This window comes from Triticum urartu, chromosome 3 (assembly GCF_003073215.2).
Source record: "Triticum urartu cultivar G1812 chromosome 3, Tu2.1, whole genome shotgun sequence".
In the NCBI taxonomy this organism is placed as follows: Eukaryota; Viridiplantae; Streptophyta; class Magnoliopsida; order Poales; family Poaceae; genus Triticum; species Triticum urartu.
The window spans coordinates 632,774,869-632,846,957 of NC_053024.1; the positions used below are offsets into that span (position 1 = coordinate 632,774,869).

A 72,089-nucleotide genomic window follows, 5' to 3' on the forward strand; every position below is an offset into this window, starting at 1 on the left:
AGGGTCCAACCATATCAAGTCCCCAAGTTGCAAACGGCCACGTAATTGGAATCATCCGCAACTCTTGAGCCGAAACATGCGCACGGCGGGCAAATTTTTGACATCCATCACATCTCTTGACTAAATCCTCCGCATCAGCATGTGCCGTCAACCAGTAAAAACCGTGGTGAAAAGCTTTAGCGACCAAAGACTTTGAACCGGCGTGGTGACCGCAATCCCCTTCATGGATTTCTCGCAAAATCTCACAACCTTCTTAAGGAGAAACACAACGCTGAATTGCTCCTGAAACACTGTAACAATGTAACTCCCCGTTGAGTATGGTCATGGACTTGGAACACCGGATTATCTGTCGAGCCAACGTTTCATCGTCTGGTAACTCACCCCGGTTCATGTAATCCAGATATGGGATCGTCCAATCCGGTATGGCATGAGAGCTGCCACCAACTGAGCCTCCGGATCAGGAATAGCCAAATCTTCTTCGGTTGGTACTTTGACTGACGGATTGTGCAACACATCAAGAAAGACATTGGGCGGGACCGGTTTACGTTGGGAACCAAGACGACTTAAAGCGTCCGCCGCTTCATTCTTCTGCCGGTCTATATGGTCCACCTAATAACCTTTAAAGTGACCAGCCACTGCGTCCACCTCTCACCGATATGCAGCCATGAGTGGGTCCTTAGAATCCCAAGTGCCAGACACCTGCTGAGCCACTAGATCTGAATCGCCGAAGCACTTAACCCAGCTCAAATTCATCTCCTTAGCCATCCGAAGACCGTGGAGCAAAGCCTCATATCCAGCTGCATTGTTAGTACAAGGGAACATTAAACGGAGGACATAACAAAACTTGTCATCTCGTGGGGAAGTTAGTATGACTCCAGCCCCCGAGCCCTCCAATTGTCTGGATCCATCAAAATGAATAGTCCAATATGTATTATCTGGTTTCTCTTCAGGTGCCTGTAACTCCGTCCAATCATTGATGAAATCCACGAGTGCTTGGGATTTGATCGCTGTGCGGGGTATATATTTGAGCCCATGAGGTCCAAGCTCAATAGCCCACTTGGCAATCCGGCCAGTTGCTTCTCTGTTTTGAATGATGTCGCCCAGCGGAGCTGAACTGACCACTGTGATAGGATGGCCCTGAAAATAATGTTTAAGCTTCCGGCTCGCCATAAACACCCCATATACCAGCTTCTGCCAATGCGGATATCTCTGCTTTGACTCAATGAGCACCTCGCTGATATAATAAACCGGCCGTTGAACCGGATGTTCCTTGCCAAGCTCCTTGCGCTCTACCACAATGGCTACGCTAACAGCCCAGGCATTAGCAACCACATATGATAATAATGACTCTTTATCGATCGGCACTGCAAGCACGGGCGGTTCAGCTAGCTGCCTCTTCAGATCCTCGAACGCCTTATCAGCTGTCTCGCTCCAGACAAAGTTATCTGTTTTCTTGAGCATCTGATATAAAGGGATGACCTTCTCTCCAAGGCGACTGATAAACCGGCTCAAGGTTGTAATCCGGCCAGCCAGACGTTGAACATCGTTAATACACGCCGGTCTAGCCAAGGATGTAATTGCCACAATCTTTTCCGGATTAGCCTCAATGCCTCTGTTTGATAACAGAAAGCCTAAGAGCTTACCTGTCGGGACACCGAAGACACACTTCTCCGGATTGAGCATCATCTTGTAAACCCGAAGATTGTCAAAGGTTTCTCGTAGATTATCTATCAATGTCTCCTCCTTTCTGGACTTGACCACAATATCATCCACATATGCATGAACATTGCGCCCAATTTGTTTATGAAGGCAATTCTGAACACATCGCTGGTAAGTTGCCTGGGCACTCTTGAGTCCAAACGGCATGGAAACATAGCAGAAGGCTCCAAAGGGAGTTATGAAAGCTGTCTTCTCCTGTTCCTTAGCCGCCATTTTGATCTGATGATAACCAGAGTAGGCATCCGGAAAACACAAATGGTCACAACCCGCCGTAGCATCAATTATCTAATCAATGCGAGGGAGAGCAAAGGGGTTTGCAGGGCAAGCCTTGTTTAAATCTGTGTAGTCCACACACATGCGCCAAGTGCCGTTTTTCTTAAAAACCAACACCGGATTGGCTAACCACTCTGGATGAAAAACTTCGACAATAAACCCAGCAGCCAACAGACGAGCTACCTCTTCACCTATAGCCTTACGTCTCTCCTCATTGAAACGGTGGAGGAACTGCCAGACCGGTTTGAACTTAGGATCAATGTTGATGTGTGCTCAGCGAGTTCCCTCGGTACACCTGGCATGTCAGAAGGTTTCCATGCAAAGATGTCCCGATTCTCATGGATGACCTCGATGAGCGTGCTTTCCTATTTGGGATTCAGGTTAGCGCTGATGCTGAACTGTTTGGATGAATCGCCAGGAACAAAGTCAACCATCTTAGTGTCTGTGGCCGATTTAAACTTCAACGCCGGATCATGCTCTGTAGTTAGCTTTTTCAAAGAGGTCATGTCTGCCGGATCAACTTTCTCCTTATAGAATTTCAACTCTTCCGTGGCACAAACCGACTCGGCATAAGCCGCATCACCTTCCTCACACTCCAAAGCAATCTTTCAACTTCCATGTACCGTGATGGTCCCTTTATGACCTGGCATTTTAAGCTGTAGATAAACATAACATGGCCTTGCCATAAACTTAGCATAAGCCGGCCGCCCAAACAAAGCGTGGTACGGACTTTTGATCTTTACCACCTCAAATGTCAATGTTTCTGACCTTGAATCATAGTCATCTCCAAAAGCTACCTCCAAAGCTATCTTGCCAACAGGATATGCAGACTTACCAGGTACCATCCCATGAAAGACCGTATTTGACGGTTTAAGATCCTTATCTGTCAACCCCATACGGCGGAATGTATCATGATACAAAATATTGATACTACTTCTCCCATCCATGAGCACTTTAGTAAACTTGTATCCCCCAATTTGAGGGGCTACCACCAGGGCCAAGTGACCCGGATTATCAACCCGGGGTGGGTGATCATCTCTACTCCACAAAATAGGTTGCTCAGACCAACGTAAATATTGAGGTACTGCCGGCTCAACAGAGTTTACTGACCTTTTGTGAAGCTTCTGATCACGTTTGCACAAACTAGTAGTGAAGACATGATATTGCCCGCTGTTCAGCTGTTTGGGATTGCTCTGATAACCCGACTGCTGCTGCTGACTCCCCTGATGGTTGTAACCTCCCTGGTTGCCTTGGTGCCCTTGATTGACGTGTCCGGTTTGGTTGCCTGGAAACCCTGAACCGGAACCACCACCTCCGTAACCCGGCCCGTGGAAACCTCCTCCTGAACCGCCGGGCGGGCCGTTGTCATATTGGAACATATTGGAATTCTTGAAATCCCGCATGATATAATAGTCCTTCCAAAGATGTGATGCCGACTTCTCCTTCGATCCATGCTTTGGACAGAGCTGATTTAACAAGCGCTCCAAATTGTTGCCTGAACCTCCACCCCTCTAGGGCTGCTTGCCCTTACGGCGCTGGCCATTCTCCTGCGCGTTGATATTTGCAACAAAGTCCAAGCTACTGTCGGCCTTGCGCTTACCACCGTTTCCATGGCCTGCCGGATTATGTTGCTGACCTTTGGCATTGTTGTTCTTCTTACCTTTATTCGATTTGTCTTCTTCTGAATCCAGATCCTTGGTATTATCTGAATTGATGTATTTAACCAAAGCGGCCATGAGTATTGACATGTCATTGTAGTGACGTTTGAGCCTTCCCAACTTCTGTTTTTAACGGTTTGAAACGACAATTGCCCTCTAATGTTAACACTGCAGTGTCTGCATTGATACGATCTGATGAATGCAAAATCGCCGAGACCCGTTTGACCCAATGGGTCGTGGACTCCCCTTCCTCTTGGACACAAGCGGCCAGATCTACGATTGCCATCGGCTGCTTACACGTATCCTTGAAGTTCTGGATAAACCGGTGCTTCAATTCGGCCCATGATCCAACAAGAGTTGGTTGGCAAGCTCTTCAACCAAGTGTGAGCTGTTCCTTCCAACATCATGGTGAAATATTTAGCACACACTGCCTCATCCACATCTAACATCTCCATTGCCATATCATAGCTCTCCACCCACGCCTCTGGTTGCAAATCGGCGGTGTAATTTGGTACCTTATGAGGTCCCTTGAAATCCTTGGGCAGTCTCACATTACGCAAAGCGGGGGTTAAACACGGCACCCCTAAGGAACTGAACATCACTCCTGGCTCCACGGAGGCCATGGGGTGAACTGGAGTATGCTGTCGTGCTCCGTGTCGAGCTGTCAACTCGGCCTCCCGACGTGTGCGGCCATGGTCCACAACATCTTGCGCATTAGCGCCTCCCCCGGCCGGGTTGTTCCCTCGTGGTGAATTTCGGCGACATGCACTACTGGACACGACCGGTTCGTCCTCCACGTGTCTGCTATAACTCCGGCTTGGACGGGGAGTGGAATGAATCCTCTCACGACTGTGTGAATATGCCTGCTGTTGATTTAGTGCTGTTTGAAGGAGGTCCCTGGCCCGACGTGCTTCCACTGCAACTGGTGACTCGCCGTCGGTTGGGAGGGCCGCCAGGCGTGAAGCGGCGGCCACAATGTTGTCCAACGGGTTGGAATAATGCCCGGGCGGTGTTGATACATACTGTGGCACAACGTTGTTCTGGCGAGGCGGGTCCGTCGTGCGTGGTTGAACCGACGCTCCTGCTCCCGGCGCCCCCGCCCGGTTTAGTGTGGGTTGGCTACCAGCTCCTGCTCCTGGTGTGTTGAAGAGATTCTGCGGCTCATAAACCGACGGGAGACGTGATCGATACCTTCTTCTCATGACTTCCTCTGAAGCATTCTGATCCAGTCTAATCCGATAGGCCTGTGCTCCAATTCAGCCCGCTCTGTAGCCATCCTAGCATTCTCTGTTGCCAGGTCCGCTTTAGCCTGGGCTATCTGATCTTTCACCTTTGCAATCTCCGCATTGTGCTGATCCCTGGCTGCTGCATCCACCTCCGCGGCCATCAACGTCGCCAAAGCGTCGAACAAATCAGACAGGACTTGGGCCGGAGGCGGCGCCGAGCTTCCTGCCCCTGCTGGTGTGGCCGTTGTTGAACCGGAGAGCATTGCTGCGGCGGTAGATGAATGAGGCGCCGATTGTGTGCCGACCATGAAGATGGCGGCCCGATTTGGTAGATCGGGGGAATCCGGAATACTGTTGCCCTCGGATCCTCCCTCAATCCGGCCGTCCTTCAACTGGTAAAGTGATTCGGTCTCTTCAGAAGACTCGTCATCAGAACAGACCACGGTCTCTCCATCGAACACCGGTCCGTCCTCGTACCTCGATCCATGGATGACACCCACGAAAACATGCCTTGCCTCAGGCTGAATCGGCGAAGAACTTGCACGTCGAGCCGTTTCGATGATGTCGGTGTAGATGTCCGGCTCGGGGGCCGGTTCGCCGATCTTGCCGATGAAGACGTGAATCCCACCAAAGGGGACCCGGTACCCGTATTCGATTGAATCACCCTCGGGACCCCATCCCGCGTTGTCGATGTAGAGCTTGCCGCGACGACTCTTCGTCATCCGGCCCACATCGTATCCCTTAAGTCCATCGAAGCTGCCCTTCAAGAACTCAAAACCACCGTGCGATAGCCCCACGGTGGGCGCCAACTGTCATGGGTTTGTCACGACAGATGTCCTTGTGAAAGGACTTAGTCGTGGAGCCATCGCTACGGGTTAGCTTTAAGGGGTTAAACCGGACAAAGGGACACGGGGAATTTTATACTAGTTCGGCCCCTTCGAGGAAGGTAAAAGCCTACGTCTAGTTGTGATTGGTATTGCTAGGATTTCGAAGGCCAGGGAGCGAATCCGCTTTGTCTGGCTCTCGAGTTGTTGTCTGTTGTCCTGAACCGCTGCCGGGTCGTCCCCTTATATACATGGGCGGCATCCGTCGGTTTACAGAGTCCCGAGACCGGCTCATAAACGTGTCCGGTTCGGTCTCCACTCTTTCTATCTTACAATACAAGTTTCATACAAATGCCGGTTCACGGCTACGGGCCTTAAACCGGTTCTGGGCCCTGGACCTTTCCGCTTCTGTCTACATGGGCTTCAAGCATAATCAACTACGGATGAAGTTAACCCGGCCTTTCTTGGCCGGTTTACGCCCAGTAGTAATATCCCCAACACGAAGCATCCCACTTGTTGCAATGCGACCGACCCTTGCATCTCGCATGAATGGTGACCCGAGGCGAGCGATGATGCATGCTACAACATTGGTGCCCCCTCCCCCCCGGCCCGCAACGCATGTGTTGGCATCTCTCGCCCTTGGGGAGGGGAGGCAAAGGAGGAGCTAGATGTCACTTGGGCAAGGGGGGGGGGTGCTTCGGCCGCATGCGACATTGAGGACCAATGAGGTGCATGTGGGCGGATGCGCGCGACCGACTCAAGGAGCACAATAGAGATAGTTTTGGAGCTTCGGGGTGGGCTAGACGAGTGAGGGGGATTTGAGGTTAGGGAGTGGTGGAAAAATGACGACGTGTGACCACGTAGTACTCGCTAGAGAAGAAGACAAGGTGGGGAGGAGGCACGGTGTACACGCGACCCATTGCCGCGTGGGGACATTGGGTGCGACCGGCCGTTTTGAATTGTTTGATCTGATTTTTTAAGATGACGATTTCAGGAATTAGGAGGTTGAAGTTTAATTTCGAGGAGCCGTATAAACTCTAGGTTTAAAACCGATTTCCACGTTGCTTAAAAAAAAACGACTTTCCACGGAAGAAAGCAAAAGAGAAATCGCCGTCGAGTCGGTCTGCCAGCGCACGAGACCGCGACCCAAACCCGAACCACCTGTCCCGAACCGCGTCTCCTCCTTCGCCCGCTCTCTACACATCTCTTTGCCCCGAGACTAGGGTTCCGGCCCCGCCACTCCCGCCGCCGGCGCCGCCCTCCCCCCCCCCCCCCCCTCCGATTCATCTCCTCCCCTCTTCATCTCCTCCGCCAGGTCCCGTGGCCCACCTTCGCCGCGGCTCTCTGCCACGACTCCGGCCGTGGCCCACCACGACTTCTGGCGGCTGCGCCCGTCAGCTCGCGCACGATCTCGCACACGGCTGCGGTTCCGCACGAGCTCGCCTCCGCCTATCTGTTCGCAAGGTATTTTCTAATCAATTACTGCAGTATTTGTTGTGCAATCGAGTCTTATATGCGGTTGATTGGGGAAGTATATGGTGTTGACTGGAGAAATATATGCCGTGCACGGGTGCTCAGATCAGATGTTTCCGGTGAGCAATTTTGTTTGCGCATGGTGTCCCGATTTTGCTGTGGTCTATGGGGTGACAGTGAGTAATCTGTAGTTATTTAAGCCATGGCTGCGAGAAAATTATCTTTGATTTTAGCATTCATGTTTAAGAAAAGTCCGGCAAAGCAAATACCCTTGTTCTGATCTAATATGGCAGTCAAACCATGCACTAGGAGAAGAAATCTAATGCATAGACTTAAGTAAATAGGCCAAGCTATATTGGTATATCCAGTATCTGAAGGTAAATGGTTGATGCTCTAATTTTTTCTCATCAACAGTTAGTTTTTCAGCACTTGCATGTCTGGAAACCGGTTGGATTGGCATATTAGGAAACTGCACACACAAAAACAGTATGATGGACTTATTTATTGAAGCCTATGGGTTAGGATTCTTCTACTTGTATGCTTTAAAGGGTTTGTCTGTGATATTAGGTCAGAACACAGAGAGTTAAAGCTGATCTAATATCTGTGGTCTGTTTTGCTATTTGTGTTTTAATTTGAAGAATGATTTTTTTATCATCCTTCTATTAGTGTACCATGGGAAAAACCATAAGCTGGTGGGTGCAATTATTCTTATAAACTAATTCCCTCCCTGGTAAGTTCATCCCGGTGGAGCAGAGCTTGCCATTGTTGTACTCATGCTGCATTTTGTATTTTTCTCCGATGCATTGGCCCTATTCCGAACGCAGGAACCCATCAGAATTCTGGACAAATCGTTCTGTTCTATGCACAGTTCCTGCATTCCGGACATGCCTCTGGTATAATTAACACAAAATGTAGTCCACAATATGATAAGTAAGTTGAGGAATGGCCATATCTAGCAGCAACAAATGCTCATGGATTGATTAACACTTGAATTTCAGATGATTTATTTTTGTTCCCTGCAGAAGTTCCAGTGTGATGTAGTGATATGATGGCTTAACTTTATGGTGTCATGCTTTTTTTTACAGGATACACCAAAAAATATCTACGCCCCAAAATTTGGAAGATCACCAAGAATTAGCAGGATAACACGAGTGCTGAATTCTGGAAATGGATCGTGGGCGATATGCTCCACAGCATGGATGGGAGAACAACAGTGTAATTGCAGCCTTTTTCTTTATTAACTACCAAGGATGCTGAAGATAGCAGATCTAGTGGCATGTGATTGCCTTCCGTGTAACAAGCGTTATGTTGTAAATAAATTCAAGAAGCGGCCGTTGCTTAAATGGAATGGATTTACCTGCCTGTTCTGTAGACTTTGCTGCTGACTCAACTTACTCTGTTGAATCTACAGGCACCTGATGGGTATGGCGCCATTAATGAGCCAGACTTTAGGTGAGTCAAGTATTTCCTGTTAAAATATGCATATAAACACCAAGTGCTTCTTATATGTACTTAATATTGGTACCTTGTATTCTTAAAGTAGATGTAATGTTTGTCCATTTATATTTGACATGCATTTCCCCCTTGAAGTGCTTTGTCATATTACCATATTCCTACTGCTAAGTGCTAACTCAATTTGCAGGGCTGGTGAATCCTACATTGGTAGGAGATATGTGGATGAAGGCTTTCCTAGTGATCGAAGGGGTGGATTTGGTCCAGATATACATGATAGAAATATGTATCCACCACCACCCTCTGCTGGCACCATGTGGTCTCAGCCTCGAAGAAATTTCGATGAAGAATTTGCAACTACAAAAGAGTACAGAAGGTACACTTCTGATTTTTGCAATGATGGGAATATCATGAATTTGATTCCTATAGTGGGGTTGAAAGACTGATAATTATCGTGTTACTTCAAAAAAAAAAGAAGAGAATGACTGTTAATCTGGTTGTTGTGATTTTTCTGTTCATAGGAACAAAAGGATTGGAAGTAGAGATCGTGGGGAGTTTGGTGCTGAGTTTGCAGACCGTTACCAAGGCGGAGAAGATAACTATGAGAGAGATCATCAATACGGACGCTACAGCTGTGATTCGGACTATGAGAGGAGCAGGAGAGATAGTAGTCGGAGAAGACTTGACTCGTTTGAGCATGAACGTGAAAGAAAAGGGTTAAGTCATGAAAGAGACGAAAGCCCATATGTCCGCCATAGCCGTTCTCGGTCACGTGGGCGTGATAACCGATCAAGATCTCGGTCAAGGTCATGGTCTCCACGTGGCAAAAGTCGTAATTGGGGCCAAAGGGATGGCTTCTATGATGATACTCGCTTTGAGAGAAGAGGAGAACAGGACTGGGATGAAAGAAGGCATGATGATTTGGTGGTGAGGACTGAGGACTGAGGGCATACTTATATTTTCCTTTCGTGTTTTATAACATATAAAAGCTAATTAAATTTGCATTATTACTTGCAGGCGCCATCTGCGACTGTTGTTCTTAAGGGTCTGTCCCAGAAGACCAATGAAGATGACCTATATCAGATTCTTGTACAAGTTCCTCGTCATAAACTGTTAAAAGTGGTTGGAAGTGTATTGTCTCGTTCATTTTAATCATTTGGGTCTGGTCTCTTTTAGGCTGAGTATGGCCCTCTTCGTAGTGTGCGTGTGATCAAGGAACGACCCTCCGGCGTGTCTCGAGGATTTGCTTTTATTGACTTCCCTACTGTGGTACTAACCGTACAAGTGCTCGGAGCTGTTAATTACTGATTTAGACTGCCAATTGCTGTTATGCTCACAAAGATTTGTGTGCTCCAACAGGAAGCTGCCCGCAAAATGAAGGAAGCTACTGGAGACAATGGCCTTCTAATTGATGGTAGGCAGATATTTTCTGAGTACAGGTCTGTGTCCTTACCTTCAAGATGCAGTGCAAATTATTCGTGTGATGCAGTTGTTGATTATGCAACTTCAGAATTGCCGTTAAGCTAATGTCTTTCTGAAAATTTTAATACAATAGCTTTATAATTGTAAGAACTGCAAAGCTTGTACACTGCTCGAATCAATTAGTATGGACACCATACTTGGTTATTGTCGTGCCATAAGAATCCATGATTGTGGAACCACTGGTTCTCTTTTGTCTCACAATCATCATGTTAGTAATTCTCACTGGAGCTTGCATTGATATGCCAAACTGTCAGATGACTCTCTCTTGGTGTACCTTTTTGTGTTTACTACCGTTTGAACAAGTTCTGTCTGCCCATTAGCAATCCAAGCTAATTGCCAACTGCCATCCACTGATCCAAATTGCATATGATGTAGGCGAAATCAAATGAGACAATAATTTATAGTTTATTTGCTGGCATTAAAGATTGGCATAATAGATTTTGTTTTGATACTTTGCCAGCTTTGAATGCTATTCTTGTATTGTATGTCATTTATTTGTACATGAGGTCACTATGCAGAAAGGGACATCCGGAGGAGATTAAATAGAACATTAACTTTAACTTGTACAGAAATGACTTTTTGAGCCGTTATATTCTCTCTTCTAAAGATTTTTGCTCTTATATACCATAGTCCTTTTGTGCTCATAGTCATATTCCTTATCTATTATGTTTGTGCTGTAACAATTTCTGCTGACTGCCATCATCCCTGCAGTAGTAAACCAACTGGTGGGACGAGTGGTGATTCTTTTGGACAAGAACATATTACGAGGTCTACCTACGGGCGCAGGACCATATCCACAGCATGTGATTGGATATGTACTATATGTGGCTGTATGAATTTTGCCCGCAGAACCTCCTGTTTTCAGGTATATTCTGGTCTCATGTAATGCAAATTACTGTGTAGCAATTCTTTATTAGGAAGTTAAGTTATGCTTTACATACAGAAAATGGAGATATTGGTATTTAAGAAAGCAAATTGCATTACTCTGAAATCTAATTTGCTTCATTTCCCCCCAGTCAATGGTGTGATCTACACTTAATTCCTTCCAAATGCAATGTGTTTTCCACTTAGTCTGGTTTAATCGCTGAGGGCACCTTTCTTTGTTTTCCCATTTAATCGCAATATATCTCTTGACTCTTGTTAACATTGAGTTGCAAAACCTAGTCCGGAAAAGTGGGTGTCTTGTAGCAGTTCAATTATCTGTGATTTCTTGAACCTATGTATTCACAATATCTCCATCTTAAGAGTTAGTTAAGAGTCTCCATATGTTTACGCTTCCGGATACAATTATTAATTACATCACCCAGATGTTGGATGGATTGGACTTCATGTCTATGTGAAGTATCTATATGGGCCTGTTTGGTTTGTGACTATCTTTGCCATCTTTGTCACATGTTGCGATATTATTTTTGCCACACTTGCCTAACTTGAGGTGCTTAAATTTTTAGACATATTTTGGGTTGCCTCAGGGAATCTTGCCACACTTTTTGTGTGTATGCCATGTGGCGCTTATTGCTCATTAAATAATTTTTGCCTGAGGTGTGGCCAGAACCGAACGCCCACCTACTTGGTCAAACTTGCCTAACTTGAGGTGTGGCAAATTGTGGCTAGGAACCAAACAGACCCTATATCCTTGCAACTGCAATGCTATCTGTTGTCCACTCCAACTAAATTATCTTTCGAAGAAAAACCAAATTCAGTCGTCCAAATCTCAACAACAGTTATATAACTCACGTATTTGCCACTGCTTGCACTTTTTTGGGGGTGTTGTCATAATGGGTTATAAAAATAAAAATAGAAGGAAGAAAATATAAAGTCAAAACCTTGGATCATCGATAGATCATGGACATGTCTACACTCTGGTAACATAGGACCCTGCTCCTCCATGTCCACATAAATTATTTGCTTGCAGGATGTTTTCTGAACATCAAACTGTGGAAAAACATATCTTCCAAAACATGTCACCTCTTTTTGGCTCTGCCGGACCAGGTTCTGGTTTTTGAAACCTGGCAATAGCACCTTTGAGATAATAAGTTGTGTTCAATTTAGTAAGGTTTGAGAATAACTCATGTCCCATGCTGCCTTAGTTACATGGTAACGGGCTAAAGGCTGACAAATAACAGCTGTTGGATAATTACTTGTCTACTTGTAAGTTCGTGGTTGCTCTTGCTTTCCGTTTCCAGCTAATTGCATGTTTACTTGTATTCTCACAGTGCAACGAGCCACGTACTGACGATGCTCCACCAGCTGATGCAGCATCTTCCATTCAACCGTTTGGCAAACGGGGATCTGAAATAGGCAAGTTTGTGTCTTGTTTTTAGAATTATGTGAAATATGTAGTACATTGCCTAATTATATACTGTCATTGCAGGTCCAACTCATGTCTTAGTTGTTCGTGGTCTGGATGAAAATGCTGACGAGGAAATGCTTCGATATGAATTTGCTAAACATGCTCCAATAAAGGTAGGCAGAAGCTATTAACTCTTGTAACTATAATTGTTTCTTTTCTGTAGAGTTACATGTCAAACTCTCTGCAGGATATCCGGCTTGTTCGGGACAAATTTACTCATGTGTCTAGAGGTTTTGCATTTGTTCATTTTCATTCGGTAAGTACTAGTGGATCACTAGGAGTAGGTTTTATCTGATGTAAATTTTTGACAGTCGCTATACATCCATCTGTGCTAGGTTGAAGATGCCACGAAAGCTCTTGAAGCTACAAATGGGATTAGACATGAGAAAAATGGCCAGGTGTTACGTGTAGCCTATGCTAAAAGCACGCTTGGACCTGCATCGGTGGCTTCACAGTCAAACAGCCTTGCTGCAGCAGCCATCGAGGCTGCATCATTTGCCCAGCAGGTCTGTTATAGTAATACATATTTTTGGTCAAATTGATAAGCCATACTACCTTGCCTTTTTTTTGGTAGTTAATTAAGACTTCGTCATGCTTTCATGTTACTATCTCCATTTCAAATATAGGCATTATCTTGGTCACTGACATGATCTAAAATACAGACACTTAGCTGTTACATTTTGCGTACACATAATTTTAAAACGTATGCTACACATTCTAGAACTGCATCTATTTATTTCGGGGTATACAGTTTTTGCCGATTCTATACATGGTCTGGTTATTTACTCTTATTTACCTTTTCGATCAGTATGATGCTGTGGGTTGGGCCCCAAAAGAGTACAATGCTGAGGACAATGTAGATGGTAATTCAGAATCTCAGAAAGATGTTTCTGCTCCACAGTCCGGATTTGTTTGGGATGAGAAATCGGGCTATTACTTTGATTCTTCTTCTGGATTCTATTATGATGGAAATACTGGTAAGTACGCAAGTATACTGTTGCTATCTGAAAGCTTATCTGTGCAGCTGAAACAGTTCTGCTACACTCCCCTTGCCTTGGGAGATGTTTATGACTGAATTTATTAAATTGTTCTTATTTCAGGCCTTTACTACGACAGTAATGTTGGAGTTTGGTATTCGTATGATCAGAAAACTCAACAGTATCTTCCATGTAATGAAAGCAACAACAATAAGGCAACCGGGGACATGGCCAATGAAAGTCAAAGTAATGGCGGTAAGAAAGTGGTGATTTCTGCACCTGCAGCCACGGTTAAACAAAGTGAGAAAACTTCATTGCCTGAAGCTGTTCAAGCTGCGGCCAATGCAGCGTTGGCTGCTGAAAAGAAAGAAAAAGAGAAAGCAAAGGAGATAAAGTTGGCCTCGAAAACTAATCTTTTAGCCAATAAGAAGAAGATGAATAATGTCCTAGCAATGTGGAAGCAAAGGAATAAAGAAGGCCAGGCTACACATGTTGCCCTTGATGATAAGGAACCATCCAGATCCGTTGTTGACAAATTAAACAATTCATCCAGTGCGATTGGATTCTCATTGAAGGCCAAACCTAAGTCTGATATTGGAAATTCTAAGGACATGAACTTGGTTGCTGGATATAATTCTCTTGGCCGCGAAACTGGAGGCTCTCAAATACTGGATTCTGACATAAAGCCTAGGCCTGTTAGTAATAGCTTAGGAACTACTGTTATGGGTGTGATAAGAGGTTCTGGCAGGGGAGCAGTCAACACATTTCATGCATCATCTGATGCTGGTGGCAGTATTTCTTCTGATATAACCGCAAGCACAAGTGTGCTAATGACAAACACCGAGATACACACTGCTTCCACACCCTTCAAAACAGATTTATCTTCTCTAGGATCATATGCTTCACCTGCAGTTTCTGGGAGTGCTAAGCGACGGTTCTCCGAGGCACCAGGGCAATCTCAGTACAGAGATCGGGCTGCAGAAAGACGAAGTCTATATGGATCAACTTCATCGCTTCCCAATGATGGACTGGATACAAGTAAGAATACATTTTCTTTATTTCTCATCATGACACATTGTACAGTTGTTTCTTCTTTCCTACTCATTTCTAGAGCACAATATGTCACGAACAAAATAGTGCCCTTACTTTGATAAATTTTGTGACTCTCATTTGTGTTCTACTGAGTGCTGACAGTATATCCAGCCTTTATTTATTAGGCCGAACTTGGTGTGGATGGACTCTGTTGCTTGATCCTACGCAATTATGCATTATAGGACCAATGTTTTCCGTCTTGCTTGTTCAAGATCTGTATTAATATTCTGGAAATTCCTTGTTAAGCTGGTGAATATTCGTCTCGAAAGGGTTCAAGTGAGATGGGATCAATGCCATTTCCTCCAGGGGTGGGTGAACGTTCTGTTGGTGAAAGTGACAACACTGAAAATTATGAGGTGATCACTGCTGACAGAGCAATAGACGAAAACAATGTGGGCAATCGAATTCTGCGCAACATGGGCTGGCAAGAAGGACTGGTATGTTTACCTATTTCTCAGCTTTTAGCCTCTTGGATGCTGCATTGGATCACACAAGTTTTTAGTGCCTCCATAATTTTCTTGCTTTTGCTGTTTCTATATTTTTGAAAACCATTCTGCTGTTGTTGTTTTAATAAAATCAATTGTGCATGGCCTCTTATCTTAATATGTTGAATGTTTTTTTTCAATCCCTTTGTAACTTGGCTCACCTTATCTTTAATAATTGCTTGTTTGCCACTCTTGACTGAGCTAATATTATTTTTTTGCATCTTTTGTTTAATTGGAAAATTGCTAAAGTTACTGTGAATAAATTATAAACTTAATATATTTTTAGCTTAAAACATTTATTGGGCATAAACTGTTAGGCACACAAAGTTAATACGACTACAGATGGATCAGTTTGCCAATAATTCCTACAGAATGGAAGCTGGGTGTCTTGAACATTCCTTCTGACGTGAGCATGTATTGGTATTTTTCCCTTGCAACTATTTTGCAAAATACCCAGGGCCTTGGAAAGGATGGCAGTGGCATCAAGGAGCCGGTGCAGGCCAAGCCTGGTGACGTGAGAGCCGGGCTTGGTAGTCAGCAGAAGAGAGCTGCTGACCCATCACTGGAGGCCCGAGCTGGCGATAGCTATAAAACCATAATCCAGAAGAAGGCCATTGCGAGATTCAGGGAGATGTCCTAAGTGCTTTCTTTATTTCATTGTCGTGTATAATTAGTCCGGATACTCGTTTTTATCGGTGTTAATGTCAAAACCCCCAATGCTGTGTGCATTTGTACTGTTAAATTTATCTTATGTGTCTGGCTCCATAAATCTTGGTGTAATTTAAGCACCGAGTACAGATTTAATTTGTGTACTCACATTGTTCTGAAACTAGCTCTGTACCTGTTTTTCTTTTCTTGCCTACTTGAATTCAATGGTATCGAAATTTACCTGTTAGTGGAAATCGTCGCTTGCGCACTAGAAGAAAGTATGTTGCACGTTTGGCATGGTGCACAGCTAGTCTACTGCTGTGTTCTGTTTTCCCCTGAAAAGTTATGTCAAGCAAAAATTAGAATGAAAGTAACACGAGACAAAAATAAAAGCCAAAAGGATTCTCTTGGCAACCACATTTTTATAGTTGCAAGGAAGAGTTAGGTTTACTGTAGCTACCATAACATCCCTTGATAAGTCTAACACAGTTTGTCCCCGTCGGACGGCCAAGATCGTGGAAAATTGCAGAGGATTTGGTCGTATACTGAGAGATTTTTTATGATAAAATGGCACGTATTTCCTGGGATTTTGATCTGGTCACACTTTGTTTTTTTCCTTGTAAGATGACAACATGTTTGACTGACTGTTGGACAAAATGGCACAGAATGAAGATTTTCTATATTTCCATGTGTGGGCCCACCCGTCATATACTTCGGGCGAGTCTGCCCTCCATTGTTTTTTCCTCTGGTTCGATCGACTGCTCGGTACAGAAGTGCCCGATCCAAATCACAGGCACCCACTGAGAGTGCACTAGAGGGAGAGAGAGAGGGAGCAGCGCAGCCGCATGGCGACGCTGCCACAGCGGTTCAAGCTGCTGGCGACGCGGTGCGCGGCGGGGGCGCCCAGCCCCTCGCGCAGCCCCGCGCCGTCCTACGCCACCAGCCCCGGGTACCGCCTCCGGCGCCGCCGCGGGTCGCGCCTGCGCCGCTTCCTCTGCCGCCGCGTCGGCGGCGGGCTGCCGGAGCCCGCGGGGCGCCGGGAGGAGGACAAGAAGCCGCTGGTGGGCCGCGGGAGCCGCACGCTGAGGGATCTGTTCGTCGCGTCGCCGGAGGCGGGGCGCACCCGGCGCGGATGCGGCTGCGACGCCGACAGCGACGACGACGACGACGAGGAGGCGGGGCGCGCCGGCTCCGGCGGCGCGTTGGGGGCGGCCAGCGGAGGGGGCGGGAGGAGGTTCCGGGCCGCCGGCGGGGGCCTCCGGAGCCTCCTGATGCGGCGGAGCTGGCGGCCGGTGCTGGTGGCGATCCCGGAGAGCGAGGGCAAGATCGAGCTCGGCGCCATCGAGGAGTAGATCAGCGACATGACAAGAATTGCATTCCCCCGGCCGCCGGCCGCCACGGATCGGAGCCGGGAATCTCGCGTCGCTTTCCGCCGTCCGTCCTCTTTTTCTTTCTTGATGATTGTTTGTCTCTTTTCCCCACCTTTCGTAGGCGTCTGTCCGTCCCTGTGAATACGGAAATAGTACCAGATTACTGCCACACTGTTATCCCAAACCGTGAGTGCACAGGCAAAGTTGACAAATTTAACCTTAAAGCGAAAGCATTTCACAAACTAAACTGCTTTTAAAAATATTTCACACTGCTGACCCTTTTGTGTAGCGCCCGACAACAAGGCGCTGCATTCTACTGTGCAACTCCTTACAGCTAGGCGCTGCACAGTGTAGTGCAACTCCTTAGAGTTAGGCGCTGCACAGTGTGGCGCCTAAGTGTTAGGCGTTGCACAGTAGAGTGCAGCGCCTTGCTGTCAGACACTGCATATTAAAGATCAACCGGGTGAAATACTTTCAAGAACAGTTTAGTTTGTAAAATAGTTTCGATCTAAGGTTAAATTTATGCCTTTTGCGAGTGCACAAGAACAAAGGCGGTGTGTGCCCGGTGATCTTGTCAGTAATAGGAGCACTGCAGTTCGTTAGACAAAGCCAGGTGCAGCAATGCATGATGACTGATGGGTACTCCAGAGTAGAGTAGTAGCTCCGGTGATCTTGTCAGCAATGGGAGCACTGCACTTAGACAAGGCCAGACGCAGCAATGTGTGCTCCAGTAGAGTGGTACTGATGATGTACCTGCCGCAATGCCAACACAGGTTATCCGAGAAATGTTTACTGGCAAGATAACTTGAACCAGCGTAGTAGTAGAACCTACAGGGGTAGAGCTTTATTTATGTCTGCCACAGTGCAGCACTGTGGCACAGCTTCATTTGTGACCACACACAATCAATGAATCTGGAGTTGGATGTGCCTGGGCCTGCATGCGTTATTAGTTTAACCGACCAATGGGCCAGCGTGTCCAGGTACAATCAACTGATGATCAGCTCAGCTCGGACAGATATTATATTTTTCAACTGAGCGAGCCATGTGAGTTTTTCGCACGCTGAAAAAGTGGCACCAACACACGTTCAGCTGTTTAGAAGAGATAAGAAACGAAATCGCAATGCAATCCAATCCAATTACTACCAAAGATGAGGACCAGTAATACCGTCTATGTAGTACATAATTCGTTTTCGGAGGTGAAAAATGAAAACTATTCCTTCCCGGGCTCGCCGCTGGGCGTGGGGACGAAAGTGAGGAGATGGATCAGCCGGCGCCGTCGTGAGGGCAACCCGACGGCAACCGTTTTGTCCGGATGGTCGGAGGTTCGGGTCAGGTACCAACACTGGGAGCGACAATGCACGAGATATCTATCTTGGGTCCAATGCATCTCATCATAGGCGTCCGAGCCTATAGCCTGTCTAAAATGGTGGTGGTATCTATCACCAAGGAGTGGAATCGCTGGTACGTTGCGATGTTCATGAATAAACAGCTACAGTAGAGATGAAAATAGAAGGAAAGGTTACTTCAAATGAAAGAAGCCACCCCGAAAGCTGACCTTCACTTGTTTTGTGATCGTAGACCTTCTAAAATGATTATTCGATTCTCCTTTTTAAAGAAGGCAAGAGACTTGCTAGTTTCATTGATTAACAAGAAGGTTTAGACATAAGCTGCGAGGCAGCAAAATGAAAAGGTCTACCCTTGCAACATAACAATACTCAGCTCCCATCTATTCCTTCCCAACACCCCGCCTGCCTGGTCCCGTGCTGTTTGTGGTCGCAATGCTGCTAGAGATCTCGCCGAGCCCAAAAACGTTTTCAGGTTTGCGGCCAAGGTTTGAGAAAAACACGACCTTTTTATTCCCACTTTTCACAATGATTGCAAGTTTCTGGTTCATCTGTTTGATTTCCTAGAGGAATTTTGTCTCCTGTCTACAGATGAGGCGGCCCTGCGAGACGATGCCTGTCTCTGTCTTGCCGCCTCTGTCAAACTGCAAGGGGTTTTGGAGACGGCGGGGCAAGTGTCAGGCGGTGCGTGACGTTGATGAGAATACCGATTTCTTCCATGCACAAACTTCCCAGCGCGGGCAATCGGACGCAATCTGTGCCCTGAACATCGACGACAAGATGGTTTTGGGCCACACAGCTAAGGCCGGTGCTCTCCTTTGCTTCTGTTGGAAATATGCCCTAGAGGCAATAATAGTTTATTATTATATTTCCGTATTCATAATTAAGAGTTCATATTTCATGGTATAAATGCTATGATCCTGGAATACTTGATTTAGTGGAAAACTCATATGCACGTGTGAAATAAGAAATGGTAAATAATAGGTTCCTAGTCTCACCTCTAAGACTGGTCAAGTGTTGTTGGTCATCATGTTTACCGGATTTTAGGATATCGTTAAGTGTAACGATAGTCCTAAAACAACATTGAGAGTATGACGTTCTGAATCGACCCAAACTTGTTTGTTATGCATTGAGATAATATCATCTGAAATCAATTGTTATAACACGGAGTGCTTACATGTGTTTTTAGTTTCTTAGACCACGAGAGCATCGTAGTCACTTCTTACCGTACGGTGAACATTGGTGTTGCTCAAACATCATCCGTAACACGATGATCATAACGACAGCTACAGGTTCATCGAAAAGTTTGACAAGGGACTAGATAGCTCGTGAGTGGGATGTGCTCCTCCGACAATGGAGAGATATTTTTAGGGCCCTCTTGTTGTGACGACATCAATCATCGTCTCGCCAGACACAGGTGACTATGTCACGGGGATGCCGGAACACTTCAACGACAAAAGAACAAAACTGATAACAGGGATGACGGTATAGTGAGCATGTCTATTACTTAGGAGGATACCGATGCATCCCGGGTTTTGTAAAGTATCGCGAAGCAAAGGGAACATCACATGATAACCAATGGTTCACTCAAATGTCATTCGTGTAATCATAGGGATCGATATGGACGTCCACGGTTCCGCTATCGATCATTGAACGAAGGGGTTTTGTTCATGTCTATGATTTACCAAACCTACGGGGTCACAAGCTTAAGGTAATCATGGTCTGCTGAGTGTTAGTAGGAAGAGAGTATCGATTATTATTTGTGGAATTGTTTCATTAATATTCGGAATAGTTCTGAGAAGAACCAGAAGCGTTTCTGGGTCACCAAAAGAGTTTCAGATGTTTCCAAAAATGTTCTGGTGCGAGGACACTTTGGTTGGGACAAGGGGTAAGGCCCACGAGGCTTGATGTCAGTGGAAAAGGGGTTTTGCGAAAGACAGGAGCCAGACGCCAGGGTCCATGGCGTCTGGTCCTAGGCCAGACGCCAAAGTCCATGGCGTTTCCGGAAACGCTAGGAACCTTGGCGTTTTGTGTTGGAAACCGAGAGGACTCTTCCTTGCATTCCAAACTGACTTTGGGGAGGCCCTCTCCTCAAGTTACGACCCAAGGGCTCAACATATAAATAGAGGGGCAGGGCTAGGCCCTAGAACACAAGTTTTATAGTCTCATCTAGTTCCTCTAGTTCTAGTTCTAGTTCTAGTTGATCCTAGTTGATCTAATTAGAGCTAGACCTAGTTCCTCTAATCCTCATAATTAGAAGCCCAATGTGGTTCTAATCTCCTCCCTCTAATTCTCCGTCGACGATTAGCTCTGGACGGCGAAGTGCTGCCGGATCATGAAGACCGTACACTTGCAACCAAGTAGAGAGGCCATGCTTTCCGTCTTTCGTTCGAGGGCGGATCGCGGGGTCGTTCATCGACAGTTCGAGGGACTTCAAGTAGGATCTACACCGACTCGTCTACTCCCGCTGCACTCCAGAGTCGGTAACAATCGTGATCCAAACCGTTTATGCATCTTCACATTGTTCCTGGGTGATTGTAGGGCGATTTTTTGTTTTCTACTATGTTTCCCAACAGCTTCTACTTTGAGCTCCTGGGGCAGCACAGGAGTCCACGTGCTGCTTTGACTTCGATGCATTGTATGCACAGGCCTGCCACATTGATGGCCCAATGCTTGTGGCCCAATTCAAACCGACCGAAATGGAGGCCTCATTCAATTTGCTGGACCGCACCAACACTCCCGAGCCGGATGGGCTTGGGCCTACTTTCTACAAAGCGACCTGGGTGCATGTGTGAGCGACGTGCAACGCCTTTTCGATGAGCTGTGTGCAGGCGGCGCCTCGCTCGATGCCATCAACCTGGCATTCATCGTCCTCCTGCCCAAGGGGGACAGTGTGCCTACCCCCGGCGTCTTCCGCCCCATGTCAATGCAGTACACTGACGTCAAGATTCTCTATAGAGGGCTGGCTCAAGGTTCGGTTCACATATCGCGGGTCTCGGCCCTTTCTTCTTTGAGGAACCCCTTTGGAACACTTTCCTAAACATTTTCTTCCTCTCTGAAAAATTTCTGAAATTTTTAGTGACTCAAAATAAAAGTGAACCAAACCCAACAAGATTGATAGCAACTACTCCCACAAGTGTCTAGAGGCTATATCATGCAACAAAACTACTTTGAACCATATAAATTTGACATGCAAGCTCTGATGGTAGCTGGAACTATGTCGGTGTTTCCCCGGAGAGGGAGGGATGATGCAGCACAACGACGGTAGGTATTTCCCTCAATTATGAAACCAAGGTTATCGAACTAGTAGGATAACCAAGCAACACAACGTAAACAACCCCTGCACACAAATAACAACACCTCGCAACCCGACGTGTTAAAGGGGTTGTCAATCCCTTTCGGGTAACAACACTAGAAATTGGTGTGTGACGGTAAAAATGTTGTAATAGATTGGATAAATAGATCGCAAATAAAATAAAGAAAGCAAAGTATTTTTGTATTTTTGGTTTAATAGATCTGAAAATAAAAGTAAGGAAAAAGTAGATCGCAAAGGCAAATATATGAGAAATAAGACCCGGGGGCCGTAGGTTTCACTAGTGACTTCTCTCAAGAAAAATAGCAAATGATGGGTAAAAAAATTATTGTTGGGCAATTGATAGAACTTCAAATAATTATGACGATATCCAGGCAATGATCATTACATAGGCATCACGTCCAAGATTAGTAGACCGACTCCTGCCTGCATCTACTACCATTACTCCACACATCGACTGCTATCCAACAGGCATCTAGTGTATTAAGTTCATGGAAAAATGGAGTAATGCAATAAGAACACATGATGTAGACAAGATCCGTTTATCTATATGGCGGTAGATATAGATCTCGTCTTTTTATCCTTAGTAGCAATGATACGTACGTGTCGGTTCCCTTTCTGTCACTGGGATCAAGCACTGTAAGATCGAACCCACTACCGGGCACCTCTTCCCATTGCAAGATAAATAGATCGAGTTGGCCAGACAAAACCCAAATGTTGGAGAAGAAATACGGGGCTATAAGAGATCATGCATAAAAGATCAAAGAAACTCAAATACTTTCATGGATATACAAACATAGATCTGATCATAAACTCGAAGTTCATCGATCCCAACAAACACACGACAAAAGAGTTACATCATATGGATCTCCAAGAGACCATTGTATTGAGGATCAAGAGAGAGAGATGAAGCCATCTAGCTACTAACTACGGACCCGAATGTCTACAAAGAACTACTCACGCATCATCGGAGAGGCACCAATGGAAGTGGTGAACCCCTCCGTGATGCTGTTTAGATTGGATCTGGTGTTTCTGGACTCTGCGACGGCTGGATGAATATTTCGTCGACTCCCCTAGGGTTTTGGGAATATTTAGGTATTTATAGAGCAAAGAGGCGGTCCGGGGGGCACCCGAGGTGGGCACAACCCACCGGGGCGCGCCAGGGGGCACAACCCACCGGGGCGCGCCAGGGGGCACAACCCACCGGGGCGCGCCAGGGCCTCCTGGCGCGCCCTGGTGGGTTGTGCCCCCCTTGGGGCACCCCCAGGTGCAACCAGGGCCCATCTGCTTCCTTTTGGCCCATAAAAAATCATCGTAAAGTTTCGTGCCATTTGGACTCCGTTTGATATTGATTTCCTGCGATGTAAAAAACATGAAAAAAACAGGAACTGGCACTAGGCACTATGTCAATAGGTTAGTACCAAAAATGATATAAAATGACTATAAAATGATTATAAAACATCCAAGATTGATAATAAAACAACATGGAACAATAAAAAATTGTAGATACGTTGGAGACATATCAAGCTCAAGAACATGGTCACCACAGCAGCAACAATTTGCAATATATAAAGCACTAGAACAAAAACTATTTGGACCATTGGAGGAATCACTTTGAACCATATAAATTTGACATGAAATCTCAAGAACATGGTCACCACAACAGCAAAAATTTGTAATATATAAAGCACTAGAACAAAAACTAATTGGACCATTGGAGGAGTCACATACCGAAGAACAATGCAAAAAATTCTAAAATATTGCATAAAAAATCATACTAAATTTTCAGGGCATTTGGAGAATTTTTATTTTTGGTCATTTTTATTGCACGGATAATCCAGAAAATAGTAAAATAATAGCATTTCTACTTTATTCATTCTAAATAACAGAAGGTAAAAAGCGAGTATAGAAGGTTGTGTTAATTAAATTCATCCATCTCATGCTCGTAAAAAGGAATCCATTAATAAGGTTGATCAAGTCTTATTAACAAACTTCTTCGGAATGACATGAAACCGAAGAATCTTCGTATAATACTAGGTTACCTCAACGGGGATATGTATGTCCCCAACAATAAGAATATCATATTTCTTTTTGGCACTAGGAATAGGGAATTCAAAACCTCCAATAGTAATTGTTGAATTTTTTTCAATAGAATTGATACTATTCACTCGAGGTTGTTTCTTTGGAAAGTGTACCATATGCTCATTACCATTAACATGAAAAGTGACATTGCCTTTATTGCAATCAATAACAGCCCCTGCAGTATTCAAAAAAGGTCTACCAAGGACGATCGACATACTGTCGTCCTCGGGTATATCAAGAACAATAAAGTCCGTTAAGATAGTAACATTTGCAACTACGACAGGCACATCCCAATAAATACCGACGGGTATAGCAGTTGATTTATCAGCCATTTGCAAAGAGATTTCAGTTGTTGTCAACTTATTCAAGTCAAGTCTACGATATAAAGAGAAAGACATAACACTAACACCAGCTCCTAGATCACATAAAGCAGTTCTAACATAGTTTCTTTTAATGGAGCATGTTATAGTTGGTATTCCTGGATCTCCTAATTTCTTCGGTATTCCACCTTTAAATGTATAATTAGCAAGCATGGTGAAAATTTCAGCTTCCGTTATCTTTCTTTTATTAGTAACAATATCCTTCATATACTTAGCATAAGGAGACATTTTCAAAATATCAGTCAAACGCAGGCGCAAAAAGACAGGTCTAAGCATTTCAACAAAGCACTCAAATTCTTCATCATCCTTATTCTTTGAAGCTTTAGGAGGAAAAGGCATGGGTTTCTGAACCTATGGTTCTCTTTCTTTACCATGTTTTCTAGCAATGAAGTCTCTCTTATCATATCTTTTATTCTTAGGTTGTGGGTTATCAAGATCAACAGGAGGTTCAATCTCCACATCATTGTCCTTACTAGGTTGATCATCAACATGAACATCATCATTATCATTATTATTAGGTTCATGTTCATCACCAGATTGCGTCTCAGCATCAGAAATAGAAATGTCATTTGGATTCTCAGGTGTGTCTACAGTAGGTTCACTAGAAGCATGCAAAGTCCTACCATTTTTCCTTTTCTTTTTATTATTAGAAGGACTAGGTGCATCAGTATTAATTATTCGAGACTCTTGCTCAACTCTCTTTGGATGGCCTTCAGGATACAAAGGTTTTTGAGTCATTTTACCACCTCTAGCCATAACTCTAGCAACATGATCATTCATCTTATTGTTCATCTCATTAAGCAAATCATTTTGTTCTTTGAGAACATGTTCCACTTGGGTTTTTACCATAGAAGCATGTTTACTAACAAACTTGAGATCATTAATAGTTCTACACATATAATCACTCAAGCGTTCAAGCATATAAGCATTTCGTTTCAATTGTCTACTAACATATGCATTGAAGTTTTCTTATTTAACAATAAAGTTATCAAATTCATCCAAGCATTGACTAGCAGATTTATTATAGGTAATATCACCTTCATCAAATCTATAAATAGAATTTAACTCTACTACATGTGTCAGGGTGTTGAGACCATGTATTTCTTCAATAGGTGGTAAATTCTTAACATCTTTAGCTTTAATACCTTTTTCTATCATAGATTTCTTTGCCTCTTGCATATCTTTAGGACTGAGAAATAGAATACCCCTGTTTTTCGGAGTTGGCTTAGGAGGTAGTTCAGGAAGAGTACAATCATTATCATTACTCAATATATTATTCAATAATTCTTCAGCTTGTTCAACAATTCGTTCCCTGAAAACACAACTGATACGTCTCCAACGTATCTATATTTTTTTGCTTGTTCCATGCAGTTATATTATCATTCTTTGATGTTTTACAATCATTTTATAGCAACTTTATATCATTTTTTGGGACTAACCTATTGACATAGTGCCCAGTGCTAGTTGCTGTTTTTTGCTTGTTTTTTACTTCGCAGAATATCAGTACCAAACAGAGTCCAAACGCAGCAAAACGTTTTGGAGAATTTTTATGGACCAGAAGGAACTTGGGCCAGATAAGTACCAGAGGGGTGCCCCGAGGGGGGGCACAACCCACCTGGGCGCTCTTGTGGGCACAGGCGTGCTTGTGGGCCCAGGCATGCTTGTGGGCCCAGGCACGCCTTGGTGGGCTGTGCCCACCTTGGTGGCCTCCCGCACCGCCTATTCGCCCTATAAATACCCCAATATTCCAGAAATCCTAGGAGAGGCGTCGAAACACAATTCCAGCCACCGCAATTTCCAAAACCACGCGATCCAATCTAGACACCATCATGGAGGGGTTCATCATCCTCATTGGTGCCTCTTCGATGAAGGGTGAGTAGTTCATTGTAGGCCTACGGGTCCGTGGGCAGTAACTAGATGGCTTCTTCTCCCTTTTTGATTCTCAATACAATGGTCTCTTGGAGATCTATTTGATGTAACTCTTTTTGCGGTTTGTTTGTTGGGATCCGATGAACATTGAGTTTATGATCAGATCTATATCTATGAAAGTTATTTTAGTTCTTTGATCTCTTTTATGCATGATTACTTATAGCCTCGTATTTCTTATTCAGATTTTTGGTTTAGTTAGAACGACTAGATCGGGTTTTCTTGCCATGGGAAGAGGTGCTTTGTGATGGGTTCGATCGTGCGGTGTTCTTTCCCAGTGACAGAAGGGGCAGCAAGACAAGCATGTATCGTTGCCATTAAGGATAACAAGATGGGGGCTATTCCTCCATGAATAGATCTCGTCTACATCATGTCATCGTTCTTATTGCATTACTCCGTTTCTCCATGAACTTAATACACTAGATGCAAGTTGGATAGCGGTTGATGTGTGGAGTAATAGTAGTAGATGCAGGCAGGAGTCGGTCTACTAATCTTGGACGTGATGCCTATATAATGATCATTGCCTAGATATCGTCATAATTATTTTAGGTTCTATCAATAGTAATTTGTTTACCCACTGTGTGCTATTTCTTGAGAGAAGCCACTAGTGAAATCTACAGCCTCGGGTCTATTCTTTATCGTATTTGTTTTGAGATCTATTTTTATTTAATTTTTCTAGATCTATTATTCCAAAAACCCAAAAAATACCATGCCGCACTTTTTATTTGCATGTTTTATTTCACATTTTATCGAGATCTATTTATCCAATCTACCACAAATTTATCTACCTTTTTACTCTGGAGGGATTGACAACCCCTCTTACGCGTTGGGTTGCAAGTATTTGTTCTTTGTGTGTAGGTACCATTTACATAGTGTTGCTTGGTTCTCCTACTGGATTGATACCTTGGTTTCATAACTAAGGGGAATATCTACGATACCTGTGTTGCATCATCCCTTCCTCTTTGGGGAAATACCAACGTAGTTCAAGCAACATCAAAAGGAATTTCTGGCGCCGTTGCCGGGGAGACATCATCAATATCTACCAGGTTCCTAATCACAAATCTCACCTCCTTGCAATTTACATTATTTTCCATTTGACTCTCGTTTTTATCTCCCCCACTTCACAAAAATTTCCCGTTTTATTCACCCTCTTTTTCGCTCGTCTTTTTCTCGTCAGATCTATCTTTTTGTGTGTGATCTTGTTTGCCTACTTTTTCACTATGGCTAGCATGACTACTCCTCATTTGTCACCAGATTTTGAAGTTCTATACTTCAAGCAGAAACAAGGAGAAAATTTGAAAGATGCTTGGTATAGACTAATGGAGTCCTATCGTATTAGGAATCTTAAAGTGGATGCAAGTATTTTGCTTCAGAATTTTTATGTAGGGTTAGCTTTGCATCATAGACAACTTTTGGATTTTGCCGCTAAAGGGAACTTTATTGAGCTGGATGCTAATACCGCTTATGAGATCTTAGAGGGGATTTTGGGATCCCACCAACCAAAAAGGGGATTTCTTTTACTCAAGAAGGGGTTCAAATTTTAGACAAGTTGAGTGATTTGCATAAACATATGGTCGAGATGCAAAAATATAATGAACTTCTCAAACATATTAGTGGAAACCTCAATCACATGAATACTTTGATTACTCTTTGCAATAAACGGTTGGATATTTTAGATCTTAAGATGGTTTCTTTTCCTGAGAATTTGGGGAAGCATAAAAAGCCTACCGGATTTGAGAAATCCCTTACCAAAGTAGCTAAAACTAAAGATGACAACACTTAGATATATGCATTATGCCTAGCTAGGGGCATAAAATGAAGTGCTTGTTGGGAGGCAACCCAATGAATAAAATTTATTTTTGCCTTTTTCTTTCTATTCTTGAGTGTTTACACAATTATGCCTCAGTTATGATTGTGTTTTTTAGTTAGTGTTTGTGCCAAGTAAAGCCTTTGGGATCATGTTGGGTGATAGTTGATTTGATCTTGTTGAAAAACAGAAACTTTCATGTCCAATAAAATAATTTTGAAAAATAACAGAAGCTCGATAAAATCCTGATTTTTGTACAAAAGATTGATATAAAAATTTCCTACATTGTCCTAATTTGTCAGATTTTTTGGAGTTATATCAGTATACGAACTATTCACATTGCTACAGACTGTTCTGTTTTTGACAGATTCTGTTTTCGTTGCATTGTGTGCTTATTTGGATGAATCTATGGGTTGTATCGGGGGGTATGAGCCATAGAAAAGTTGGAATACAGTAGATATAATGCAATAATAAAATATGAATGGGTTTGCAACAGTACTTAGAGTGATGATTTGCTTTGTTATACTAGCGGATCTCACGAAGGTTTTGTTAAGTTTTGTGTGATTGAAGTTTTCAAGTTTTGGGTGAGGTCACGATGGATGAAGGAATAAGGTGTAAAAAGAGCCTAAGCTTGGGGATTCCCATGACCCCCCAAGATAATATTCAAGGAGAAACAAGCATCTAAGCTTGGGGATGCCCCGAGTGGCATCCCCTCTTTCTTCTAATGACCATCGATATTTTACTTGGATCTATATTTTTATTCGTCACATACCATGAGTTTTTCTTGGAGCGTCTTGTATTATATGAGTCTTCGCTTGTTTTTGTTTTTTTAGTTTGTCACAAGTATCCTTGCTGAACACACCTATTTGTGGGAGCCAAAATTATGCTATGATTTGTTAGAGTTGCTCTTTATGCTTCACTTAAATTTTTTGAGCTATGGAATTGCTCTAGTGCTTCACTTATATCTTTTTGAGCATGGTGTGTTTTAATATTTTTTAAGAAATTCTCTCATGCTTTTTGTTTTATGTCAAGTATCCTCGCTGAACACACCCATTTGAGAGAGCCAAAATTATGCTATAATTTGTTAGAATTTCTCTATGTGCTTCACTTAAAATTTCTGTGCTATGGAATTGCTCTAGTGCTTCACTTATATCCTTTTGAGCACGGTGTGCTGTAATATTTTTGAATAAATACTCTCATGCTTCACTTAGATTTATTTGAGAATTAGTATTTTTTTGAAGAAATTCTCTCATGCTTCACTTATATTATTTTGAGAGACGGAAATTTTTCATGCTCATGTTCTTCACTTAGATTTGTTTAAGCTATCAAAAGCAACATATGAAATTAGTCCAAAAGTGGTAGATATTCAAGAGGGATATAATAAAAACTTTCATGAAGATCATTGGACAAAATAAATTTGATCCTCTGTAATAGTTTTGAGATATGATGATAGTGATATGTGAGTCATGCTAGTGAGTAATTATGCTTCAGTAAGAATATTGGTGTTAAGGTTTGTGATTCCCTATGCAAGCATGAAAGTCAATAGTTATGCAATGAAATTATATCCTACTTGTGGTGCATTAATCAGTGTTAGTTATGCTTAATGCTCGCTTATGTGATTTTTCGTTTCTTGGTTGGTTGCTTCTCAATCTTTTTGCTAGCCTCCACTTGTACTAAGTAGAAATACTACTTGTGCATCCAAAATCCTTTAACCCAGTTTTGCCATATGAGTCCACCATACCTACCTACATGCAGTATTTTCATGCCGTTCTAAGAAAATTTGTATGTGCCATCTCTAATTTTCAAAATAAATTTCCTTTTTGTGTGCTCGTACCGCTCATGAAGCGGCAGGGGTGGCTAATATTTTCCATGCTAGATGTGTTATTCTCAAGATGAGTGTTTATTCACTTGTCATTGCATGAGAGTAAGGCGGTAATAGGGAAGCCCAAAATGAAAAATAAATTTACTTTATGTTGTCAAATAATAAATTCCTTGGAAAGTGTTGGTATGGAACGCACCCGTGGATACGGCTAGCCATGGATTGTGAAATAATGGTGGAAAAAGGAATAAGCTTTATTTTTTGTTTGGGAACCGCCTATGATATATCTAGCATGGAAATTGTTGGGAATTACTCGGTCGTTTTCGTTGACGGGAAAAGTATGCCTCTCAAAATTTTTATCTCTCATTTTAAGCTTTGAGCTCTGGCACCTCTTCAAATCCCTACTTCCCTCTACGAAGGGCTTATCTATTTACTTTATATAATTTTTACTTTTATTTGAGTCTCCACCTTCTCTTATAAAGCACCAACTAAGGGGCACTATGATCATACTTGAGCATTGGATATAGCTAATATGCGAGTGTGTTTCATGAATGGATCAATGATTGAGCATGATGGGCTAGGGATAACTTTCTTTAGTGTTGATATTTTGAAATACATGGTTGCTTGTTGATATGCTTGAGTATTGAAATCTTCATGTCAAAACTAGACAATTGCTTTGAATCATATAAAAGTCCATATGTCCATGCTACAAAAGAAAAGAATATGATGAACATGTTAGGCAACATTCCACATCAAACATTCTGTTTTTATCATTTACCTACTCGAGGCGAGCAGGAATTAAGCTTGGGGATGTTGATACATCTCCAATGTATCTATAATTTTTGCTTGTTCCATGTTGTTATATTATCATTCTTGGATGTTTTACAATCATTTTAGAGCAACTTTATATCATGTTTTGGGACTAACCTATTGACATAGTGCCCAGTGCCAGTTGCCTTTTTTGCTTGTTTTTTACTTCACAGAATATCAGTACCAAACGGAGTCCAAACACAGTGAAAATTTTTGGAGAATTTTTATGGACCAGAAGGAATGATGTAGTACAACTACGATAGGTATTTCTCTCAGTTATGAAACCAAGGTATCAATCCAGTAGGAGAACCAAGCAACACTATGTAAACAATACCTGCACACAAGAACAAATCCTTTCAACCCAACGCGCAAGAGGGGTTGCCAATCCCTCCTCGGTAAAAAGATAGATTGGTTTGTATGTGTTTGGATAAATAGATCTCGGCTAAACGCGAAATAAAATAAATAAAGAAAGAAAAAGTGCAGCAAGGTATTTTTAGGTTTTTAGAATAACAGATCTAAAAATAAATATGGTGGAAAATAGATCTGAATGCAATATAATAAAAGATAGACCCGGGGGCCGTAGATTTCACTAGCAGCTTCTATCGAGAAAACAACATACGGTGGGTAAACAAATTACTGTTGGGCAATTGATAGAAGATCGGATAATTATGACGATATCCAAGGAAATGATCAATATATAGGCATCACGTCCAAAATCAGTAGACCAAAACGATTCTGCATCTACTACTATTACTCCACACATCGACCGCTATTTAGCATGCATCTAGTGTATTAAGTTCATGGAGAAATGGAGTAATGCAATAAGAATAATGACATGATGTAGACAAGATCTATTCATGTAGGAATAGGCCCCATCTTTCTATCCTTACTAGCAATGATACATACGTGCCTCACTACTCCTTCTGTCATTGGGTGAGGACACTGTAAGATCGAATCCATCACAAAGCACCTCTTCCCATGGCAAGAAAAATCGATCTAGTTGGCCTAACTAAACCAAAGATTCGATGAAGAAATATGAGGCTATAAATAATCATGCATATAAGATATCAAAGAAACTCAAATAATATTCATCGATATCGATCTGATCATACACTCAAAGTGCATCGAATCCCAACAAACACACCATAAAAAGAGTTACATCAAATAGATTGTAACACCCTCGATGCGGCTATACCTCCCACGTGTCGGAGCACGACTTAGAGGCATAACCGCATTGAAGGCAATGTCGCAAGAGGGGTAATCTTTACACATCCCTTGTACTGAATAAGAAAGAGGTACAGAGTTGGCTTACAATCGCCACTTCACACGATACATCAATAAAGCATTACAACATCCAGATACAATCAAGGTCCGACTACGGAACCAAAATAAAAAAAAACTACCCCTAATGCTACAGATCCCCGATCGCCCCAACTGGGCTCCACTACTGATCAACTAGAAACAGAACAACATAACGAACACGACCTTCATCGAGCTCCTCCTTGAGCTCGGTTGCATCACCTGCACGGTATCATCGACACCTGCAAACTGGTTTTGGAAGTAATCTGTGAGTCATGGGGACTCAGCAATCTCACACCCTCGCGATCAAGACTATTTAAGCTTATGGGTAGGGTAAAGGTATGAGGTGGAGCTGCAGCAAGCCCTAGCATATATGGTGGCTAACTTACGCAAAAGAGAGCGAGAAGAGAAAGGCAAAGCACGTTCGAGAATCTATGATCAATAAGTGATCCTAGACTACTTACATTCAAGCATAACTCCAACACCGTGTTCACTTCCCGGACTCCGCCGAGAAGAGACCATCATGGCTACACACGCGGTTGATGCATTTTAATTAAGATAAGTCTCAGGTTTTCTACAATCGGACATTAACAAATTCCCGTCTGCCCATAACTGTGGGCACAACTTTCGAAAGTTCAAATCCCTGCAGGGGTGTCCCAACTTAGCCCATCACAAGCTCTCACGGTCAACGAAGGATATTCCTTCTCCCAGGAAGACCCGATCAGACTCGGAATCCCGGTTACAAGACATTTCGACAATGGTAAAACAAGACCAACAAAGCCACCCGATGTGCCGACAAATCCCGATAGGAGTTGCACGTACCTCGTTCTCAGGGCAACACCGGATGAGACTAGCTACGAGTAAAACCATCCCTCAAGTTTCCCCGAGGTGGCCCCACAGGCAGCTCAGTTCGGACCAACAGTTAGAGAAGCACTAGCCCCCCCAGGGGGGGGGGTTTAAAATAAAGATGACCCTTGAGTCTGCAGAACCCAAGGGAAGGTGGTAGGTTGTTAGTGCAAATGGTAAAACCAAGGTTGGGCCTTGCTGGAGGAGTTTAATTCAAAGCGAACTGTCAAGGGGTTCCCATTATAACCCAACCGTGTAAGGAACGCAAAATCAAGGAACATAACACCGGTATGACGGAAACTAGGGCGGCAAGAGTGGAACAAAACACAAGGCATAAGGCCGAGCCTTCCACCCTCGATGCGGCTATATCTCTCACGTGTCGGAGCACGACTTAGAGGCATAACCGCATTGAAGGCAATGTCGCAAGAGGGGTAATCTTTACACATCCCATGTACTGAATAAGAAAGAGGTACATAGTTGGCTTACAATCGCCACTTCACATGATACATCAATAAAGCATTACAACATCCAGATACATCAAGGTCCGACTACGGAACCAAAATAAAAAAAGACTACCCCTAATGCTACAGATCCCCGATCGCCCCAACTGGGCTCCACTACTGATCAACTAGAAACGGAACAACATAACAAACACGATCTTCATCGAGCTCCTCCTTGAGCTCGGTTGCATCACCTGCACGGTATCATCGACACCTGCAAACTAGTTTCGGAAGTAATCTGTGAGTCACAGGGACTCAGCAATCTCACACCCTCGCGATCAAGACTATTTAAGCTTATGGGTAGGGTAAAGGTATGAGGTGGAGCTGCAGCAAGCACTAGCATATATGGTGGCTAACATACGCAAAAGAGAGCGAGAAGAGAAGCAAAGCACGTCGAGAACTATGATCAATAAGTGATTCTAGACTACTTACGTTCAAGCATAACCCAACACCGTGTTCACTTCCTGGACTCCTCCGAGAAGAGACCATCGGCTACACACGCGGTTGATGCATTTTAATTAAGATGTCTCAGGTTTTCTACAACCGAACATTAACAAATTCCCATCTGCCCATAACCGCGGGCACGGCTTTCGAAAGTTCAAATCACTCAGGGGTGTCCCAACTTAGCCCATCACAAGCTCTCACGGTCAACGAAGGATATTCCTTCTCCCAGGAAGACCCGATCAGACTCGGAATCCCAGTTTCAAGACATTTCGACAATGGTAAAACAAGACCAGCAAAGCCACCCGATGTGCCGACAAATCCCGATAGGAGTTGCACGTACCTCACTCTCAGGGCAACACCGGATGAGACTAGCTACGAGTAAAACCAGCCCTCAAGTTTCCCCGAGGTGGCCCCGCAGGCAGCTCAGTTCGGACCAACACTTAGAGAAGCACTGGCCCGGGGGGGGGGGTTAAAATAAAGATAACCCTTGAGTCTGCAGAACCCAAGGGAAGGTGGTTAGGTGGCAAATGGTAAAACCAAGGTTGGGCCTTGCTGGAGGAGTTTAATTCAAAGCGAACTGTCAAGGGGTTCCCATTATAACCCAACCGTGTAAGGAACGCAAAATCAAGGAACATAACACCGGTATGACGGAAACTAGGGCGGCAAGAGTGGAACAAAACACAAGGCATAAGGCCGAGCCTTCCACCCTTTACCAAGTATATAGATGCATTAATTAAAGTAAGAGATATTGTGATATCCCAACAATTATCATGTTCCAACAAGGAACAAACTCCAATCTTCACCTGCAACTACAACGTTATAAGAGGGGCTGATCAAAGCGGTAACATAGCCAAACAACGGTTTGCTAGGACAAGGTGGGTTAGAGGCTTGACATGGCAATATGGGAGGCATGATATAGCAAGTGGTAGGTATCGCAGCATAGGCATAGCAATAGAGCGAGCAACTAGCAAGCAAAGATAGAAGTGATTTTGAGGGTATGGTCATCTTGCCTGAGATCCCGCAAGGAAGAAGAACGAGTCCATGAAGAAGACAAACAGACGTAGTCGAACGAATCCTCATAAACGTGGCGTTATCGGAACTAACCCGAAGAAGCAACACCGGAAAGAGGCAAACAACATAGTAAACAACCATCACATAAACATGGCATGATGCACAACCAAGTATGATGCATGTCCGGTTTAAATATGCATGGCATGGCAAAGTGCACAAACAATCCTACAAATTAAGTGGAGCTCAATATGCAATCGAGTTGCATATTGACGAGACACCACATTCAAGTTATTTAGTTCGATCTCATTTATGTACCCAACAATATTAAATGTTGTTAAACATGGCAAGAGGGTGAAGCAAATGAAAACTACCTATCTAGGCAAGTTTAAATGAGGCCGGAACAACAAACAACAAGTCCGGAAAATCCTCATGTGCATATTTTAAGGTTTGGTACTGTTCTGCCCTAAAGCATATTTAGAGTTGTTAAACATGCAAAGCAATTCCACCATATTAAACTAGGCATTTTTCCACCCCATTTACATATAAATTTTAATTAAAACGGAGCTACGGTTATTTAGTTATGAATTAAATCATTTTAGCAAGTTATTTAAGCAAGTTTAAACAAACAACATTTCAAACATAGATGAAAATGGCATATTATTAATCTACACATAATTTTAAACAAGTTTCATATATAAATTAATTTAATCCGGTGCACGGATGATGAGTTATCAAATGCATGAAACTAGGGGGGTAATCTGTAAATATGCAGTTTTTCTGGAAATAGCAAAATTTCGTTCATAGCAGAAAAAAATATACATCGGGCGGAATCTGCACTTGGGCCAACAGAGAGGCGCTGGGGAGCAGCTCACCCATGGGCTGAGGCCCGACTAGAAGCAGAGGAGGCCTGGCGTTGGCTGCGGGCCACGCAGGCAGATTGGGGTGAGGCAGGGCGTAGTCAACGCGCTCGGGAGCGCTGACCCCATCGATGCAAGCGCGCGGCTGGAGACGAACGGGGCCGCCTACAGGGAAGCAGGGCTTGAAGAAGGTCGGCTTGGCGTCCATGGCAGCAGGGGGATTCGGGAACGGCGAGAATCGAGCACGGAGGAGGCCAGGAGGCGCGGGGACGGCGGATCCATGCAGCGAGGCGGTAACCCGGCGAGATCCAAGGCGAGGCAGGGGTCGGTGGCCATGGTGTTTTCCTGTACAGAGAGAGTCGAGAGGGAGTTGAGGATGCATAGAAGAAAACAAGGAAGGAAGGAGGAGAAGGACGGCGCACGAGGGACGGGCCTGGAGGTCGCCGGCAGGGCGGGCTCACTGGCACGACGCGAGGAGGCTCGGAAGGCCCTCTCCATGGGTGCTCGGGCGAAGGAGCTCTGGTGGTGAGGCGGATCAGCAAGAGGAGACAGACGCGCGTGGAGAGGGACTCGGGCTACAGGAGAGGTCCGGTCGGGTAGCGCGTGGAGGAGGGCACGGGCATGGCTGAAGCCCCGGTGGCGACTCCGGCGAGGTTGTTGCTGCTGTTGCTAGGACAGCACAGGCACAAGGCCATGGGCGCTCGTGTTCGTGGAGGCAAGGAAGCTTGGAGCCTCGGGCAAGAGCTCTTAGATCAAGGGATCAACAATGTTGGATCGGTGGATTGATTGGGTGGTTCGGTGGGAATCGAGGAGGGACAGGGGATCTGGAGGCTGTAGGTGGCGAGCGATGGTTAGGGAGGGATGGATCCCGATGGGTATTTGGTGGAGTGGCGGCGCGGCTGGGAGGATGGGACAGGTCACCTAAAATTTAGGGTTGCCCACTTATATACGTTATTGGATTAGGTTAGGGGGGTATTCGGTCCGTCCGATCATAATCGGGCGATCGAGAAAAATAGGCTAGGGAGTCCAAATAAGAAAACGGTGATGTTTTGTAGATGTTTGGGGACGATCCGGACACAATGGTAGCGACAGTCTGAGTCGGGTCTGGGACAGCTTTCGGACGCGCGCGCGAGGAGGTCCGATGCACTGCGCAAAGAGGGCTAGGCATGGGCCTAGGTGGACTGTGGAGAGCGGGTTGGGCTGAGACAAGAGGAGAGGAGTGCAGCCCGACAACTGTTTCCGGAGACCAAAAATGTCCGACATTAGACCGGCTATAATGCCGCTATAGTTTAACGGTTGGGCTATCGAACGAACTCCGAATGCGATGAAACTTGACAGGTGATCTATCTACACTATAATAAGACCACACGCCAACTTTCAACCCAATCAGAGAACATTTTCTGGCCACTTATAAAATAATATTTCAGACGTGCCGCGGGCGCGTGCAAGTGTGGTTGGTCTCAGAACGGACAACGGAAAGAACGAGGAGACCGGGACGGATGCAAGTTTCGAAAACATGCAGATGCAATGCGGATGATGACATGGAAAGATGCAACACGCAAGCAAATGACAAGGCAACAACAACGAATAACTGGAGGACACCTGGCGCGACGGTCTCGGGGCGTCACAACACTCCACCACTACGAGAGGATCTCGTCCCGAGATCTAGGATGTCACCGGAGGGAAAACGGAAGAGGAAGATAATAGGTAAAAACTAAGTTTCTTCTTTGACAAACGAGTGAAACCAAAGAACCTTGAGAGGTTGAACAAATTGAAAGAAAGTACACAACAAAGATGACCAAAGTTGAAAACACTTCGATGAGAGTACGGTTAGAAGAGGAATGATAGACACAACACTCCGGTTAAAACAAGATAGAGAAGGAATAAGAATGATATAATTTGGGCAGCACTCCGACTGTAAATGGAAGGAATTAACAAGAACTTGACAAGATGAGAGTATGCTTGATGAAATCATTAACACATTGCCTCCGGACTATTGAAAAAAAGGCACCCTGGGTAAGAAAGATTTCAGACAGCACTCCGGTTGAGAAGGGAGGCAAAAACTTGATTAGATGAAAAGGAACTTGAAAGGAGAACACCACACTCCGGTTAACGGATAAGCACGGAAAGGAACATGATCTTGCCAAAACAAGATGATGGGTCGAAGAGAGCAACATCACAATGCCTCCGAAAGAAGAAAGAATGGAATCAAAAGAACGGAGGAGAAAACAACATATTCTACCTCAAATGAGCTTGAAAAAGCATATTTAGGAGAAGGGTCGAACGGAGTTGTTGGAAAACCAACAACGAAAATAACAAGGTTGTAGTGGGCTTATGGAGAACATCTCAAAACTATGAGGTGAAATTCTGCCACTAACGGAAACAATAGATTGGATTGATATCAACAAGGAGATGAGAAATTTATTTCACCGGGAGGATACATGAAGAACTTGGGTCATTCATAAGAACCATAAATAGCAACATTCCCAATGGAAGGCTTTCGGTTAAATCTAAACCAAGATACTCCAACGAAGAGATTGATGGATTGAGAAGAGCTCATGCTCGAAGAAATTGATGGGTATAACTATCTCATTCCTGACAACTTGCGAATCATGGAACATGAAAGAAATTGTCAAAATGACATAACACCACCTGAAAAGATAAGGTAGAAGGAATTGCACTTCGGAATGCAAGATGAAGAAAGCTTGAACTCCTCAAAACAAGACATGTGTTGAACACCATGTTTACTTGAGAGTATAGCTTAGCAGATCTTTAACTTCGAGAGAAAACTTGAAGAACAATTGAAGAATGAAAGGAATCTTTGATGAGCCACCAAGTTGAGCCTCCATGAATAACTCCAGTAATAAAAGAATGATCAAAAGGAAGTGAAGAATGCAAAGAATAAGATTGAAGCCTTGCAATGATTAGATGGATCTTCGTGGTGATATAGTTGAGAGATCTTGGAACTCCGGGAAAAGAAAGATGAGCAAAAGAACCCAAGAATTTTTCAATGAACCTCCGGAATAAGGAATTAATCACTTGGATGAACAAGAATAAGAATTATTTTATGCTTGTCCTTCATCAATTAAATTGATGATAAACAATGGATTTGGCACACTACTTATTCCCGTTGCAAAGGATTGAAGAGAGATACAACATAAACTTGAGAAAGGTCTTCCATGAACCACCGGTAGGATGGGAAAGAACTAATGAATTGATATGATAAACAAGGAAGAGAAATCTTGAGCGAACCACCGTAAGAATTGAAAATGAATGAAGAAAACGAACACATCAGCAGGAGGAATTGGAAAATGAGCGAAGATACTTGAGAGAATTTAGATGCAAGTGAACGAAGAGATCCCGAATTGATTAGAGAAAACTTGAACGATGCACCGGTAAGATTTGAAGAATGAGAGCTAAACGCTGAAATGAATAATTCCGAAATGATGACCTTCGGATAAACAAACTGAAAGACTCTTGAAATGCTCCGGATGGATGAAAATAATTTCCACAATCTAAACAATTATGAGAGGATGGCCTCAAACTAGAATCATGAATCTTTGAGAGAACAGATAGATTTGGAGGAAAAAACTCTTCTTCGGTCTTCAAAATCCGAGAATGACGATGAGCACCACAACCATGACTAGTTGAGATACTCCGGGATGATGAATTGAAAGGTTGGACCAATGATGAAAAGAATTTGAAAGATCTTGGAGAAAGACATTTGACTGATGATAATTCATTCTTACATCAAACTTGGAAAAGAATTTGAGAATAGCTCCGGGAAAAATAAGAATAGTCAGGTAAGATCCTGGGAAAAGACCTGTGGGTTAGGGCCCACTCAAAAGATACACCGTTGAGCGATTTAAAAGATAGATTGTGCCGGTTGAGTTAAATGTCTTGGATAAGATAACAACCTCGAGATAGGTTTGAACTGGTCTTGAATGAAAAGACGAGCCTTCTGAGATATCTTCAGCACTCCGGAACAATTGAATGGCGAGAAGTGAATGAATAAGAGGTGCATCAGCATGGAAACGAGGAAAAGGATATGATCAAGAAGGTTTGAATTGAAACTACCGGAGAAGAAAAAGAACGAAGAATGATGAACTTGTAGAGCATCTTCATGTGGACCATCGGGTAAGAACGTTGACGGAAAAGAATGGAGAGACTTCTCATGAATAAAATGTATACTTGATTAAGATATATGAGTCCTTGAAAAAAAAAGGGGGGGGGGGGGGGGAAAAACAAAGACAACTTGGGATGGCTGAAAAGAACACCGTTGAGAAAGCTGAGATTGAATCTTGCGGATGTTGAAGTGATCGGATCCATTTGAAGAGAAAACACGCCGGTTGAAAAGGATTGACATGACAATCTCGATTATCATGAAGGATTGGTATTCACATAGAAATATGAGAACACCATTTGGGAAAGGTATGGAATCAACACTTGACATTGAAGCAACTCGAATACCACAACTCAAAACAAAACAAAAGATTGGCTTGTAGAATAAGCCGGAACATACATATGATAGAGATTTCGTCTGAAGTTTTCGTGGTGGGGCCCACACGGGCTCGATTGTACAACACCATCATGTACAAGGCAGTGCACATGACATACAAAGCGTCCCCGAGTCAGCATAGCCAAGGACTCTTTAAGACACAACGAGACCATTGTAAAACCAACCGTGGATAGGCGGACCACTAGACGTCGAACCCCAATTTCATATCATACATCTGTCGGAAAGATATCCTATGAGCTACTTGAATCCCCACTTATAAACTCCCAAAACTTTCCGGTTATGCAATCAGGTGTTGGGGATACAGGGGAAGCATAATATCTCACCCAAAACTAGCAAATCCTACATCCAGCTGTATCCATCCTTCAACACATAACCAAGAAACCTTCGGAAATCGTTTACCTCAACCTTCGAAAAGCATCCGTTATACGAGTTATGGCAATACTCCCGAACTCCCGCCCCAATACTGGGTGGCGTCGAGGTTATCTCACCAACAACTGCATAAAAGAGATTTTCGATGTCGGTGAAACTCAGGTATTCCAGAATTGCAACGATAAAATTGTGACGACAACACCTCGGAGCTCAACTCCCCGGGACACTGCCACAACCCCTAAATGTCAGGAGGCACCAAGAACAATGTTCTCGTCACAAAACCATCGGAACGATTCCAAGATACCCGCGTGATCCTAATTTTTTTCGTGAAATTTGAGAAGAGAAGAGTCAAAACTCTATGTCAGGATGCCTCACCAGAGCGACGAAGGGACTGAGGAGTAAAAAGAATCCTACTCTCCGATATATATAATCCTAAATGACTCAAAACATATTTCTAGACTCAACAACGCCAACGATTCGATCAAGCAGGGGGCTCCTAAGTCGGGGAAGGCCCTGATACCAACTTGTAACACCCTCGATGCGGCTATATCTCTCACGTGTCGGAGCACGACTTAGAGGCATAACCGCATTGAAGGCAATGTCGCAAGAGGGGTAATCTTTACACATCCCATGTACTGAATAAGAAAGAGGTACATAGTTGGCTTACAATCGCCACTTCACATGATACATCAATAAAGCATTACAACATCCAGATACATCAAGGTCCGACTACGGAACCAAAATAAAAAAAGACTACCCCTAATGCTACAGATCCCCGATCGCCCCAACTGGGCTCCACTACTGATCAACTAGAAACGGAACAACATAACAAACACGATCTTCATCGAGCTCCTCCTTGAGCTCGGTTGCATCACCTGCACGGTATCATCGACACCTGCAAACTAGTTTCGGAAGTAATCTGTGAGTCACAGGGACTCAGCAATCTCACACCCTCGCGATCAAGACTATTTAAGCTTATGGGTAGGGTAAAGGTATGAGGTGGAGCTGCAGCAAGCCCTAGCATATATGGTGGCTAACATACGCAAAAGAGAGCGAGAAGAGAAAGGCAAAGCACGTTCGAGAATCTATGATCAATAAGTGATTCTAGACTACTTACGTTCAAGCATAACTCCAACACCGTGTTCACTTCCTGGACTCCTCCGAGAAGAGACCATCGGCTACACACGCGGTTGATGCATTTTAATTAAGATGTCTCAGGTTTTCTACAACCGAACATTAACAAATTCCCATCTGCCCATAACCGCGGGCACGGCTTTCGAAAGTTCAAATCACTGCAGGGGTGTCCCAACTTAGCCCATCACAAGCTCTCACGGTCAACGAAGGATATTCCTTCTCCCAGGAAGACCCGATCAGACTCGGAATCCCAGTTTCAAGACATTTCGACAATGGTAAAACAAGACCAGCAAAGCCACCCGATGTGCCGACAAATCCCGATAGGAGTTGCACGTACCTCACTCTCAGGGCAACACCGGATGAGACTAGCTACGAGTAAAACCAGCCCTCAAGTTTCCCCGAGGTGGCCCCGCAGGCAGCTCAGTTCGGACCAACACTTAGAGAAGCACTGGCCCGGGGGGGGGGGGGGGGAAAAAAAAAATAACCCTTGAGTCTGCAGAACCCAAGGGAAGGGGGTAGGTTGTTAGTGCAAATGGTAAAACCAAGGTTGGGCCTTGCTGGAGGAGTTTAATTCAAAGCGAACTGTCAAGGGGTTCCCATTATAACCCAACCGTGTAAGGAACGCAAAATCAAGGAACATAACACCGGTATGACAGAAACTAGGGCGGCAAGAGTGGAACAAAACACAAGGCATAAGGCCGAGCCTTCCACCCTTTACCAAGTATATATATGCATTAATTAAAGTAAGAGATATTGTGATATCCCAACAATTACCATGTTCCAACAAGGAACAAACTCCAATCTTCACCTGCAACTACAACGTTATAAGAGGGGCTGAGCAAAGCGGTAACATAGCCAAACAACGGTTTGCTAGGACAAGGTGGGTTAGAGGCTTGACATGGCAATATGGGAGGCATGATATAGCAAGTGGTAGGTATCGCAGCATAGGCATATCAATAGAGCGAGCAACTAGCAAGCAAATATAGAAGTGATTTCGAGGGTATGGTCATCTTGCCTGAGATCCCGCAAGGAAGAAGAACAAGTCCATGAAGAAGACAAACGGACGTAGTCGCACGAATCCTCACAAACGCGATGTTATCGGAACTAACCCGAAGAAGCAACACCGGAAAGAAGCAAACAACATAGTAAACAACCATCACATAAACACATGGCATGATGCACAACCAAGTATGATGCATGTCCGGTTTAAATATGCATGGCATGGCAAAGTGCACAAACAATCCTACAAATTAAGTGGAGCTCAATATGCAACGAGTTGCATATTGACGGAACACCACATTCAAGTTATTTAGTTCGATCTCGTTTATGTACCCAACAATATTAAATGTTGTTAAACATGGCAAGAGGGTGAAGCAAATGAAAACTACCTATCTAGGCAAGTTTAAATGAGGCCGGAACAACAAACAACAAGTCCGGGAAAATCCTCATGTGCATATTTTAAGGTTTGGTACTGTTCTGCCCTAAAGCATATTTTAGAGTTGTTAAACATGCAAAGCAATGCCACCATGTTAAACTAGGCATTTTTCCACCCCATTTACATATAAAGTTTAATTAAAACGGAGCTACGGTTATTTAGTTATGAATTAAATCATTTTAGCAAGTTATTTAAGCAAGTTTAAACAAACAACAATTTAAACATTTTAAACATAGATGAAAATGGCATATTATTAATCTACACATAATTTTAAACAAGTTTCATAAATAAATTAATTTAATACGGTGCAGGGATGATGTGTTATCAAATGCATGAAACTAGGGGGGTAATCTGTAAATATGCAGTTTTTGTGGAAATAGAAAAATTCGTTCATAGCAGAAAAAAATATACATCGGGCCGAATCTGCACTTGGGCCAATAGAGAGGCGCTGGGGAGCAGCTCACCCATGGGCTGAGGCCCGACTGGAAGCAGAGGAGGCCTGGCGCTGGCTACGGGCCATGCAGGCAGATCGGGGCGAGGCAGGGCGTAGTCAACGCGCTCGGGAGCGCTGACCCCATCGATGCAGGCGCGCGGCTGGAGACGAATGGGGCCGCCTACAGGGAAGCAGGGCTTGAAGAAGGTCGGCTTGGCGTCCATGGCAGCAGGGGGACTCAATAACAACGAGAATCGAGCACGGAGGAGGCCAGGAGGCACAGGGACGGCGGATCCATGCAGTGAGGCGGTAACCCGGCGAGATCCAAGGCGAGGCATGGGTTGGTGGCCATGGTGTTTTCCTGTACAGAGAGAGTCGAGAGGGAGTTGAGGACGCATAGAAGAAAAGAAGGAAGGAAGGAGGAGAAGGACAGCGCACGAGGGACGGGCCTGGAGGTCGCCAACAGGGCGGGCTCACTGGCACGACTCGAGGAGGCTCGGGAGGCCCTCTCCATGGGTGCTCGAGCGAAGGAGCTCTGGTGGTGAGGCGGATCAGCAAGAGGAGACAGACGTGCGGGGAGAGGGACTCGGGCTGCGGGAGAGGTCCGGTGGGGCAACGCATGGAGGAGGGCACGGGCATGGCTGAAGCCCCGGTGGCGACTCCGACAAGGTTGTTGCTGCTGTTACTAGGACAGTAGGGGCACAAGGCCATGGGTGCTCGTGTTCGTGGATGCAGGGAAGCTTGGAGCCTCGGGCAAGAGCTCCTGGATCGAGGGATCAACAATGTTGGATCGATGGATTGATTGGGTGGTTCGGTGGGAATCGAGGAGGGACAGGGGATCTGGAGGCTGTAGGTGGCGAGCGATGGTTGGGGAGGGATGGATCCCGATGGGGATTTGGTGGTGTGGCGGCGCGGCTGGGAGGATGGGGCAGGTCACCTAAAATTTAGGGTTGCCCACTTATATACGTTATTGGATTAGGTTAGGGGGGTATTCGGTCCGTCCGATCATAATCGGGCGGTCAAGAGAAATAGGCTAGGGAGTCCAAATAAGAAAACGGTGATGTTTTGTAGATGTTTGGGGATGATCCGGACACAACGGTAGCGACAGTCCGAGTCGGGTCCAGGACAGCTTTCGGACGCGCGTGCGAGGAGGTACAATGCACTGCGCAAAGAGGGGTAGGCATGGGCCTAGGTGGACTGTGGAGAGCGGGTTGGGCTGAGACGAGAGGAGAGGAGTGCAGCCCAGCAACTGTTTCCGGAGACCAAAAACGTCCGACGTTAGACCGGCTATAATGCCGCTATAGTTTAACGGTTGGGCTATCGAACAAACTCCGAATGCGATGAAACTTGACAGGCGGTCTATCTACACTATAATAAGACCACAAGCCAACTTTCAACCCAATCCGAGAACATTTTCTGGCCACTTATAAAATAATATTTCAGACGTGCCACGGGCGCGTGCAAGTGTGGTTGGGCTCAGAACGGACAACAGAAAGAACGAGGAGACCGGGACAGATGCAAGTTTTGAAAACGTGCAGATGCAATGCGGATGATGACATAGCAAGATGCGACACACAAGCAAATGACAAGGTAACAACAACAAATAACTGGAGGACACCTGGTGCGACGGTCTCGGGGCGTCACATAGATCTCCAAGATACCACTGTATTGAGAATCAAGAGATAGAGATAGAGATAGAGAGAGAGAGAGAGGAAGCCATCTAGCTATGCCTACGGACCCATAGGTCTATGATGGACTACTCACGCATCAGAGAGGCACCTATGAGGATGATGAACCCCTCCGTGATGGTGTTAGATTGGATCTCGTGGTTCTGGAACTTGCGACGAGTGGAATTTTTTTTCGTCTGCTCCTCTAGGGTTTCTGGAATATTTGGGAATTTATAGGGCTAAGTGAAGGAAATATGCCCTATAGGCAATAATAAAGTTTTTATTTATATTTCCTTATATCATGATAAATGTTTATTATTCATGCTAGAATTGTATTAACCGGAAAGTTAGTACATGTGTGAATACATAGACAAACAGAGTGTCCCTAGTATGCCTCTACTTGACTAGCTCGTTAATCAAAGATGGTTAAGTTTCCTAGCCATGGACATGTGTTGTCATTTGAGGAATGGGATCACATCATTAGAGAATGATGTGATGGACTAGACCCATCCGTTAGCTTAGCACTATGATTGTCTAGTTTATTGCTATTGCTTTCTTCATGACGTATACATGTTCCTATGACTATGAGATTATGCAACTCCCTAATACCAGAGGAACACTTAGTGTGCTATCAAACGTCACAACGTAATTGGGTGATTATAAAGATTCACTACAGGTGTCTCCGATGGTGTTTGTTGAGTTGACATAGATCGAGATTAGGATTTGTCACTCCAATTGTCGGAGAGGTATCTCTGGGCCCTCTCGTTAATGCACATCACTATAAGCCTTGCAAGCAATGTGACTAATGATTTAGTTGCGGGATGACACATTACGGAACGAGTAAAGAGACTTGCCGGTGACGAGATTGAACTAGGTATGATGATACCGACGATCGAATCTCGAGCAAGTAACGTACCGATGACAAAGGGAACAACGCATGTTGTTGTGCGGTTTGACCGATAAAGATCTTCATAGAATATGTAGGAACCAATATGAGCATCCAGGTTCCGCTATTGGTTATTGACCGGAGATGTGTCTTGGTCATGTCTACATAGTTCTCGAACCCGTAGGGTCCGCACGCTTAATGTTCGATGACGATATGTATTATGAGTTATGTGATTTGATGTACCAAAGGTTGTTTGGAGTCTCGGATGAGATCACAGACATGACGAGGAGTCTCGAAATGGTTGAGACATAAAGATTCATATATTGGAAGGCTAGGGCTAGGGGGGCAGCCCCCTTTCCTTCTCTTCTTCCTCTCCTTCCTTCTTCTCCTACTAGGACTAGGAAAGGGGGAAACCTACTCCTACTAGGAGTAGGATCCCCCCTTGGGTGCGCCCCTTGTGGCCGGAACTCCTCCTCCTCCCCTCCTTTATATACGAGGGAGGGGGGCACCCCATACACACAAGTTGATCTTTAGCCGTGTGCGGTGCCCCCTCCATAGTTTTACACCTCGGTCATATTATCGTAGTGCTTAGGCGAAGCCCTGTGTCGGTAACTTCATCATCACCGTCGACACGCCGTTGCTGACGGAACTCACTCTTGGCCTCAGCTGGATCAAGAGTACGAGGGATGTCGCCGAGCTGAACGTGTGCAGATCGCGGAGGTGCCGTGCATTTGGTACTTGATCGGTTGGGTCGCAAAGACGTTCGACTACATCAACCGCGTTACTAAACGCTTCCGCTTTTGGTCTACGAGGGTATGTAGACACACTCTCCCCTCTCGTTGCTATGCATCTCCTAGATAGATCTTGTGTGATCGTAGGAATTTTTTTGAAATACTGCGTTGATACGTCTCCAACGTATCTATAATTTTTGATTGTTCCATGCTATTATATTATCTGTTTTGGATGTTTAATGGGCTTTAATATGCTCTTTTATATTAATTTTGGGACTAACCTATTAACCGAAGGCCGAGTGCCAGTTTCTGTTTTTTTTGCCTATTTTAGTGTTTCACAGAAAAGGAATACCAAATGGAATCGAAACAGAATGAAACCTTTGTGATGATCTTTCATGGACCGAAAGCAAACCAGGAGACTTGGAGTGGAAGTCTGGAACTTCGCGAGGCAGCCATGAGGCAGGAGGGCGTGCCCAGGGGGGTAGGCATGCCCCCCACCCTTGTGGGCCCCACAAAGCTCCACCGACGTACTTCTTTTGCCTACATATACTCTTATACCCTAGAAACATCAGGGGAGCCACGAAACCACTTTTCCACCGCCGCAACCTTCCGTACCTGTGATATCCCATCTTTTGGGGCCTTTTCTGGCGATCTGCCGGAGGGGGAATCGATCACGGAGGGCTTCTACACCAACACCATAGCCTCTCCGATGAAGCGTGAGTAGTTTACCATAGACCTTCGGGTCCATAGTTATTAGCTAGATGGCTTCTTCTCTCTCTTTGATCTTCAATACAAAGGTCTCCTCGATGTTCTTGGAGATCTATTCGATGTAATACTCTTTTGCGGTGTGTTCGCCGAGATCCGATGAATTGTGGATTTATGAACTTGATTATCTATGAATATTATTTGGTTCTTCTCCGAATTCTTATATGCATGACTTGGTATCTTTGCAAGTCTCTTCGAATTATCGGTGTAGTTTGGCCTACTAGATTGATCTTTGTTGCAATGGGAGAAGTGCTTAGCTTTGGATTCAATCTTGCGATGTCCTTTCCTAGTGATAGTAGGGGCAGCAAGGCACATATTGTATTGTTCCCATCGAGGATAAAAAGATGGGGTTTATATCATATTGCTTGAGTTTATCCCTCTACATCATGTCATCTTGCTTAATGCCTTACTCTGTTCTTATGAACTTAATACTCTAGATGCATGCTGGATAGCGCTTGATGTGTGGAGTAATAGTAGTAGATGTAGAATCGTTTCGGTCTACTTGACACGGACGTGATGCCTATATTCACGATCATTGCCTTAGATATCTTCATAACTATGCGCTTTTCTATCAATTGCTCAACAGTAATTTGTTCACCCACCGTAATGCATGCTATCTTGAGAGAAGTCACTAGTGAAACCTATGGCCCCCGGGTCTCTTTCTTATTATATTGCATCTCTTTTATTTACATCACATCTCGTTTACTATTTTTCAATCTTTACTTTCCAATCTCTACAACAAAAATACCAAAAATATTTATCTTACTATCTTTATCAGATCTCACTTTTGCGAGTGACCATGAAGGGATTGACAACCCCTTTATCGCGTTGGTTGCTGATAACCCACAAGTATAGGGGATCGCAACAATTTTCGAGGGTAGAGTATTCAACCCAAATTTATTGATTCGACACAAGGGGAGCCAAATAATATTCTCAAGTATTAACAGTTGAGTTGTCAATTCAACTTCACCTGAAAGACTTAATATCTGCAGCAAAGTATTTAGTGGCCAAGTAATATGGAAGTAATGGTAACGGTGGCAAAAGTAACGACATTGGTTTTGTAGTGATTATAACAGTGGCAACGGTAAAGTAACTAAGCAGAGATCAATATGTGAAAAGCTCGTAGGCAATGGATCAGTGATGGATAATTTTGTCGGATGTGATTCCTCATGCAACAGTTATAACATAGGGTGACACAGAACTAGCTCCAGTTCATCAATGTAATGTAGTCATGTATTCCGAATATAGTCATACGTGCTTATGGAAAAGAACTTGCATGTCATCTTTTGTCCTACCCTCCCATGGCAGCAGGGTCCTATTGGAAACTAAGGGATATTAAGGCCTCCTTTTAGTAGAGTACCGGACCAAAGCATTAACACTTAGTGAATACATGAACTCCTCAAACTACGGTCATCATCGAGAGTGGTCCCGATTATTGTCACTTCGGGGTTACCGGATCATAACACATAGTAGGTGACTATTGACTTGCAAGATAGGATCAAGAACTCACATATATTCATGAAAACATAATAGGTTCAGATTTGAAATCATGGCACTCGGGCCCTAGTGACAAGAATTAAGCATAACAAAGTCATAGCAACATCAATCTCAGAACATAATGGATACTAGGGATCAAACCCTAACAAAACTAACTCGATTACATGATAAATCTCATCCAACCCATCACCGTCCAGCAAGCCTACGATGGAATTACTCACGCACGGTGGTGAGCATCATGAAATTGGTGATGGAGGAAGGTTGATGATGACGATGACGACGGATTCCCCTCTCCGGAGCCCCAAACGGACTCCAAATCAGCCCTCCCAAGATAGATTAGGGCTTGGCGGCGGCTCCGTATTGTAAAACACGACGAATCCTTCTCTCTGATTTTTTCTCTCCCTGAACATGAATATATAGAGTCGGAGTTGAGGTCGGTGGAGCCTCAGGGGGCCCACAAGATAGGGGGGCGCGCCCCAGGGGGGTGGGCGCGCCCCCACCCTCATGGACAGGGTGTGGGCCCCCTGACGTTGATTCTTTCACCAGTTTTTTATATATTCCAAAAATATTCTCTATGAAGTTTCAGGTCATTCTGAGAACTTTTGTTTCTACACAAAAATAACACCATGGCAATTCTGCTGAAAACAACGCCAGTCCGGGTTAGTTCTATTCAAAACATGCAAGTTAGAGTCCAAAACAAGGTCAGAAGTGTTTGGAAAAGTAGATACGATGGAGATGTATCAACTCCCCCAAGCTTAAACCTTTGCTTGTCCTCAAGCAATTCAGTTGACAAACTGAAAGTGATAAAGAAAAACTTTTACAAACTCTGTTTGATCTTGTTGTTGTAAATATGTAAAGCTAGCATTCAAGTTTTTAGCAAAGATTACGAACTAACCATATTCACAATAACATTTAGGTCTCATGTTTACTCATATCAATGGCATAATCAACTAGCGAGCAATAATAATAAATCTCGGATGACAACACTTTCTCAAAACAATCATAATATAATATAACAAGATGGTATCTCGCTAGCCCTTTTTGAGACCACAAAACATAAATGCAGAGCACCTCTGAAGTTCAAGGACTGACTAAACATTGTAATTCATGGTAAAAGAGATCCAGTCACAGTCATACTCAATGTAAACTAATAGTAATGCATGCAAATGATAGCGGTGCTCTCCAACTGGTGCTTTTTAATAAGAGGGTGATGACTCAACATAAAAGTAAATAGATATGCCCTTCTCAGAGGGAAGCAGGTATTTGTAGAGGTGCCAAAGCTTGATTTTGAAATAGAGATAAATAATATTTTCAGTGGTATACTTTCATTGTCAACATAACAACCGAGAGATCTCGATATCTTCCATGCTACACACATTATAGGCGGTTCCCAAACAGAATGGTAAAGTTTATACTCCCCCTACCACCGACAAACATCAATCCATGGCTTGTCCGAAACAACGGGTGCCTCCAACTATCAACAATCCTGGGGGAGTTTTTTTTGCAATTATTTTAATTTAAGCATGGGACCGGGCATCCCGGTTACCAGCCATTTTCTCGTGAGTGAGGAATGGAGTCCACTCCTCTTGAGAATAACCCGCCTAGCATGGAAGATATAGACAACCCTAGTTGATACATAAGCTATTCGAGCATACAAAACATAATTTCATTTGAAGGTTTAGAGTTTGGAACATACAATTTACTTGGAACGGCAGGTAGATACCGCATATAGGAAGGTATGGTGGACTCATATGGAATAACTTTTGGGGTTTATGAAAGTGGATGCACAAGTAGTATTCTTGCTTAGTACAAGTGAAGGCTAGAAAGAGACTGGGAAGCGAGCGACCAGCTAGAGTGTAACACCCCGGATGTAATTTACCTTATCTGTACTCCAACTCTTGCCGTTTCCGGCCTAAGTTATTTTTTCCCTCGTTGTTGGGTTTTTGTCTCCGTGTGTTGTTGTCTTTGTCATGCATCTCATATCATGTCATGATGTGCATTTCATTTGCATACATGTTCGTCTCATGCATCTGAGCATTTTCCCCGTTGTCCGTTTTGTAATCCGGCGCTCCTATGTCCTCCGATGGTCCTTTCTACCTCTTTTCGTGTGTGTGGGTTAAACATTTCTGGATTGGACCAAGACTTGCCATGCGGCCTTGGTTTACTACCGGTAGACCCCCTGTCAAGTTTCGTGCCATTTGGACTTCGTTTGATACTCCAACGGTTAACCGAGGGACCGAAAATGCCTCGTGTGTGTTGCAGACCAACACCTCTCCAAAGTGGCCCAAAACCCATCTAAACCTCTCCCATCATCTAGAGCGTTCGATCACGATCGCGTGGCCGAAAATCGCACTCCATTTGGAGCTTCCTAGCTCCCTCTACGCCTATATAAATAACCCCCCTTTTCAATTCGCGGATGAAACCCTAGCCCCCCTTCTCCTCTAGCCGCCGGACGAAATCCGGACGGCCGGACACGTCTGCTCCACCCCACCGCACCAATCAGCTGCCGACACGTGTCCCGGGGCAGGCGCCACATCGCCGCTGACCGTGCCAGCCTGCAAGGCCCAGCCGCGGCCCTCCTCCGCGCGCCACCGGGCCGGCCTCCTCTCACCCCGCGCGCGCCTGGGGAGCCGAGCCGCCGCCTTCTTCGCCTCCCGACGCCGGCGGCGACCGCCGCTGCCGCCGCTGACGCCGACGCGCCACCACCACCTGCCACTTCCGACCTCGTCCGGTGCCGGCCGCCGCCCCGCCGCCTCATTGCTACCGCCGCCCGCAGCTCGCCGGACCCCGACGAGCTCAGCCGCCCTCCGACGACCCAGATCCCGGCGAGCCCCACTCCGGCGACGCCCCCAACTCCGGCCTCCCTCGCTACTCCGGCCGCCGCGTTCTTCGTCCCCGGCGAACCTCGACATCTGCGCTGCTACAGTGCATCGGGCCGGATCCAGATCTGGTCAAATCCCCTCGGTTGACTTTTTCATCCCCGAACCCTAATTTTTTTTGCAAACTTTGGCATGTCATAACTCTCTCATCGTAGATCCGATTCGTGTGTGTAGCATATCAAAATGTTCGTCTCGATGAGTGCATCATTTCGTCTCATTGCATCATTTTCATTTGAGCTCATCTTGATGCCCGAAATGCTGTTGGAAGAGGGCTATGTGATGAAATTGTCAGATCTATTTCAGCAAATGACATTTTGTCATTTTTGCCATGATTAATGTGTGCATGATATGATCCTGAGCTCTACATGTGTTTTGTTATATGCCATGCCATCTTTACAGGGGTGCTTGCCATGTATTTTTGTGATATTTGTGGTGACTAGCACAAGCTTGCAAAGTAGCGTAATCGTTGATGCTGATTTCAGGGACTTAGAATTTCACGAAGTCCTTGTCCTGTTTTTGTTGTTATGCCATATGTTCATGTTGTTTCGTAGTGATCCGTGCCTCTTTTGAGGATGATCAGTAAGGATGTTTTGTTAACATTGTAGTGCTCTATCCATCCATGTCTTTGTTTGCAATTATGGAGCACTCTAAATTGAGTCAATCGAGCTCTACTTTTTCTATAAATTGATCCTGGCAGATTGTTGACATGTTTAGCAATTTTGCCGAGGATGTTGCTATTAATCCGTGCATGCTATGCTGTTGTTCTTGCCATGTCTAGCTTCTATGCTATGTCTTCTTCATGGGTGTATGCTTAGTTTGTCATGCAATGCTCTGTAGTGAGTGCATAGAGCTCGTAAACATGCCTACTCGTTAACTGTTTTGCATGCTCCAGTTTTTCACTAAGTCTGAATCTGTTTATGTTTTTGCCATGTTCACATGCTTGCAATTGTATTTTTTGATCCCTTTTGGCTCAAGGTCACTAAGGGACTTTTGTTAAGTGCTTTGAGTAGCTTCATGCCATGCCTTGCTTTGCCATGTTAAGTTCCTGTAGCATGTAGTTTTCATGCTCTAAAGTGTGCTTCCTGATGATAAATTCCAGACTTGTGTTAATTTCACAAAGTCTGAAACCTGTTGTCATTTGCACTTTTGCCATTCTTGTTTGAACCTGTTAATGGATGAACTAGCCGTAGCTCAGTGTTCATATTTTGTCAAGTATCATGAGTGGATCCCTGCCATGTATTTTGTTGCCATGTTTGAGTGCTGTAGCATATTTATCTTGATGCATTTAGTTGGTCACTTGCTGATTAACGCAGACCGGTGCCATATTTGTTTTGCTTGCCATTTCCAAACCGTGCATCCGATTCCGGTGATATTTATATCGATTTCAACCGAAGTCACCTCACCTTTTCAGTGGCACTCTTGGATTTCCAAGTTGAGGCCAGGTTCAATCATTCCTTGTCAAATCTTGCATATGCATCACATACCGCATCCCGCATATCATACCATGTTTGCATCATGTTGTTTGAGCATTGCACGTGGTTGATTGTGTTTAGTTTGATTGTTATTCTTGTTTGGGTAGAGCCAGGAGACGAGTTCGTGAACGAGGAGCCCATTGAGTTCGCTTACGAGGATCAAGGCAACTCTGACAACTTTGCAGGTAAGATGACCATACCCTTGAAATCACTTCTATCTTTGCTTGCTAGATGCTCGCTCTTTTGCTATGCCTATGCTACGATGCCTACCACTTGCTTATCATGCCTCCCAAATTGCCATGTCAAACCTCTAACCCACCATGTCCTAGCAAACCGTTGTTTGGCTATGTTACCGCTTTGCTCAGCCCCTCTTATACCGTTGCTAGTTGCAGGTGAAGATTGGAGATCGTTCCTTGTTGGAACATTGTTTATTGTTGGGATATCACTATATTATCTTGCTTATCTTAATGCATCTATATACTTGGTAAAGGGTGGAAGGCTCGGCCTTATTCCTAGTGTTTTTTCCACTCTTGCCGCCCTAGTTTCTGTCATATCGGTGTTATGTTCCCGGATTTTACGTTCCTTACGCGGTTGGGTTATAATGGGAACCCCTTGACAGTTTGCCTTGAATAAAACTCCTCCAGCAAGGCCCGACCTTGGTTTTACCATTTGCCACCTAGCCTTTTTTCCCATGGGTTTCGCGGACTCAAGGGTCATCTTTATTTTAAACCCCCGGGCCAGTGCTTCTCTAAGTGTTGGTCCAACCCAAAGCACCGTGCGGGGCCGTCCCTTGGCAACTTGGGTTACGTTGGCTCCCGTACGCTTAGCTTATCCAGTGTGCCCTGAGAACGAGATATGTGCAGCTCCTATCGGGATTTGTCGACACAGCGGGTGGTCTTGCTGGACTTGTTTTACCATTGTCGACGATGTCTTATAACCGGGATGCCGAGTCTGATCGGATTGTCTTGGGAGAAGGAATATCCTTCGTTGACCATGAGAGCTTGTGATGGGCTAAGTTGGGACTCCCCTGCAGGCATTTGAACTTTCGAAAGCTGTGCCCGCGGTTATGGGCAGATGGGAATTTGTTAATGTCCGGTTGTAGATAACCTGAAACTTAACTTAATTAAAATGAATCAACCGCATGTGTAACCGTGATGGTCTGTTCTCGGCGGAGTCCGGGAAGTGAACACGGTGTTGGAGTAATGCTTGACGTAGGTTGTTCTAGGATCACTTCTTGATCATAGTTGTTCGTCCGTGCTTTTGCCTTCTCTTCTTGCTCTCATTTGCGTATGTTAGCCACCATATATGCTAGTCGCTTGCTGCAGCTCCACATCATACCTTGTCTTACCTATAAGCTTAAATAGTCTTGATCGCGAGGGTGCGAGATTGCTGAGTCCCCGTGACTCACAGATTACTTCCAAACCAGATGCAGGGACCGATGATACCACTCCAGACGATGCGCTTGAGCTCAAGTGGGAATTCGATGCAAACTCTCGCCGTTACTATGTGTCTTTCCCAGATGATCAGTAGTGGTGCCCAGTTGGGGCGATCGGGGACTTTGTCGCATGTGGGGGTTGATCTTTATTTTGGTACCGTAGTCCGACCATGAGTGTATTTGATGATTCTAATGTTATTCATGTATTTGTGTGACATGGCGAGTGTAAGACAACTATGTATCCTTTTCCCCTTTTATTTATTTACATGGGTTGTTGTGAAGATTACCTTGCTTGCGACATTGATTTCAATGCGGTTATGCCTCTAAGTGGTGCTTCGACACGTATGAGATATAGCCGCATCGAGGGCGTTACATAGAGAGCGACAGCATTCATGAACATGCATTAAAATTAATCAACACTGAGTGCAAGCATGAGTAGGATATAATTCACCATGAACATAAATATCATGGAGGCTATGTTGATTTTGTTTCAACTACATGCGTGAACATGTGCCAAGTCAAGCCACTCGAATCGTTCAAAGGAGGATACCACCCTATCATACCACATCACAAGTATTTTAATAGCATGTTGGCACGCAAGGTAAACCATTATAAACTCCTAGCTAATTAAGCATGGCATGAGCAACTATAATCTCTAATTATCATTGCAAACATGTTTCACTCATAATAGGCTAAATCAGGAAGGATGAACTAATCATATTTACAAAAACAAGATAGGTCGAGTTCATACCAGCTTTTCTCATCTCAATCAGTTCATCATATATCGTCATTATTTCCTTTCACTTGCACGACCGAATAGTGTGGATAATAATAATAGTGCATGTGCATTGGACTAAGCTGGAATCTGCAAGCATTTAATACACAGGAGAAGACAAGGTAATATGGGCTCTTGGTTAGATCAACAATAATGCATATGAGAGCCACTCAACATTTTCATCATGGTCTTCTCCTCTCGACCCCCAAAGAAAAGAAAGGAAATAAAACCATTTACACCGGAAAGCTCCCAACAAGCAAAACAAGAACGAGAAATCTTTTTTGGGTTTTCTTTTAACTACTACTACTACAAGCATGGAAACTAAACTAGCTAAAATCTACAACTAGTTTTTTTCTTAAGGTTTTTCAAACACACAAGAAGAATGCTGGAAAAGAAAATAAACTAGCATGGATAGTACAATGGAAAAGTATGAGCACCGACAACTAGCATGAGTGTGTGAATATGAATGTAGTGCCGGTGAGGAATACATACACCCCCAAGCTTAGGCTTTTGGCTAAGTTGGTCTATGGCCATGGCTGACCTGGTGGGTATCCAAAGTTGTAGCTGGGGTCGTACTGAGATGCAGCAGCTACTGCTTGACGAGCTGCAGCTTGGAGGTGATCTGCCTCCGTCCTCCTCTCGTCCTCATTCGCCTCCTCCCTGGTTATAACATATCTCCTTTTTGCCTGAAAGTCAAAGAAAGCAGGAGCAGGGAGAGTGATAACCCACAAGTATAGGGGATCACAACCGTTTTTGATAAGTAAGAGTGTCGAACCCAACGAGGAGCTAAAGGTAGAACAAATATTCCCTCAAGTTCTATCGACCACTGATACAACTCTACGCACGCTTGACGTTCGCTTTACCTAGAACAAGTATGAAACTAGAAGTACTTTGTAGGTGTTGTTGGATAGGTTTGTAAGATAATAAAGAGTACGTAAATAATAAGTAGGGGCTGTTTAGATAAAGACACAATAAAGTAAATATAGCGAGTGTGGAAAAGTGGTGGTAGGAGTTGTGAAATTGCCCCTAAGAAATTGACTACTTTACTAGACCGATAGGACAACGAAAATCTACTCAGACATCATAGGATGGCAACACATCATTGGATAATAATATGAAGCATAAAGCACCATGTTCAAGTAGAGGGTACAGAGGGTTGCGGGAGAGTGGACCTCTGTAGATAGAGGGGGGAAGGTGATGGAGATGTTGGTGAAGATGGCGGAGGTGTTGGTGTAGATCACGGTGATGATGATGGCCCCCGATGGCACTCCGGTGCCACCAGAAGCGAGGGGGAGAGAGCCCCCCTCCTTCTTCTTCTTCCTTGACATCCTCCCTAGATGGGAGAAGGGTTTACCCTCTGGTCCATGGCCTCCATGGCACGGGAGGGGCGAGAGCCCCTCCGAGATTGGATCTATCTCTCTCTGTTTCTGCGTTCTCAGATTCTTCCCTTTCATCGTTTCTTATATTCCCGGAGATCCGTAACTCCGATTGGGCTGAAATTTTAACACGATCTCTATCCGGAAATTAGATTTCTTGTGGCGAAAGAAGGGCACCAACCGCCTTACGGGGTGGCCAAGAGGGTCAGGGGCGCGCCTGACACCCTGGGGCACGCCCCCTACCTCGTGGGCCCCTCGAGCATCGTCTCGTGTGGATTCTTCTTCCCAAAAATCATATATATTCCAAAAAAATCTCCGTCAGTTTTTATTCTGTTTGGACTCCGTTTGATATGGATATTCTGCGAAACAAAAAACATGCAACAAACAGGAACTGGCACTGGGCACTGGATTAATATGTTAGTCCCAAAAATAGTATAAAAAGTTGCCAAAAATATATGAAAGTTGAATAATATTGGCATGGAACAATAAAAAATTATAGATACAACGGAGACGTATCAACATCCCCAAGCTTAATTCCTGCTCATCCTCGAGTAGGTAAATGATAAAAAAGATAATTTTTGATTTGGAATGCTACCTAGCATAATCTTGATCACATATCTAATCATGACATGAATATTAAGATACGAGTGATTCAAAGCAATAGTCTATCATTTGACATAAAAACAATAATACTTCAAGCCTACTAATAAAGCAATCATGTCTTTTCAAAATAACATGGCCAAAGAAAGTTATCCCTACAAAATCATATAGTCTAGCTATGCTCCATCTTCACCACACAAAATATTCACACCATGCACAACCCCAATGACAAGCCAAGCAATTGTTTCATACTTTTCACGTTCTCAAACCTTTTCAACTTTCACGCAATACATGAGCGTGAGCCATGGACATAGCACTATAGGTGGAATAGAATATGATGGTGGAGAAGACAAAAAGGAGAAGATAGTCTCACATCAACTAGGAGTATCAACGGGCTATGGAGATGCCCATCAATAGATATCAATGTAGTGAGTAGGGATTGCCATGCAACGGATGCACTAGAGCTATAAGTGTATGAAAGCTCTAACTGAAACTAAGTGGGTGTGCATCCAACTTGCTTGCTCATGAAGACCTCGGGCATTTGAGGAAGCCCATCATCGGAATATACAAGCCAAGTTCTATAATTAAAATTCCCACTAGTATATGAAAGTGATAACTCAAGAGACTCTATATGAAGAACATGGTGCTACTTTGAAGCACAAGTGTGGTAAAAGGTTAGTAACATTGCCCCTTCTCTCTTTTTCTCTCATTTTTTGTTTTCTTTTTTTGGGCATTCTCTTTTTTTGGCCTTTCTCTTTTTTTTTCGCCCGGAGTCTCATCCCGACTTGTGGGGGAATCATAGTCTCCATCATCCGTTCCTCACTGGGGCAATGCTCTAATAATGATGATCATCACACTTTTATTTACTTACAACTCGATATTACAACTCGATATCTAGAACAAAGATATGACTCTATATGAATGCCTCCGGCGGTGTACCGAGATGTGCAATGATCTAGCGTAGCAATGACATCAAAAAATGGACAAGCCATGAAAACATCATGCTAGCTATCTTACGATCATGCAAAGCAATATGACAATAAATGCTCAAGTCATGTATATGATGATGATGGAAGTTGCATGGCAATATATCTCGGAATGGCTATGAAAATGCCATGATAGGTAGGTATGGTGGCTGTTTTGAGGAAGGTATATGGTGGGTTTAGGGTACCGGCGAAAGTTGCGTGGTACTAGAGAGGCTAGCAATGGTGGAAGGGTGAGAGTGCGTATAATCCATGGACTCAACATTAGTCATAAAGAACTCACATACTTATTGCAAAAATCTATTAGTCATCGAAACAAAGTACTACGCGCATGCTCCTAGGGGGATAGATTGGTAGGAAAATACCATCGCTCGTCCCCGACCGCCACTCATAAGGAAGAAAATCAATAAATAAATCATGCTCCGACTTCATCACATAACGGTTCACCATACGTGCATGCTACGGGAATCACAAACCTCAACACAAGTATTTCTACAATCCACAACTACCCACTAGCATGCCTCTAATATCACCATCTTTATATCGCAAAACTATTGCAAGGAATCAAACATATCATATTCAGTGATCTACAAGTTTTATGTAGGATTTTATGACTAACCATGTGAATGACCAGTTCCTGTCATCTCTCTAAATAGATATAAGTGAAGCAAGAGAGTTTAATTCTTTCTACAAAAGATTGTTGGAAATATGCCCTAGAGGCAATAATAAATTAGTTATTATTATATTTCCTTGTTCATGATAATCGTTTATTATCCATGCTAGAATTGTATTGATAGGAAACTCAGATACATGTGTGGATACATAGACAACACCATGTCCCTAGTAAGCCTCTAGTTGACTAGCTCGTTGATCAATAGATGGTTACGGTTTCCTGACCATGGACATTGGATGTCGTTGATAACGGGATCACATCATTAGGAGAATGATGTGATGGACAAGACCCAATCCTAAGCCTAGCAGAAGATCGTGTAGTTCGTATGCTAAAAGCTTTTCTAATGTCAAGTATCATTTCCTTAGACCATGAGATTGTGCAACTCCCGTATGCCGTAGGAATGCTTTGGGTGTACCAAACATCACAACGTAACTGGGTGGCTATAAAGGTGCACTGCGGGTATCACCGAAAGTGTCTGTTGGGTTGGCACAAATCGAGACTGGGATTTGTCACTCCGTGTAATGGAGAGGTATCTCTGGGCCCACTCGGTAGGACATCATCATAATGTGCACAATATGACCAAGGAGTTGATCACGGGATGATGTGTTATGGAACGAGTAAAGAGACTTGCCGGTAACGAGATTGAACGAGGTATCGGGATACCGACGATCGAATCTCGGGCAAGTATCATACCGATAGACAAAGGGAATTGAATACGGGATTGATTGAATCCTCGACATCGTGGTTCATCCGATGAGATCATCGTGGAGCATGTGGGAGCCAACATGGGTATCCAGATCCCGCTGTTGGTTATTGACCGGAGAGTTGTCTCGGTCATGTCTACATGTCTCCCGAACCCGTAGGGTCTACACACTTAAGGTTCGGTGACGCTAGAGTTGTAGAGATATTGGTATGCGGTTAACTGAAAGTTGTTTGGAGTCCCAGATGAGATCCCGGACATCACGAGGAGTTCCAGAATGGTCCGGAGGTAAATATTTATATATAGGAAGTCCAGTTTCGGCCACCGGGAGAGTTTCGGGAGTCATCGGTATTGTACCGGGACCACCGGAAGGGTCCCGGGGGTCCATCGGGTGGGGCCACCTATCCCGGAGGGCCCCATGGGCTGAAGGGGCGTGGGAACCAGCCCCTGGTGGGCTGGTGCGCCCCCCCTTGGGCCTCCCATGCGCCTAGGGTTGGAAACCCTAAGGGGTGGGGGCGCCTCCACTTGGCTTGGAGGCCAAGCCACCCCTAGGGCTGCCGCCCCCTCCCTAGATGGGATCTACAAGGGGCTGGCGCCCCCCTAGGCCCCTATATGTAGTGGAGGGGAGGGAGGGCAGCCACACCTGAAGCCCTGGCGCCTCCCTCCCTCCCGTGACACCTCTTCCTCCCCGCTTGTGCTTGGTGAAGCCATGCCGGGATCCCGCTACTTCCACCACCACGCCGTCGTGCTACTGGATCTCCATTAACTTCTCCTCCCCCCTTGCTGGATCAAGAAGGAGGAGACGTCTCCGCTCCGTACGTGTGTTGAACGCGGAGGTGCCGTCCGTTCGGTGCTAGGATCATCGGTGATTTGGATCACGACGAGTACGACTCCATCAACCCCGTTCTCTTGAACGCTTCCACTTAGTGATCTACAAGGGTATGTAGATGCACTCCTCTCTCTCGTTGCTAGTCTCTCCATAGATTGATCTTGGTGACACGTAGGAAATTTTTGAATTTCTGCTACGATCCCCAACAGTGGCATAATGAGCTAGGTCTGTGCGTAGATTCTATGCACGAGTAGAACACAAAGTAGTTGTGGGCGATAATTTGTTCAATTTGCTTGCCATTACTAGTCTTATCTTGATTCGGCGACATTGTGGGATGAAGCGGCCCGGGCCGACCTTACACGTACTCTTACGTGAGACAGGTTCCACCGACTGACATGCACTAGTTGCATAAGGTGGCTAGCGGGTGTCTGTCTCTCCCACTTTAGTTGGATCGGATTCGATGAAAAGGGTCCTTATGAAGGGTAAATAGCAATTGGCATATCACCGTTGTGGTTTGGCGTAGGTAAGAAACGTTCTTGCTAGAAACCCATAGCAGCCACGTAAAACATGCAACAACAATTAGAGGACGTCTAACTTGTTTTTGCAGGGTATGCTATGTGATGTGATATGGCCAAAAGGATGTGATGAATTATATATGTGATGTATGAGATTGATCATGTTCTTGTAATAGGAATCACGACTTGCATGTCGATGAGTATGACAACCGGCAGGAGCCATAGGAGTTGTCTTAATTTATTTATGACATGCGTGTCAATGAAAACGCCATGTAATTACTTTACTTTATTGCTAACCGTTAGCCATAGTAGTATAAGTAATAGTTGGCGAGGCAACTTCATGAAGACACGATGATGGAGATCATGATGATGGAGATCATGTTGTCATGCCGGTGACGATGGTGTTCATGCCGCGCCTCGAAGATGGAGATCAAAGGCGCAAGATGATATTGGCCATATCATGTCACTTTATGATTTGATGTTTGTCATGTTTACATCTTATTTGCTTAGAACGACGGTAGCATAAATAAGATGATCCCTCGCAATAATTTCAAGAAAGTGTTCCCCCTAACTGTGCACCGTTGCTAAGGTCCGTTGTTCCGAAGCACCACGTGATGATCGGGTGTGATAGGTTCTAACGTTCGCATACAATGGGTGTAAGCCAGATTTACACACGCAATACACTTAGGTTAACTTGACGAGCCTAGCATGTACAGACATGGCCTCGGAACACAGAAGACCGAAAGGTCGAACATGAGTCGTATAGTGGATACGATCAACATGAAGATGTTCACCGATGATGACTAGTCCATCTCACGTGATGATCGGACATGGCCTAGTTGACTCGGATCATGTATCACTTAGATGACTAGAGGGATGTCTATCTAAGTGGGAGTTCATTGAATAATTTGATTAGATGAACTTAATTATCATGAACATAGTCAAAAGGTCTTTGCATATTATGTCGTAGCTCACGCTTTGGTTCTACTGTTTTAGATATGTTCCTAGAGAAAATTTAGTTGAGAGTTGACAGTAGAAACTATGCGGTCTGGGTCCGTAAATTGAGGATTGTCCTCATTGCTGCACAGAAGGATCATGTCCTTAATGCACCGCTCAGTGTGCTGATCCTCGAGCATCGTCTGTAGATGTTGGGAAACATCTGACATACACGTTTTGATGACTACGTGATAGTTCAGTGCATAATGCTAACGGTTTAGAATTGTGGCACCAAAGACGGTTTTTGAAACGTCGCAGAACATATGAGATGTTCCAAAGACTGAAATTGGGATTTCAGACTAGTGCCCACGTCAAGAGGTATGAGACCTCTGACAAGTTTCTTAAGCCTGCAAACTAAGGGAGAAAAGCTCAATCATTGAGGATGTGCTCAGATTGTCTGAGTACTACAATCGCTTGAATCGAGTGGGAGTTAATCTTCCAGATGAGATAGTGATGATTCTCCATAGTCACTTCCACCAAGCTATTGGAGCTTCGTGATGAACTATAACATATCAGGGATAGACATGATGATCCTTGAGCAACTCGCGATGTTTGACACCGCAAAAGTAGAAATCAAGTAGGAGCATCAATTGTTGATGGTTAAACCACTAGTTTCAAAAAGGGCAAGGGAAAGAAGGGATACTTCATGAGACGGCAAATCAGTTGCTGCTCTAGTGAAGAAACCCAAGGTTGAACCAAACCCGAGACTAAGTGCTTCTGTAATAAGGGGAACGGTCACTGAAGCAGAACTACCCTAGATACTTGGTAGATGTGAAGGCTGGCAAGGTCGACAGAAGTATTTTGGATATACGTTATATTAATGTGTACTTTACTAGTACTCCTAGTAGCACCAGGGTATTAAAATACCGGTTCAGGTGCTAAGTGTTAGTAACTCGAAATAAAAGGCTACGAAATAAAACGGAGACTAGCTGAAGGTGAGATGACGATATGTGTTGGATGTGTTTCCAAGGTTGATATGATCAAGCATCGCATGCTCCCTCTACCATCGAGATTGGTGTTAAACCTAAATAATTGTTATTTGGTGTTTGCGTTGAGCATAGACATGATTGGATTATGTTTATCACAATACGATTATTCATTTAAGGAGAATAATGGTTACTCTGTTTATTTGAATAATACCTCCAACGGTCTTGCACCTAAAATGAATGGTTCATTGAATCTCGATCGTAGTGATACACATGTTCATGCCAAAAGATATAAGATAGTAATGATAGTACCACATACTTGTGGCACTATCATTTGAGTCATATTGGTATAAAACGCATGAAGAAGCTCCATGTTGATGGATCTTTGGACTCACTCGTTTTGAAAAGATTGAGACATGCGAACCATGTCTATTGGTAGATATGCATGAAGAAACTCCATGTGCAGATGGATCATTTGGACTCACTTGATTTTGAATCACTTGAGACATGCAAATCATACCACATGGGCAAGATGACTGAAAGGCCTCGTTTTCAGTAAGATGGAACAAGAAAGAAACTTGTTGGAAGTAATACATTTTGATGTGTGCAGTCCAATAAGTGCTGAGGCACGCAGTGGATATCATTATGTTCTTACTTCACAGATGATTTGAGTAGATGTTGAGTATATTTACTTGATTAAACACAAGTCTGAATTATTGAAAGGTTTAAGTAATTTCAGAGTGAAGTTGAAGATCGTTGTGACAAGATGATAAAATGTCTATGATATGATCATAGAGATGAATATCTGAGTTACGAGTTTGGCACACAAGTAAGACATTGTGGAAATTGTTTCACAACTAATACCGCTTGGACCACCATAGTGTGATGGTGTGTCCGGACATCATAACTGCACTCCATTGGATATGGTGCATACCACGATGTCTCTTATCGAATTACCACTATCGTTTATGGGTTAGGCATTAGAGACAACCACATTCACTTTAAATAGGGCACCACACAATTCCGTTGAGACGACACCGTATGAGCTATGGTTTAGAGAAACCTAAGCTGTCGTTTCTTAAAAGTTTGGGGCTGCAATGCTTATGTGAAAAAGTTTCAGGCTGATAAGCTGGAACCCAAAGCGGATAAATGCATCTTCATAGAATACCCAAAAATAGTTGGGTATACCTCCTATTTCAGATCCGGAAGCAAAAGTGATTGTTTCTAGAAATGGGTCCTTTCTCGAGGAAAAGTTTCTCTCGAAAGAATTGAGTGGGAGGATGGTGGAGACTTGATGAGGTTATTGAACCGTCACTTCAACTAGTGTGTAGCAGGGCACAGGAAGTTGTTCCTGTGGCACCTACACCAATTGAAATGGAAGCTTATGATAGTGATCATAAAACTTCGGATCAAGTCACTACCAAACCTCATAGGTCGACAAGGATGTGTACTACTTCAGAATGGTACGTAATCCTGTCTTGGAAGTCATGTTGCTAGACAACAATGAACCTATGAGCTATGGAGAAGCGATGGTGGGCCCGAATTCCGACGATTGGCTCGAGGCCATAAAATCCGAGAGAGGATCCATGTATAAAACAAAGCATAGACTTTGAAAGAACTACTTGATGGTCGTAAGGCTGTTGGGTGCAGATGGATTTTAAAAGGAAGACAGACATTGATGGTAAGTGTCACCATTAAGAAAGCTCGACTTGTCGTTAAGATGTTTCCCGACAAGTTCATGGAGTTGACTACGATGAGACTTTCTCACTCGTAGAAATGCTAAGAGTCTGTTGGAATTATGTTAGCAGTTACTGCATTATTTATGAAATCTTGCAGAAAGGATGTCAAAACATTGTTTCCTCGACGTTTTTCTTGAGGAAAGGTTGTATGTGATACAACCAGAAGGTTTTGTCAATCCTGAAAGATGCTGACAAGTATGCAAAGCTCCAGCAATCCTTCTAAGGACTGGAGTAAGCATCTCGGAATTGGAATGTACGCTTTGATGAGATGATCAAAGATTTTGGGTTTATACAAAGTTTATGAGAAACTTGTATTTCCAAAGAAATGAGTGGGAGAACTATAGAATTTTTGATGAGTATATGTTGTTAACATATTGTTGATCAGAAATGATGTAGAATTTCTGGAAAGCATGTAGGGTTATTTGAAAAGTGTTTTTCGATGGAAAACCTGGATTAAACTACTTGAATATTGAGCATCAAGATCTATAAGGATAGATCAAAAATGCTTAATAGTACTTTCAAATGAATACATACCGTGACAAGATTTTGAAGGAGTTTAAAATAGATCAGCAAAGAAGGAGTTCTTGGCTGTGTTACAAGGTGTGAGTATTGAGTAAGACTCAAGACCTGACCACGGCAGAAGAGAGAGAAAGGACGAAGGTCGTCCCCTATGCTTTAGACGTAGGCTCTATAGTATGCTATGCTGTGTACCGCACCTAAGGTGTGCCAAGCCATGAGTCAGTCAAGGGGTACAAGTGTGATCTAGGAATGGATCACAGGACAATGGTCAAGGTTATCCTTAGTAACTAGTGGACTAAGAAATTTTCTCGATTATGGAGGTGATAAAAGAGTTCATCGTAAAGGGTTATGTCGATGCAATCTTTGACACTAATCTGGATGATTCTGAGTAGTAAACCGGATTCGTATAGTAGAACAGTTATTTGGAATAACTCCAAATAGAGCGTGGTAGCTGCATCTACAAGATGACATAGAGATTTGTAAAGCACACACGGATCTGAAAGGTTTAGACCCGTTGACTATAACATCTCTCACAAGCATAACATGATCAAACCCAGAACTCATTGAGTGTTAATCACATGGTAATGTGAACTAGATTATTGACTCTAGTAAACTCTTGGGTGTTAGTCACATGGGTATGTGACCTTGAGTGTTAATCACATAGCGATATGAACTAGATTATTGACTCTAGTGCAAGTGGGAGACTATTGGAAATATTCCCTAGAGGCAATAATAAATTAGTTATTATTATATTTCCTTGTTCATGATAATCGTTTATTATCCATGCTAGAATTGTATTGATAGGAAACTCAGATACATGTGTGGATACATAGACAACACCATGTCCCTAGTAAGCCTCTAGTTGACTAGCTCATTGATCAATAGATGGTTACGGTTTCCTGACCATGGACATTGGATGTCGTTGATAACGGGATCACATCATTAGGAGAATGATGTGATGGACAAGACCCAATCCTAAGCCTAGCAGAAGATCGTGTAGTTCGTATGCTAAAAGCTTTTCTAATGTCAAGTATCATTTCCTTAGACCATGAGATTGTGCAACTCCCGGATACCGTAGGAATGCTTTGGGTGTACCAAACATCACAACGTAACTGGGTGGCTATAAAGGTGCACTGCGGGTATCTCCGAAAGTGTCTGTTGGGTTGGCACAAATCGAGACTGGGATTTGTCACTCCGTGTAACAGAGAGGTATCTCTGGGCCCACTCGGTAGGACATCATCATAATGTGCACAATGTGACCAAGGAGTTGATCACGGGATGATGTGTTACGGAACGAGTAAAGAGACTTGCCGGTAACGAGATTGAACGAGGTATCGGGATACCGATGATCGAATCTCGGGCAAGTATCGTCCCGATAGACAAAGGGAATTGAATACGGGATTGATTGAATCCTCGACATCGTGGTTCATCCGATGAGATCATCATGGAGCATGTGGGAGCCAACATGGGTATCCAGATCCTGCTGTTGGTTATTGACCGGAGAGTTGTCTCGGTCATGTCTACATGTCTCCCGAACCCGTAGGGTCTACACACTTAAGGTTCGGTGACACTAGAGTTGTAGAGATATTGGTATGCGGTTAACTGAAAGTTGTTCGGAGTCCCGGATGAGATCCGGACGTCACGAGGAGTTTCGGAATGGTCCGGAGGTAAAGATTTATATATAGGAAGTCCAGTTTCGGCCACCGGGAGAGTTTCGGGAGTCATCGGTATTGTACAGGGACCACCGGAAGGGTCCCAGGGGTCCACCGGGTGGGGCCACCTATCCCGGAGGGCCCCATGGGCTGAAGGGGCGTGGGAAACAGCCCCTGGTGGGCTGGTGCGCCCCCTTGGGCCTCCCATGCGCCTAGGGTTGGAAACCCTAAGGGGTGGGGGCGCCTCCACTTGGCCTGGAGGCCAAGCCACCCCTAGGGCTGCCGCCCCCCTCCCTAGATGGGATCTACAAGGGGCCGGCGCCCCCCCAGGCCCCTATATATAGTGGAGGGGAGGGAGGGCAGCCGCACCTGAAGCCCTGGCGCATCCCTCCCTCCCGTGACACCTCTTCCTCCCCGCTTGTGCTTGGTGAAGCCATGCCGGGATCCCGCTACTTCCACCACCACGCCGTCGTGCTGCTGGATCTCCATCAACTTCTCCTCCCCCCTTGCTGGATCAAGAAGGAGGAGACGTCTCCCCTCCGTACGTGTGTTGAACACGGAGCTGCCGTCCGTTCGACGCTAGGATCATCGGTGATTTGGATCACGACGAGTACGACTCCATCAACCCCGTTCTCTTGAACGCTCCCGCTTAGCGATGTACAAGGGTATGTAGATGCACTCCTCTCTCTCGTTGCTAGTCTCTCCATAGATTGATCTTGGTGACACGTAGGAAAATTTTGAATTTCTGCTACGATCCCCAACAAAGATATGGCCACGCTCTGACAAATATAAGTGAAGCAAAAGAGCATTCTACAAATGGTGGTTGTCTAAGTGAAGAGAAACATGCTATCCAAACTTCAAATGATATAAGTGAAGCACATGAAGCATTCTATAAAGCCATACTCAAAAGATATAAGTGAAGTGCAATGAGCATTCTATAAATCAACCAAGGACCATCTCATACCAGCATGGTGCATAAAAATAAAAATAAAAACCTAAATGCAAAAGATGCTCCAAGACTTGCACATATCGCATGAACGAAACGAATCCGAAAACATACCGATATTTGTTGAAGAATGAGGGGATGCCTCCCCAGCATCCCCAAGCTTAGACGCTTGAGTCTCCTTGAGTATTTACTTGGGGTGCCTCGGGCATCCCCAAGCTTGAGCTCTTGCCTCTCTTCCTTCTTCTCACATCGAGACCTTCTCAATCATCGAACACTTCATCCACACAAAACTTCAACAGAAAACTCGGTAAGATCCGTTAGTATAATAAAGCAAATCACTACTCTAAGTACTGTTGCAAACCAATTCATATTTTTTTTTGCATTTTGTCTACTGTAATATAACTTTTTCATGGCTTAATCCACTGATATAAATTGATAGTTTCATCAAAACAAGCAAACTATGCATCAAAAACAGAATCTGTCTAAAACAGAATAGTATGTAATAATATGAACATTCACCATACTTATGTTAGTTGAACAATTCTGCAAAAATTAGGAAAAATAAAAAATTTGTATAGTAAGACAGTGCAAAAAGAATCAGAACTATTTGACGTTCCATCTAAAAATGTAAAATCGCGCACTAAAGCCAAAGTTTCTGTCCTGCACCGTACAAACCATCAAGCAAATGTAAACATCCTAAAGGCAAACCTTGGCACATTACTTTTATAATACAATGGAATTGTACAAGGGGATAATTATTTTTGTTGAAAAGTTTCTTTAATCAAGATTCACAAAGTTTCTGTGAGCATGAACAAAGTTCAAGGCTAGCTCCCACTTCAACAATGCTCGTCTTTCTCACTTTCGCTTTTCTTTTTGAAAAAGTTTTGGGTTCCCCTCTTTATTTTTGTTATTTTTAAACTATATAAAAGCACTCAACAGAAATAAATGACTCTCTAAAACTTCTGGGTTGTCTCCCTGGCAGCGCTTTCTTTAAAGCCATTAAGCTAGGCATATAGTGCTCAAGTAATGGATCCACCCGGATCCCAAGGTATATCAAAGCCAATTTTAATTAACAATGATTTATAATTTAGTAGTGAGCACAAAGTAACATATATCATGTAATGACGAAGTCTAACTCTCTTCCTATGCATCGGCATGTCATAAAAGAACAATTCATGCACACAAAGTAAAGGCCAATGCATAGTATAAACAGTTTCTTGCAATTTGATCGTATTGGAAACATAGAGAGGTGGAGATATAGTTCCTCTCTCATAATAATTGCAAGTAGGAGCAGCAAGCACATGCATATTATATTCATCAAAATCATCATGTGCAATGGTAAAAGGCAACCCATCAATATAATCCTTAATAAGTGCAAACTTCTCCGATACAGTGTAGTCGGCAGAACTCAAAAAGATAATAGGACTATCATGCGTGGGTGCAATAGCAACAATTTCATGTTTAACATAAGGAACTATAGCAAGTTCATCTCCATAAGCATAATTCATATTGGCATCTTGGCCACAAGCATAGCAAGCATCACCAAAAAGGGATATTTCAAAAGAATCAACGGGATCATAACAATCATCATAGCAATCATCCTCCAGTAAGCACGAAGGGAAATTAAACAATGTATGAGTTGGAGGGTTACTCTCATTAGAAGGTGGGCACGTGTAGCTAATCCACTCTTCCTCCTTTTGTTCTTCGCTCTCCTCATCATCTTTTTCATCCAATGAGCTCACAGTTTCATCAATTTCTTCTTCCATAGACTCCTGCAAAATATTAGTCTCTTCTTGGACAGCGGAGTTGTACTCAATATATGGTTCAACATAGGCATTAGAAGCATAATTATCATAGCAATATTTAAATATGGCAAAATTTTCAGATTTGTAAAGAGTAGCATCATACTTTTCAATCAAAGAAGCAATTTCGTAAGCACCCTTAAAAGCAACAAATTCTTCATTTTGTTGAACATCATAGTAACTATAAACACCCTTAGCATAAGAGGATACGATTCCATTATCATTAAACAAACATTGGTAGGGGAGGTGTTTCTTAGGGTCTTCAGAACAACAAGTATAATCATATATTTCACATAAATTCCAAGCATAGCATTGCAAACGATGAATTTAATCCAGTAAAGTTTTCCCTTTTTCAGATATTCTGTGTCGCACAAAACAATCATGCTCATCTAAAGATTTGCCCTCAACTAAGCTAGTTAGGGTTTTAGCACGAGCACATAGGGATCGAAGATGATCCAAGTAATAAGCTTCAACAGTGTGATAGATTTTGATTGGTTCTTCAACCATTGGTTCAGTAGGTACAACTATTTTTTTTGGTATTTTGCATTTCCTACCCATAACTGAATATAGGAAACAACTAAGAACAGCAAATAAAAATTACTTATTGATAAAGCAAACAAGCACACACGAGAATATTCACCCCACGCTATTGCTCCCCGGCAACGGCGCCAGAAAAAGGTCTTGATAACCCACAAGTATAGGGGATCGCAATAGTTTTCAATAAGTAAGAGTGTCGAACCCAACGAGGAGCTAAAGGTAGAGCAAATATTCCCTCAAGTTCTATCGACCACTGATACAACTCTACGCACTCTTGACGTTTGCTTTACCTAGAACAAGTATGAAACTAGAAGTACTTTGTAGGTGTTGTTGGATAGGTTTGCAAGATAATAAAGATTACGTAAATAAAAAGTAGGGGCTGTTTAGATAAAGACACAATAAAGTAAATATAGCGAGTGTGGAAAAGTGGTGGTAGGAGTTGTGAAATTGCCCCTAAGCAATTGACTACTTTACTAGACCGATAGGACAACGAAAATCTACTCAGACATCATAGGATGGCAACACATCATTGGATAATAATATGAAGCATAAAGCACCATGTTCAAGTAGAGGGTACAGCGGGTTGCGGGAGAGTGGACCGCTGTAGATAGAGGGGGGAAGGTGATGGAGATGTTGGTGAAGATGGCGGAGGTGTTGGTGTAGATCGCGGTGATGATGATGGCCCCCGGTGGCACTCCGGTGCCACCGGAAGCGAGGGGGAGAGAGCCCCCCTCCTTCTTCTTATTCCTTGACCTCCTCCCTAGATGGGAGAAGGGTTTTCCCTCTGGTCCATGGCATCCATGGCACGGGAGGGGCGAGAGTCCCTCTGAGATTGGATCTGTCTCTCTGTCTCTCTCTGTTTCTGCATTCTCAGATTCTTCCCTTTCACCGTTTCTTATATTCCCGGAGATCTGTAACTCCGATTGGGCTGAAATTTTCACACGATCTCTATCCAGAAATTAGCTTTCTTGCGGCGAAAGAAAGGCACCAACTGCCTTACGGGGTGGCCACGAGGGTCAGGGGCGCGCCTGACACCCTGGGGCGCGCCCCCTACCTCGTGGGCCCCTCGAGCATCGTCTCACGTGGATTCTTCTTCCCAAAAATCATATATATTCCAAACAAAATCTCCGTCAGTTTTTATTCCGTTTGGACTCCGTTTGATATGGATATTCTGCGAAACAAAAAACATGCAACAAACAGGAACTGGCACTGGGCACTGGATCAATATGTTAGTCCCAAAAATAGTATAAAAAGTTGCCAAAAGTATATGAAAGTTGAATAATATTGGCATGGAATAATCAAAAATTATAGATACGACGGAGATGTATCAGAGAGCAACATGGACGATGCGCCGTCTGTCAAAGATTAGTCGGTACTGGAGGAACTGATCGTTCCTCTCAAAAAACTGATGGCGAACCATGGCATTATAATCTAGGTAAGCAGGAGGCAACTCAATATCATTTCCACGTATTGGTATATCAAGATAGTTAGCTACACGAGTTGCATAAATTCCACGAAACAAATCTCCACTTATACTGTTGTGATGCAACCTACGTGCAACAATAACCCCCAAATTATATTGTTTATCACCTAATACCGCACTCTTGAGGACACTAAGATCTGGAACACACATGTGACAAGCCTCATCTTTACCGTTAATGCATCTACCAATGAAGAGAGCAAAATAATGTATGGAAGGGAAATGAATGCTCCCTATGGTAGCTTGTGTAATCTCCCTAGATCCCCCCATAGTAATACTAGCAAGAAAGTCTTTATATTCAGATTTGCGAGGTTCACTAACATTGCCTCAGTACGGGAGTTTACAAGTAGTAT

At 43.9% G+C, this 72,089-nt stretch overlaps 2 protein-coding genes across 5 annotated transcripts; both read left to right on the forward strand.

The window, feature by feature from the left end:
• The first annotated feature begins 6,845 nt into the window (after positions 1 to 6,845).
• On the forward strand, positions 6,846 to 15,906 carry LOC125545496 (SUPPRESSOR OF ABI3-5). Of its 4 annotated transcripts, none has more exons than XM_048709450.1 (17): positions 6,851 to 7,164; positions 8,259 to 8,388; positions 8,585 to 8,625; positions 8,816 to 9,001; positions 9,147 to 9,552; positions 9,643 to 9,714; positions 9,802 to 9,894; positions 9,985 to 10,064; positions 10,819 to 10,972; positions 12,321 to 12,405; positions 12,479 to 12,570; positions 12,645 to 12,713; positions 12,793 to 12,963; positions 13,266 to 13,434; positions 13,558 to 14,472; positions 14,773 to 14,963; positions 15,469 to 15,906. In XM_048709450.1, the coding sequence occupies exons 2-17, from the start codon at positions 8,341 to 8,343 to the stop codon at positions 15,649 to 15,651; spliced, it is 2,955 nt and encodes a 984-aa protein (XP_048565407.1). In that variant the 5' UTR covers positions 6,851 to 7,164; positions 8,259 to 8,340; the 3' UTR covers positions 15,652 to 15,906. The 4 variants fall into 4 exon arrangements, with proteins under 4 accessions (XP_048565409.1, XP_048565410.1, XP_048565407.1 ...); XM_048709451.1 differs by having other exon boundaries at positions 10,822 to 10,972; XM_048709452.1 differs by lacking the exon at positions 15,469 to 15,906 and having other exon boundaries at positions 6,846 to 7,164; positions 14,652 to 14,963.
• Positions 15,907 to 16,363: 457 nt separating this feature from the next.
• Positions 16,364 to 17,253, forward strand: LOC125545498. Its single transcript, XM_048709454.1, has one exon. It carries the CDS (start codon positions 16,505 to 16,507, stop codon positions 17,009 to 17,011), a length of 507 nt encoding a protein of 168 aa, XP_048565411.1. The 5' UTR covers positions 16,364 to 16,504; the 3' UTR covers positions 17,012 to 17,253.
• The last annotated feature ends 54,836 nt before the right edge of the window (positions 17,254 to 72,089 follow it).

Bases quoted from the DNA above. Each gene is read 5' to 3' on its own strand.
- LOC125545496 (XM_048709450.1), top strand. From the start codon at position 8,341: ATGGATCGTGGGCGATATGCTCCACAGCATGGATGGGAGAACAACAGT. The intron at 8,389-8,584 runs GTAATTGCAGCC...TTGAATCTACAG, and splicing joins ATGGATGGGAGAACAACAGT to GCACCTGATGGGTATGGCGC. The intron at 10,973-12,320 runs GTATATTCTGGT...GTATTCTCACAG, and splicing joins GCAGAACCTCCTGTTTTCAG to TGCAACGAGCCACGTACTGA.
- LOC125545498 (XM_048709454.1), top strand. From the start codon at position 16,505: ATGGCGACGCTGCCACAGCGGTTCAAGCTGCTGGCGACGCGGTGCGCG.